This window comes from Euphorbia lathyris, chromosome 6 (genome assembly GCF_963576675.1).
Source record: "Euphorbia lathyris chromosome 6, ddEupLath1.1, whole genome shotgun sequence".
Lineage (NCBI taxonomy): Eukaryota > Viridiplantae > Streptophyta > Magnoliopsida > Malpighiales > Euphorbiaceae > Euphorbia > Euphorbia lathyris.
This window is the reverse complement of record NC_088915.1, coordinates 14,626,036-14,698,124: the sequence shown is the minus strand read 5'-3', so window position 1 is coordinate 14,698,124 and position 72,089 is coordinate 14,626,036. Positions and strand designations below refer to the sequence as shown.

Here is a 72,089-nt window from a genome sequence, read left to right as displayed (position 1 = left end):
GGTTTAAAATATAAAGGAGGAGGAAGATGACCTCCTAGGCTGAATTTCCTTTGCTGGGATTTATTGCAGACTAAAGACTGTGGTTTCTTTGTGATGAACTAATGTTTGGATTGATTTGTTGAAAAATCATTTTTAGACTTTGAGTCATTGGGCTTCTGAAAAATCATTTAGACTTAGTTAGATTTGTTCGGCATAACGGGATAGTAAATTGAGTCTCTTAAATTTCATGACATCCAAAAATACTATAAAAAGTACAGCAAAAGATTGGTATACAAAAAGGTATTGTTTTAGACCTTGAGTTATTCCGTGGTAACATCATGTTAGACAATTGAGTCGGATTCTTTCGGTTTAGACCTTGAGTTATTCCGTGATAAAAAATCATGTTAGACAATTGAGTCGGATTCGTTCGGTAAAGATAATTCGTTTAGTCAAAAGAACCGATTTAATCGTGATAGCATAAACTTCACAAATGCTATAAAATAAAATAAATGGAACACTACAAGTATTAATCATATTATCTTAATTTATGATAATCATATTATATAGGTTACATGAATATCTCATGTACCCTAATGGAACACTGCAAGTTATATAATCAAAGGATAAATATGTGAACAAAAAGGAAGGACAAATAGGGCCATTTCGAAAACGTGAGATGTTTGTACGATAAGGATTAAAGAGTATAAATTGCAAAGCATTAAGCTTGCATTGTTGAAGGAAACAGAAATGAGATAGAACTAATAGATTGTTTATTTAAAGATTGGTGGAAATATAGTGAATGGGTGGATGTTCTTACTAGAACTAGTTTTCTATTATTAAGTAAAATAGTTTATTAAGGTGATAATGAAGTTAAGTTGAATATGAGAAATATAACCATATTAGATCATTTAAAATTTTAGAGAACTACGTGGCTTTGATTCCCTATTTGAAAATATCAGGATACGTAGGAAGCTTGATAATAATATATTACCAAGTCCAAGCCAAATAGATACCTAATATTTAGGGTCTTTAAGAAAAATGCTTATTTCGGTTTATTTGATCGTTAGATTAGAGTAGTAAAGACACAAGTGTTAAAATTATCGTATCTGTGCGTTGTGATTAAATTTGTGATAGAAATATAGATTTTATGACATTATAGAGAGAATTGGAGTTTAAGAATAGAATAACAACGTTATAGTTCGGTTTACCTTCAATCATGGTACTACATTAGGTATTTGTAACCTCTCTCTGTCATACCTGATGCCGTTTAGGGTCGGGTGTTACATTGTAGGTACTAACCTTTTCCATCCATGTCCGTCTTCTTCTTGAAGATCCACCTTCACCCAATGGGTTTTATCCCTTCGGGTGGATCAACCAAAGTTCACACTTAGTTAGTATACATGGAGTCCATTTCAGAATTCATAGCTTCAAGATGCTTTAGATTCTGGACTAGCAAGAGCTTCTTCGTAGGTTTCGGGTTCATCGTCTAACACGGGAACCAGTTCGTTATCTCCCACTAGAAAACCATATCTAACTGGGAGTTCACGAATTCTTTGAGACCTACGAGTGGGATATGACACTTGTGTTTCATCTAGTGAAACGAGTTCGGGTTCAACTTCTTCCGCGTTTTCAACATGTGATTCCTCTTGAACTTCCTCAAGTTCAATTACGCTTCCATTTTGTGTCTCTTCCAGAAACACTGCGTGTTTGGATACTATTACTTTCTGGTCATCTGGATGATAAAAGTAATATCCCACAGTTTCCTTTGGGTATCCAATGAAGAAACACTTGTCAGATTTGGGATCTAATTTGTCTAACACAATACGTTTGACGTATGCTAAACATCCCCATATTCTCATGAAAGTGAAGATGGGTTTTCTACCAACGAACAGTTCGAATGGTGTGGAACTGGCGGATTTGGTTGGAACTCAGTTTAAGGTAAATAGGGCAGTTTCTAAGGCATAGCCCCATAATGATTTTGGAAGAGAAGCGGTGCTCATCATGGATCGTACCATATCTAGTAAGGTGCGATTTCTCCTTTCTGATACACCATTGTGTTGAGGTGTATAAGGAGGCGTCCATTGTGAGCATATTCCACATTCATTTAGATAATTCATAAATTCTTCAGAAAGATATTCTCCACCTCGATCAGATCGAAGTATCTTAATAGTCTTTCCCGTTTGATTCTCAACTTCATTCTTAAAGCATTTGAATTTGTCAAAAGCTTCTGACTTGTGCTTCATCAAATAGATATAACCATATCTAGTATGATCATCTATGAAGCTAATGAAGTATCTGAATCCTTCTCTTGCTTGGACTAACATAGGACCACATACATCTAAATGTATTAATCCTAGAGTGTCTGATACACGCTGACCTTTATTGCTAAAGGGTGTCTTCGTCATTTTTCCTTTTAAACATGACTCACATGTTCTCATTGATTCACAATCAATTGAGTCTATAAGCCCATCTTGATGTAGCTTAAGCATGCGTCTCTGGTTTATATGGCCTACACGACAATGCCACAAGTAAATTGAATTATCTAGTCTAAGTCTTTTGGTATCAATTGTGAAAGCAGAAACTTTATCGTTCAAAATATAAATCCCATTTAAGGATATTCCTGAAAAATAGAAAATATTATTTCTATAAAATTCACAACCATTGTTCTTAATTGAAACATGAAAGCCATCATCAACTAGACAGCTAATAGAAATAATGTTACGAGACATCTTTGGAACATACAAACAGTTCCTTAATTCTATTACAAGCCCAGAAGGCAAACTCAAAGCATAATCTCCAATTGCGAGGGCGGCAACTCTTGCTCCATTTCCTACTCGCAAGTTTATGTCTCCTTTCTTTAATTCCCTAGTCTGCTTTAGTTCCTGCATATTCATACAAATATGAGATCCACATCCGGTATCCAATACCCAAGATTCAGACTGCGAAATTGAGTTAATTTCAATATAGAACATACCAGAAGTTGAAGCACCGTTCTTTCCCTTCTTGAGAGAAGCTAGGTACTCCTTGCAATTTCTCCTCCAATGCCCATCTTTACCACAGAAGTGACATTCCCCTTTGGGCTTCTTGACTTGCTTTCCTTTGGCCTGGACTAGCTTACCTCTCTTGTTCTTCTTGGGATATTTTGGATTGGGAAAATTCCCCTTCCTCTCCTTTGATCCCTCAATCACAAGAGCAGGTACCACCTTATCTTTCTTCAGGTTGGGCTCAATAGTCTTGAGCATATTGGCAAGCTCTTCAAGAGAGGTATGTAAGTCATTCATTTGGTAGTTCATGGTGAACTGTGAATAACTTTCTGGGAGGGATGTAAGAAGTAAGTCGACACTTAGTTCATGATCCATCGCGAAGCCAATACTAGAAAGTTTGGTGATATAGCCAATCATCTTGACACAATGTGTCATAACAGATGTGCCCTCTTGCATCCTGCAGTGAAACAACAGTTTTGATATCTCAAAACGTTCACAACGAGTCTGTTTCCCGAACAGCTCTTTCAAGTGTATGACAATAGAATAGGCATCCATCTCCTCATGTTGCCTTTACAGATCTGGTGTCATCGATGCAAGTATGATGCACCCAGCGTGTTCATCATCGGATTTATGCTTCTGATAGGCATCAATCTCTTCAATGGGTGCATCATCGGACGGAAGAGCGGGTATCGATGTATCCAGTACATACCCTATCTTTTCGAACTTCAAAACAATTTTGAGGTTACGAAACCAGTCGGCGAAGTTTGAACCATTCAACTTGTTATCGGTAAGGATATTTCTTAGATCGGTTTTCGACATGATTGTTTTTAGAGTATGATTTGTTAATAACCTGAGAGTGAGAAAAGTGACGAATGTTATTCATTTGTTTAATTCATTTACAATTTAAATACGTTGGACTTTTATGTTTCTAAATTGCTCCCACTATTTTACCAAATTAATAACCCTCTATATTAATTCGAAGGATATTCACAAATCCCTTAGTGAGCTAGAATCCTAACTCCTGAAATTTCACCTTGAGTTTGCTCAACAAGCTAGTTTCATTCATTAGGTAGATTCATGTAATCAATCACATTAAGCATGTGACTTCTAGGTTGTTGGGTTACTAACCACATTAATAACTGATATGTGTCGTCTATCAATCCCAACCATATTTCCCATTAGGTTAGAACAACATGAGTTTGCTCATCCAATTATTCTAGCCTAATTTAAGCATTACCCCATATTCGTGAAAAACGATTTTTCGATAATTCAGGTGTTACCATAAGACCCCGAGCTTGAGTTTACTCAACAACCCAAAGGCCCCTAGTACTGCCGGCTGAACTATAATATTAGGGAGGGACAATCGATTTTAATAACTTGCTTATTTACTTAACTTTTGATTAGTGATGGATTTTATTTAAGTCTCATAATCTAACCTAGTCTTGATTTACTTTAGCATATATCAGACATTCATACATTCAACATTGACAATTATGGGCATATCTCTAAGTTTATTCCGTTGAGCCAGAAACGGAATAAAGGGTCACCCCAGGGAAATACTAACTATTGCATATTTCTCTTTGGGTCCTCCGTCTTCTCCTTGGCGCCTTGAATTACAACAATATTCAATTTCTAAGAAACTTCAATTTTCTTGAAGGGATTTGGATGAGAAGAGAAATACAATAGAGAGTAAGAGAAGGCAGGACGCGCAGGTCCTATTTAAAATACCAAAAGACTGAATAACTATTATAGAGGGTCTAATATGTCCATAACGCCAAACATGCAAAGACTCAATTAAATTAAATTTAATTGGTTGATCACACAAACTATTTGTGTAATATTTTAGTTAATCAAATTAACAACTTAATTAATTTTACATCCAATTTTAATCTTGTCAATTTTGTATCCTTTATATTTAATCAAATTGTAGCAAGTACATATTAGATTAATATAACATGTACAAAATCAGTATTATGCATACCCTAATTAATTCGTATAATTCATTTAATGCTTTGAATTACTTATATCAAATATTTAGGTAGAACAAACTTTTAAATAAATTGATTTTGATAATCAAAACAAATTATTATATTCTGAAACATATATATATATGTATATTTAAAATCGGGTCCTTTTTAAAACACTTTTAAAACCGGTACCATCGATCTGGCCGGGCCGATTTAATCGGCCCGACCCTTTGGACTAGCTGTTGCCGTAGGGCAGCAGCCAGGCGCTGCTGCCTCAGCGGCAGCAGCGTCCGCTGCTGCTGGTTGCTGCTGCAAGGCAGCAACCAGCCACAATAGCGGTCGGGGTTGCCGCCTCGCGGCAGCAACCCTGAACAGCTATTTATATTTTTTAAAATTAAATATATATATATATAATTGTTTTAAAACAATTTCAAAATAATTTTCAGAATATTAGAAAACAGTTTTATCTTTTAGATTTAATAAAACCAAAATGTTTTAATTATCTAACTATAAAGTGGTGAAGCTCTTAGCCTAGTGGTTGAGAGCTTACCTATGCCTTGGGAGGTCATTGGTTCGAATCACATCCGGGACTGGTGGGGATTTTTCTTTCTTCTTTAATGTAAGCGCATTGCGCAAATTTTTTAAAATTATCTAACTATAAAACCTTTAGATTTTGTATAAACGATTATCAACCGAAATAATCAGGAACTATGCATAATCAGTTTTAATTAACAAGTAATCAAAACTTATTTATCTTTAGATTAATTAAACTAACTGATTAATTGATTAACCTAACTATAAATTTATTCAATCCGATTGAAAAACGCTTTTATTTACATATATGAAATAACAGATTAACATAGGCTCTGATACCAATGTAGGAAAATAGACTAGCCTAGGCGTAGCGGAATAATAAAATTTTATCTATTTTATCTATTTCCATTTTGCAAGATCTGTTAATTGTTATTTCATATAGAAAGGGATAGAAAGTAATACCTTTGGTGAAGAAATATCTACTGTTGCAAACGAAGTGCCCACAACTTCTTATTATCAACTCGTGAGCAACGAACGTTTTTATTCAACACAGAAAAACAAAACTAATCAGTAATCAACCTTTAAAGTATAGCTATCGCAATGATTGCCTCTAACAGAAATCGATGCGAGATCAAAGAGGGAGTAAGAAATAAAGTGAATTAGCCGAGACGAAAGACGGAACGGTTCCTCTCCTCATGTTCTGTCTTGGTCGAAATTTATGGGGTTAGGGAGTCTATTTATAGACTTCTCTAAACCCTAATCCCAGTTGTGTTAGGTAATTAAATAATTGGAATCTTATTCGGAATAGGATTCCTAATTAGATAATTAAATAAACACTTTACTATTATCTACATAATAACTAATTATATCTAGATAATTATTATTAATCAAATTAATAATTAATTAATGTTAGGGATAATTAATTAGAGTTTTAATCAAATAAAAACTTCTAATTAATATTATTAGATAATCTTTTAATTTAATTCATAACCATAATCAAATTATAATTATTAATCAAATTAATTTATCCCCAAATTAATACAAATTTCGGTCCATATATGTATGTCCCACTACTTACATTTCCGTCCTCCGATTCCAAGTCCCATATGCGACCCATTAGGTTCTTTATTGCCACTAGCCGTATATATCCTTTGAAATTATTCATCATGATTAATTCCAACATATATATAACGCAATACCGTCGCGAGCTGTTACTAGCAGAACCTATGATATTCCCCCAGAGCAATTAAGAAGTCAGGTTGATGACTGACGTTAACCTTTCTGCATTAGGTATAGTATAATACGATCCTTCATCAACTATATCATGTCGGTCAATTCCTTATAACCATGGAACGTGTCAAGGTTACATATAACGAAGAGTCCGGTTTTACTTGTACAGGTTGAATTCACTCTGAAAAGATAAGTTAAGTGAAAAGTTCATTTCTACTCTTAACTGTATCACCTTGCAAGGATTTTAGTCAATTCACCACAAGCGGCCATTTGGATATATCTCACACTTATCGGGAGTGGCGAATGTTCAATCTGACATTAACTATTCTGCAATTACTTTGTGTGATATCCAACCCTGCTCTCACACACCCCAGGCTCTCACCTGTTGGATCGTGCTCGCACAGAATCAAAGTATCAGACTCCATAATCCAGAATCACTAATTAACGAATGTTTGAGTCTGAGGATTAGTTATACCTACTAATACCAATGAGATGAATAGTTGACACATTAGATAAATTGATCCATTCTGTTATCTCAAGTCGGGTCCCAATCCTAATGAATTCCTTCACCGGATCCATGTAACTGTCTAGATATCTGAATATCTAAAGCTTGTGAGATCAGCTTTTTGTCTCGACAGAAAACACTGTTACATGCAAGTCTCAACAGCAATATGCCAACCCCTATAACATATCACTTGACTTGGGTTTACTTTAAGTCTATTGGTCTATTATAAAGTACAGTCTCACTTCATGCTTGTATGAACACTTTATAACTACTTAAATAAACTTAGGGTTACTTTCTTTGTGAAAGATTCATGCCTTTATATATAGTTACATTTTAATGCTATATATGTGATTAAACAAATGATCAAATAAACAATTTATTCATTAATATTAATATCCTAAAACAATTGTCTTTAGGACACTAAACTCCAACAAGATGATTGCATTCTTTTATTACGAGATTTAGAGCTATGCTCTGTCTCCTTTATTAAACGTTCAACGAATATGGTTGTTGATGCTTTAGCAAAGGCGGTCAGTTCTTTGTCTGTTCGTGGTGAGTGGGATTATCCACCACCTTTCCTTAACAACATTCTTTCATTCGATTTAATTTAATAAAAGATTCGGATTAGTTTAAAAAAAAGTAATTATATTTGTTCACTTACATCAAAAAAAAAAATTATATTTGTTTACTGGACTGTATTCAGTTAAAATTATGCTTAGCCCAAATTAATTTGCCTAAAAAATATATATACGGTAATTCTTAAGGAATAAGATGTAAAAATACCCTAACATTAACAGTCAAAAATAAGAAAATGGTATAATTTTACTCGTAACATTGTAGCCAAGAACAATTTTATTCCTAACGTTTGATTGTTCAACGGGATTTTGCAAAAATTTCTTAGCTCAATCAATCCATTGTTATTTTAGACGCGCTAGACTCGAGGTTAAAAATCAAATCACAAGCCAATCCGAATGAGTTCATCTAAAACACATATATAATTTTAATAAATAATATTTAATTTATACTTAAAAACAAATATTTAATAATTATATCAATAATGCGGGCTGGATTAATTGGTGCCGAATAAGGAACAAAAATATTTGTGTTTTATAATAGTGTCTGAAATTGACCCAAATTATCAACGTTAGAGGTAATGTTAAAGGTAAAATTGCACCATTTTAAACGTTAGGGATAAAATTGCACCTTAACCCTTTAATTTCCCTTCCCTTTCATATTACAAAATTCAAGTGCAAAAAAACTCAGAAACAATTGATCATATTTGACACTTGGTTGAAAAACAAAACTGAAAAACCATAATATAAATTATTCAACTACGTGCTTAAATGTATAAAAATTCAAATTGCAATATCATCTTAATTTCTTTCTCGATGACAATGTTATTAGAGATAATATTCCCTATTATCTCTATCTCTTATCTCTAGGATATTTATCAGAATATTATAGAGATAATACTAACATTTATCTGCAGGATAATTAGCTTGTAGAGTTATATTTGTATTCCTGCGTTTAAGTGATAAATTAGGATTATACTTCTTGTTAAGTAATGTATTAGGATTATACTTACTAAGGTATTTATACATGTGATTAATCGAAACCCTGATTAAGGGAAATTACAATCACTCACTTATCTCTCTCTCACCGATTTCTCTCTCTCTCGTATTACTAAATATTCCGCAATATCAACATGGTATCACGAGCAAGTTTCGGTCTGGCAGCCTCGGGTTCCCTTCCCCTATAGTCGTCGATCAGCACGACCGCCGAATCCCAGTCCGCAGCCGCTGCTGCTGCGCATTCGGAGATGGCGGTTTCCTTCTCCGCCGTTGCGCCGCTGTTTGCCGCGGCACCTCCATCGGCGGCTCCTGCGATTTCTTCTCTGTTTGTCGTGGGTTCGGAATACACGGTAGCGACTGCTTCCGCATCCTCGCTACAGCCATCGTCTGATTGGCGATTTGAGTCTCAGTTCACAACGCCTGAACAATCAACGGTAACCTCCAGGTACTTATTTGACAATAAGGATTCTGGATCAATACCCCAAACCAGACAAATACAAACAACTCCACAACTGTTTCCACCACCAGGTAACAATTCTCAAGCGATAATCAGACCCTCCTTTGGCCGTCCCCCATCATATCACAGTTCACAATTACCTTTCTCTCTGAATTCACATAATTCTTATTCTTTCATCTCATACTCTAATCACGAACAACCCTTTTCATCCCTTCAACCTGTTTACTCCAACTCCACGGCCAATTCTGTCACCGTGACTCGCCCTGCTCCTCCGCATATAGCGACTCACATTAAATTAACACCTAATAACTACAAAGCCTGGAGAATGGCTATTGTGTCTACCCTAAAATCTCATCATTATTTTGAGCACATCATCAGTAATAACCCACCACCCCCAAAGTTCTTGCCTCGAAGTAGTTTTGTGTCTAATCATGATAACATGATGCTTAACCCTGCTTTTACTGCTTGGGATGATATTGAAAACACTGTCATGTCACTTTTGTTACATTCTCTCACTGAGGAAATTTATCCCCTAAGCACTCGTTTTTACTTTGCTCATGATATTTGGGTTGCTTTAGAGGAAGCTTATAGGATTATTACTGATTCTAGACAGTTTCGATTGAGTTTAGAGCTTCAAGCACTTGAACGGAATGATATGTCTATAACTGAATATATGCACAAACTCAAAACCCTTTTGGATGATCTTGCTGCTTCAGGAAGTCTATACCCTATGCACTTGCTACCGTCTCTGTTATATAAAAACGTTGGTGAAGCGTTTAAATCATCAATTCAAAATCTCATTACTCAAAGAGGCATGTGATATGTGTCTATTTCAGCGATAAAATACCCACTTGTTATGCTATTTCTTAGCCGGTTTGATTGTTATCACGGGTTTTATTGCTTGTTTTGTGTATTATGCCTCTATAGGGACTTACTATGAAGAAAGGAGCCGAATTGGGGCTATTTGGAGTTAATTTGGCTAAAGATAAAGTTTAGAGCTGTTTTAAAGACCTGAAGTCGAAGCTGGGAGTTAGTCTTGCCCAAGACTAAGAAGCAGGCGGACAGAAATCTTTCCAAATATATGAAGTACGAATCTGTTTCATTCCATCACGTTTTCATATGTCTATTAAGGAGTTTTGAGCCTACAAATCAGGAAGGAAGAAGTCAATTAGTATTAGGAAGTTAGGATATTTATTTTTTAGGCTTAATACACAAATAACCCCCTGAACTTGTCCAAATGTTGCAACTGCCCCCTCCAACTTTCAATTGTAACAACTTACCCCTTAAACTTGTCCAATTGTAAAACATAACCCCAAATTGAGAATTTTTTTACCCCGTATGAAGCAACCGTAAAAACGTTTCCCCGGATTCGTATCACGCCAAAGATCTGATTATCACACTCCACGAGCGTTGCAACTTTTGTATTTCACGTGTTTCTTCAATTGCAGTCTATGTCGGCAATTTGGGGTTATGTTTTACAATTGGACAAGTTTGAGGGGTAAGTTGTTACAATTGAAAGTTCGAAGGGGCAGTTGCAACATTTGGACAAGTCCAGGGGGTTATTTGTGTATTAGGCCTATTTTTTATAATTAGTTAGGATTTATCCTAATTAGGGTTGGAGAACTCCTATAAATAGGAGAGGATCTATCTCTAATGGGCATTCCGTTTTATAATCAGAATTCGGTTTTACATTCAATTTTCATTCCGTTTTTAGGATTGGCTTTTATTTTTATTTTGTTCTCTCTTTCACAAGAGAGAAAGGCTGTTCTCCATGGCTATTTGTAGCTAAACTTCTATATTCGGTTAAGGGTTAATTCAAAGGAGGTTTTCTTCATTATTGTGAGACTGTTGTGCTTTAATTCTTCTTATAAATCTTACCGCTTATTTGTTCATTGCATTTTAGAGATTTATTCTCAATTGATTATTCATACTTTGAATGATAACTGCAGGTCATTCTTTGAATTGGATTGTCATACGGCTGAATTGGTAAAGTTAGAGTTTTACCTAAACGAACCAATCATAGTAGCAATCGATAATATAAATTAAGTTAGTTTTGTATTTGAAAGAATAGATTCAGATTTGACAACCTGAGATTGTCTTTCATGTGACATTAATACAAAATTAATTGGGTTTATTTGAGTCGAATGAACAAATAACTTAGTTTCTGAATCGTCTACGTTGAGTGTCGGTTGGCTAAGGTCGGGTTCTTCTAATTCATAAGGATGTCAATAGATTGAATCTTGACCGCTGAGGCTGGATTATTTATTGATTAGGAACTAGTTATTTGCCGTGCTTGACCAGTTTAATATTAAGGAAGAATACTCCAAACCGATCCAGTATGTGTATAAGAGCCTATTTTATTTGTCAATGATCAAGACTAATTGAATTCCTTGCCTGAGAACCCCTTAGCTGAAATCTTCTTTATTTACTATATTTAATTTTGATTTCGTTATTCCTGTTAACTTAGGTGATCAATCTACTCAAAACCCTCATTTATTTTACTTGTCTTTCTGGTTATTAATTTAGTTAAATCAGTACTAATCCTTTGGGCTCGACCTTAACTTACCCTTGTGCAAACCTGTTATTGAGGGTTGTGAAGTCATAATTATCTTTGGTGGATTCGACACTCATCAAATTTTGGCGCCATTGCCGGGGATTAGTTTAACTTACTTTAATTTCATTAGTAATCAGGTTTGTATTTTTTTTGTTCTTTTGAGTGATTTTTCATAATTATGGATCATGTTCTTCAACTCATCAATGAGTACCGCTGGAATTCTGATCCATATTATTCTCCATGTCCCAATTTCTTTTGGAACCAATCAAGTTCAGATAATTATCAATCATATTCTATTAATTCTTCAACCTCTAGTATGTCCCTTGATGAAATTGTTTTGAATTTATCCACTCCAATTTTAGTTCATGACTATGCGTTAGAGGAAGATGAAATAATAGAAAATGACAATGTAATTGGTGATAAAAATTACATAGATGTCGATGAGTTAGATTATTCAAAGGATTTTTATGTTTTGGATGCAATTAATAATTTAATCATAAATTCAGAGAAAAATTTTCTGATTGACTCATCTAAGGCTAATGAAAATTTGGATATTCAAGAGGATATAATTTTATATCCAATTGAATGTCATTGTGTTTTCAGGTTGGCTTGATTGATTCCACTGTGCAGGAAAAGAGTAACCCGGAAAATCTTGAAAATATTTTTGGTTATGATTGGGATGGAAAGGAGGATGAACGGTTAGAAATTGGATAATGTAAAATCATAATGTCTAGCCAAAGACATTAAATAGAGGCGCTTTTGGGAGGCAGCCCATCGTTTAGCTTTGATAGAGCTAAACTGTTGTTATTTATGTTTTAATTCTTGCATTTTGTTTCTTTATTTTAGTTTTAATTGCCCTCGTCTTCCTTGTTGTGCTGGGTTTTTTTCCATTTTTTTCCCAGATGAAGACTTGCTTGGACAATTATCTACCCATTCACCAGCGCTGTCGTGCAACGCAATTCCACCGAAAGAATAAGCTTAGTTTGTGCATGATTCCACCATTTGAAGTACTTTTATAACAACCAACTCTTCACTATCTCTGACTACAACACTAAAACTAATGAAGTTTCCTCATCCTTTTCATTTAAATTTTTGTTGTCCTTCACCACATTACATTTTGCCCCGCATTGAGGACAATACGAAAATTAAGTGTGAGGTATTTGGGAGTCTCTAATCCAATTAGTTGTGATGATTTGTTCCATTTTTTCTATGATTTTCATACCGGTATATTTGGGATTAAATTTCTGAATTTGCTGCTGAAATTTTCTGAGTTAATTGATGCAAATTTTCTAGTTTTGGGTGCTGATTTACTGCTGTAAATTTATGAATTTGCTGCTGAAATTTGGATGGATTATGTGCAATTTGCTGTTGCAAAATTAGGCATAATTTTATGGGATATGTGTTGAAAATAGTGTGAGGTGTCCACCTTTTGCTTCGTCCCTAAAAATACCAATGCTGGCTCTCTATTCTGCACTTGATTGAAACTAGGTTGCTAACTTAGCACTGAAATCCTTAAGTCTTGTATTGAGTAAGGTCATTGATTTCAAAGGGTCAGGATTGCATAATTGCCTTAAAGATGCATATGAACTACTTGATTAATCTCCCTTTACATGGAAAGATGTTTTGAATGAAGCAACACCACTTTTATCCCTATTTTTGGAAAGACTTTGAGCCTAAATGCAATAACAAAATACATTACACTTTGTTCTATTTTTCTGAGTGTTGTCCAATTTTAGTTTGAAATTCTAGAACTTATCATGTTATGCATTCGAGACCACATCTGATGAATTTGATCATTAAAAATGATAAAGGCAGTAGGTTTTTTTTTCTTAGCCATTTCAAATAAATTCGAACCCTTAGTCTTGCTCAAGACTAACAAAAATAACAAGCCCTTAGTTTAGCCACATTTGAGCCTTTTCCCCATTCTTGACACAACCCTTGTTTGAGTCCTTTGGTCAGGGACATTTTAGCCATCAGAGTCTGTATATTCTTTTACTTTATTCAATGATTAATTGCTGCTTTGAGCAATTTCCGTGTTCGAAAACCACAAGTTCATCAAAGTATAAGGATTCAATTGAATAGTCCTTTAGTTATAATATATGTGGATGTGCTTCAAAAAGTGTCTAAATAAACATTAGTATGCAAAATATCAGCTTTCTTGTTCTAGTTCAAAGGTTTTCTATATTAAAAAAATCAGAAAAAAGCCTAAAAAAAAGTCAGAGGCATAAAAAAAAGAAGAAAAAGAAACAAAGAAAAATTTCTTGTTAGTTTTTTCATTTCAGTCTGTTTATAGTTGTTTAAGTTCATCTTGAACATTCATTCTGAAGTTTGAGACTTGTAAGTCGTTTGTAAATAATTGAGCTTTCATTTCCATTTGGCAATTTTCAGAGTAGAATGTACATTTTTACTACTCTCGGTTTCCCTTTCATCCTCCTTTCCTTTCCAAACCTTACCCCTAACCTATATTACACCCTATTTTAAGTCCCTTTGATTTATTGACTTGAATTCATACTAAGTGGTGGAGATTTGATATATTGGCAAGCTTATGGTAATTTCATTCTAGGTTGTGAATTGAGCGATTTCTTGAAAAATTAATCATAGCCTAAAACACTTGAGTGCAATGAGTGACCTCTGTGAGGGTGTTGCTGAAATTTGATTCATCTATCATGCACATGGTTAAAAGCTTATTTGCTGAGATTTTTCAACTAGTTACATTGTGTGTTTAAACATGAATACTTTCTTGACTTGGAGAGTTAATGGTCGATAATCTTTGCATTATGGGGGGGGATCGGGAAAGCTCAGTAAACACGAAACCATTAGAGCTAAGAATTGTTGACATGATCTGGTATGCTTGAGGACAAGCATTGGGTAAGTGTGAGGTGTTTGATAAGTGTCTATTTCAGCGATAAAATACCCACTTGTTATGCTATTTGTTAGTCGGTTTGATTGTTATCATGGGTTTTATTGCTTGTCTTGTGTATTATGCCTCTACATGGACTTATTATGAAGAAAGGAGCTGAATTGGGGCTATGTGGAGCTAATTTGGCTAAAGATAAAATCTGAAGTTGTTTTAAAGACCTGAAGTCGAAGCTGGGAGTTAGTCTTGCCCAAGACTAAGAAGTAGGTGGACAGAAATCTTTCCAAATATATGAAGTGCGAATCTGTTTCATTCCATCACGTTTTCAGATGTCTATTAAGGAGTTTTGAGCCTACAAATCAGGAAGGAAGAAGTTAATTAGTATTAGGAAGTTAGGATATTTATTTTTTATAATTAGTTAGGATTTATCCTAATTAGGGTTGGAGAACTCCTATAAATAGGAGAGGATCTATCTCTAATGGGCATTCCGTTTTATAATCAGAATTCGGTTTTACATTCAGTTTTCATTCCGTTTTTACGTTTAGGTTTTATTTTTATTTTGTTCTCTCTTTCACAAGAGAGAAAGGTTGTTCTCCATGGCTATTTGTAGCTAAACTTCTATATTCGGTTAAGGGTTAATTCAAAGGATGTTTTCTTCATTATTGTGAGACTGTTGTGCTTTAATTCTTCTTATAAATCTTACCGCTTATTTGTTCATTGCATTTTAGGGATTTATTCTCAATTGATTATTCATACTTTGAATGATAACTGCATGTCATTCTTTGAATTGGATTGTCATACGGCTGAATTGTTAAAGTTAGAGTTTTATCTAAACGAACCAATCATAGTAGCAATCGATAATATAAATTAAGTTAGTTTTGTATTTGAAAGAATAGATTCAGATTTGACAACCTGAGATTGTCTTTCAGCTGACATTAATACAAAATTAATTGGGTTTATTTGAGTCGAATGAAAAGGCTGTCAATAGATTGAATCTTGACCGCTGAGGCTGGATTATTTATTAATTATGAACTAGTTATTTATCGTGCTTGACCAGTTTAATATTAAGGAAGAATACTCCAAATCGACCCGGTATGTGTATAAGAGTCTATTTTATCTGTCAATGATCAAGACTAATTGAATTCCTTGCCTGAGAACCCCTTAGATGAAATCTTCTTCATTTACTATATTTAATTTCAATTTTGATTTCGTTATTCCTGTTAACTTAGGTGATCAATCTACTCAAAACCCCCATTTTATTTTACTTGTCTTTCTGATTATTAATTTAGTTAAATCAGTACTAATCCTTTGGGTTTAACCTTAACTTATCATTGTGCAAACCTGTTACTGAGGGTTGTGAAGTCATAATTATCTTTGGTGGATTCGACACTCATCAGCATGCATGTTAGCTTTTATGAACTGTTGAGTAATCTAAAGATGGTAGAAGGTCTGGTACAGTCAACTAAAAAACCTGATTTTTTGTTACCTACCCCAAGCACTAATTCTCTTGAAGCACATGTATCTACTGTTAATTCTAATGGTGTTATCAAGAAAAATAAAAAACGGAGAGGTGGTAAGTGCTTCAATTGTGGGGATCTCGATCATTGGGCAGACAAATGCAAGCGCCCGAAGGGCTATACGACACAAGCAAGGAATGGCCCACAAGCATATGTGGCATGGCATACACCTTCAGACCCATTTAATGGGCCTATTCAGCCGTGGTCAGACACGGGGGCCACAAATCACATGACGGCTAACCCTAATCAACTTCAGCGCCTACTTCCTTATCCTGGATATGATACGGTTCAGTTTGGCAATGGGCAAGGTTTGCAAATCTCTCATTTTGGACAAACTAAAATTAATAATCTTCATATTAATGATGCTTTACTTGTGCCTAAACTCATTAAATATCTTTTATCTGTTCAAAAATTCTCACGTGATAATTCTTGTTTCTTTGAATTCTGGCCTAACTATTTTCTTGTGAAGGATCAAGCAACTGGGGAAATCCTGTTATGAGGTCCGAGTAAGAATGGGCTCTATGTGCTTCCACCCAACTTAAAAGAGGCGCTAGTTTGAGAGAAAGTGTCTTTTGAACGGTGGCATGCACGCTTGGGTCACTGTCAGAATCAAACAGTTAGCAAAATTTTGAAGGATAATCATCTATCTTCCTCAGCACCAGTCAGTAGTTGTCTTTTTTTTCCTCTAGGAAAATTAGCCAAGTCTCCTTTACCTTCTATTAGTCGTTCTAGTACTTTTGTTTTTGAAAGTTTGCATCTTGATGTTTGGGGCCCTGCTCCTGTTCTATCGTTTAATGGACATCACTATTTTTTATTATTGTTGATGAATTTACTCGCTTTAGTTGGTTGTTTTGTTTAAAAAATAAAAGTGAAGTAGCTTCTGTCTTTCACAACTTTCTAGCAATGGTCAAAAATCAATATAATGCACATGTTAAAAACTTCTACTCCGATTTAGGGGGTGAATTTCAAAAACTTCAACCGTTTCTACAATCTCATGGAATTTTGCACAAAATTGCGTGTCCACATACTCATGATCAAAATGGTATAGCTGAAAGAAAGATTAGGCATGTAGTTGATACTTGTTTAACTTTGTTAGCGAATGCTTCTTTACCTCTCAAATTCTAGAATTATGCAATGATTCATAGCATGCGTTTAATCAATAATCTTCCCACCAAAACCTTGAATAATAAATCTCCCTTTCGTGTATTTCACAAAAGAAACCCGGTTTATTCATCGCTACGTGTTTTTGGTAGTGGAATCTTTCCGTTGCTTCGTCCTTACAACAAACACAAGTTTTATTTTCGCTCTAAATTGTGCATTTATTTGGGTCCATCTCATAATCACTCAGGAGATTTGTGTCTGGATTTTTCAACTGGGCGTATCTATGTCTGTCGGTTCGGGCGTTATCATGAGGACATCTTTCCGGCTATGCAAGCTGCGTCGTCGCCTATCTCCACTAGTGTCGGGTCGGAAGCACCGTGGCGTGAACCTCCGTCTATTCTCGGACCTTATCCAGGTAATTCTCTGATCCTAGCTAACCAAACTCCCAATTATCTATCCTCTGCACCGATATTTCCATCCAGAAACTCGGTTCCATTGACACCATCCACTTCCTTACCGATTACTGAATGTATGCAGTCTGCGCCTGCCCCGTCAATTGCAACGAGCGTCAATTCCCCTACCGCTGTCATCAACGATGGGAGTTCAGACACGGTTGCGTCTGATGCGGCCACCGCTATATCAAATCCGCAGCAAGCAGCGATTTCACCTGCGACGCCAACGGGTGATTCTGCTCCGCTATCGTCCTATACGACGTCTGTCGTAATGGCTGCCCATGCTCCCTGGTTAGCAACAGCATCAGCATTGGCCATGGTAGATGACACCGTATCGTGCGATACGATGCCTGCGACCTCGGCACAAGATGTGCCTTTCGTTGTTCCTTGTGCAAATTCAGGAGGTTGCGCATTCACTGCACCTACGATGCCGACAGTGCAAACAAATGCGAGTGCATCCCCTTAATCAATATTTCGGTTTCGTGCAGACGCACCATGGATTGCTGCTCCTCCAACTCGATGCAGACATGTAATGACACTTCATAATTCCACTATGCACTCTCGAGGCAAGTTTGCGGCATTATATGTGGAGCATCCCGGTGGAACGGTTGATCCAACCTGCTTCAGCAAAGCACAGAAATTAAGTGAATGGCGAACAGCGATGTCTAATGAAATTCAGGCGCTACTTACCAACGGCATATGGACATTGGTCCCACGACCGTCGGGACGTCATGTCATCACATCAAGGTGGCTCTTTCGCACCAAAAAGAAGACGGATGGATCAATTGATCACTACAAAGCACGTCTAGTGGCACGAGGCTTCACACAAAAATCTGGGATTGACTATAAGGAGACATTCAGTCCAGTAGTGAAAGCAACTACTATTCGCACTGTTTTTGCACTAGCTGCAGCGAATGGATGGTTTGTCAATCAGCTCAACGTCTCCAATTCTTTCCTTCATGGAAACCTATATGAAACTATCTATATGGAGCAACCTCAAGGGTTTCGGGACCCTGACAAACCTGATCATGTGTGTCTTCTTCGTAAAAGCTTATACGGGTTGAAGCAAGCGTCGTGTGAATGGTTCACTAGATTGAGAACGTTCCTTATCTCTCTTGGTTTTCAGATGCCCCTTGCTAACAATTCCCTCTTCGTTTACAACAAAGGCTCTCATCACATGTACATATTATGTTATGTGGATGATATACTTATCACCGGGAATGTCCATGATCACATTGTGCACACCATTGCCTCCATTGAAAAGGAATTTCCTATTCGTAACTTGGGCAGAGCCGAATACTTCTTAGGAGTTGAAATTCACTACTCAAGTAATGGCATACACTTGTGCCAAGCTACGTACGCAGCGGATATACTTGAACGGGTCAAGATGGTTGATTCAAAACCAATCACAACACCAATGGCCACCACACCGTCCTTGTCAAAGAATCTTGGCATAAGTCTTCCTTCGGGTGATGAATACTGAAGTATAGTTGGTGCTCTCCCATATCTACTGTTGACAAGACCTGACATTGCGTTTGCTGTGAACAAATTGTGCCAGTTTCTTCACTGTCCCACAGATGAGCATTGGAAAAGTGTAAAACGGGTGCTCTGATACCTCCAAGGCACTTTGGCGTTTGGCATTACCATGTCCACTAAACCAATCAACCATGTCCATTGTTACTCGGATAGTGATTGGGGTGGGTGTCCTGACGATAGAAGGTCCACAGATGCATTCTGTGTCTACCTTGGAAAGAGCATCATCTCGTGGCAAACACGCAAGCAACCAACTATTGCAAGATCGTCTACGGAAAGCGAATATAAAGCCGTTGCAAATGCCACGGCAGACTTCTTTAGTTACGCTCCCTTCTCTCAGACTTAGGCTTCCCAATACCCAAACCGGTACAACTATGGTGTGACAATGTTGGTGCAATCTATCTCACATCCAACCCAGTCTTTCATGCTCGAACGAAACACATTGAGCTTGACTATCATTTTGTACGTGAACAAGTCACTAATGGTTTTCTCAGTGTCCGATTTATTCCCACTGATGATCAGGTTGCCGATATTCTCACCAAGCCGCTACCTAGCGCTCACTTCACTATGCTTCGCTCTCGTTTACTGGTTCAAGATATGCATCGGCTTGCGGTGGGTGTTAGAGATAATATTCTCTATTATCTCTATCCCTTATCTCTAGGATATTTATCAGAATATTATAGAGATAATACTAGCATTTATCTGCAGGATAATTAGCTTGTAGAGTTATATTTGTATTCCTACGTTTAAGTGATAAACTATGATTATACTTCTTGTTAAGTAATGTATTAGGATTATACTTACTAAGGTATTTATACCTGTGATTAATTGAAACCCTAATTAAGGGAAATTACAATCACTCACTTATCTCTCTCTCACACCGATTTCTCTCTCTCATATTACTAAATATTCCGCAATATCAACAAATGCGTCAAGTAAATAGTAAAATCTTTCATTATCAAGACGTTTTGTTGCCTGCCTAAACGACACTTGTGGCAGTATTCTAATTATTATTTCCGAATAAGATCAATTTTGCCTCTAAAATTTGTGAGAAAGTTTATTTTTTACTCTTATCGTAAGAAATAACTCAATTTTACTCTCTCGGTAGAAATCCTAACTCAATTTTACCCCTCTTGAATTAAAAAATTTCCTAATTTTCGCTATAAAGTTTATAGCATGGAGGTAAAAACTAGACTATTTTGTATAATTAGAATAAAATTGAACTTTCCCAATAAATTTAAGGAGTTCAAAATATATAATTTGATTAGCGATCAAATTATGTTGTATTAGTAATTGAATTCCGCAAGCGAGGTCGAATAAAGGAATTCCTTCGAAGGACGCTCGTACCAATAAAAAAAACTAGTATGTAAGCGAGCCTCCCTAGTTAAACTATGAGCAACATATGATTAACTTGATACCGAACATAAGATAATGGAACTCCACCCCTTATTTAAAAGAACCTAAAGTTTATATTTAATATTAATAAGACGGGTTGGACAGACTTGTCTTTTTTTTAATTCCAAGCTTACCTTAAAAATAGGCGGGCATTGACAGACCTGGTCAAGTCTAATATCAATTTTCTTTGTCCAATCCAACGTATTGAAACCTAGATATCAGCGGGCAGACAGATACTCAGTCCTACGAACATGTCTATTTCTCATTAGTGGCAGAGCCAACTCTAGGGGACTGGGAGAAATATTCAAAAGCTCAATTAGGGTTGGATAAAAAAAATCTAACTTCAAACACACCGGAACAATTGCCTACCATAAAAAATGAGGGTTATTAAAAAGGACTCTCAAATTGCATATTATTTTTGTACTTTAGAAGGGGAAATCAAACAGCAAAATGCAATAAAAAAAAATTTAATTTAGCACATTCAATCCATCCGTTCCCTTACCAATGGTCATGTTAATCATATTCCAAGTCATGAGGAATGGGATATGACTGATTACCGGATATACATCCATAGTTGTGAAGAAACCTTTTGATCGACCCAAAAAGAAAGGGAACAATCCATAGTTGTGAAGAAACCTTTTGATCGACCCAAAAAGAAAGGGAACAAGTAAGCCGATGAGCCAATGAACCCATTCAAAGTTATAAGAGCCGATGGCATAATTACACGTGGGAGATGCAAAATGGAAGGTCACAACTTAAAGAGGATGTAAGGCTGACATTACTACTGGTGAGAATGCATGGCAAAAAAGAATGAGAAAGGAGAGAAACAAGAGGTTGGACAACACTAATGAGATTAGTTGTTATGAAAATTTGGTATATATGATATTGTTATTTCCTACTTTTGTGCTCTACTTGATTAAGTATTTATGGAAGAAAAATTGTAAAGTAACATTGTTTTTTAGAACAATAGCTATCAAATGTAATGTTCACAAACTACATGTCTAAATCACAGGTGACAATTAAAAATCCAAATTATAGATACAAATTATATGTTGTAATTACAAGTCACGGGTCAAAATTACGGGTCCAAATTACAGTTTAAAAATTACAGGTCACAATTAAGAGTCAAAATTACAGATCCAAAATAAATTTTAAAATTACGCATCAATCACACCACATCATCACAATACCGAAATTAAAACAGAAAATACCAATATTATAGATTAATCACAATACCAATATTTTTGCAATACCAATATTATAAATTACGTGTTCACATGATACTGACTGATTGCTACCAAGGCTCTATTGCTTTATTTCCATTTGAGATTGTGTACACAAAGGCACCTAACCACCCGCTCGACTTATGAGATGTTCTGGAAGGGGAGAAGAGGAGTGTGGCTGTCTAACACTTGGCTAATGAGTATCACCAAATGCATCAAGAGGTGAAGCATAGAATTGAGGAGAAGAATAGTAAGATCAAAGTCAAAATTGATGAGCACCAGAAAGATCTTTAGTTTGAGGTCGGGGATGAAGTAAGGGTGTATTTGAGTAAGGAGAGACTTGTGCATGCGCCAAGTAGCAAGCTAAGGCCAAGGAAGTACGGACCCTATAAGGTGGTCAAGAAGGTTAATGCCAACGCGTACCATATTGCCCTCCCTAATTGGTTTAGAAAGATTTCACCCTTTTTTAATGTGCAGGATTTGAGCTTATGGAAGCCGGATGGATCTATACCTATCAAGGAACGTGAGACAAAGTCCAACTCTTTGAGATAGAAGGGAGAATGATGAGAACATCTCTAGCTCAAAGGGGCAGGAGCTGAGTCACGCGGAGCGTGGGTTAAATCATGCGGAGCGTGGGCTCGTTGCTAGGATAGGAGGAAGAGAGCCATTCATAGAGGACCAAGCTTATGAGGTCATCCACGCGGAGCGTCCTTCTAAACACGCAGAGTGTGGGTGTATTGCTCAAGAGGGAGGAAGAGATGCATCCGTAGAGGGCCAAGTTCAGGAAGTCATCCACACGGAGAGTCCTTCAAAACACGCGGAGCGTGGAGGCTATGGGCAGACTTCCTCGCTAAGTATTTGATGGAGGAGACAAGGGTTGAACTTATTTAATTACTGTCTTGCCACTACCCCTTATTTACACTACTGCCATTACTTGTTTTTACCCCTAATTTACCCTAGAAGTACTTCTTTGATTGTAACCCTAGGATGGGCTTACTAGTCTTCATCCCCTTATTTAGAGAGGGTATAAAAACCTCTTATTTTGTATTGAAGAACAACTTTAGCCTCCTTTGGAGCTTGGATTTATCCATTTGGGTTACTCACCCTTAAAGTTTAGTTTGAGAAGATTATATTTTTTATCGGTTTGTGATTAAAACTGTCCACAACGATTTAATCTACATCACATGAGGAATGGGATGGGACTGATTACCGGATGTACATCCATAGTTGTGAAGAAACCTTTTGATCGACCCAAAAAGAAAAGGAACAAGTAAGCCGATAACCCAATGAACCCATTCAAAGTTATAAGAGTTGGTGGCACAATTACATGTGGAAGATGCAAAATGGAAGGTCACGACTCAAGAGGATGTAAGGCTGACATTACTACTGGTGAGACTGCATGGCAAGAAAGAATGAGAAAGGAGAGAAACAAGAGGTTGGGCAACACCAATGAGATTAGTTGTTATGAAAATTTGGTATCTATGATATTGTTATTTCCTACAAGTAGGTTTCTCCACCAAGAAAGAAGAGTAGACCTCCTACAACAACATCTACTCAGCCTCCTCTTGGAACAACATCATCTAAAAAATGCATGTGGATCGGTTGATCGAGAATTTCAACATCGCAACCACCCCTCGTAAGTAATCAATATATTACATGATGTTGATTTCAATATTGAAGTTTCAATTACAGTGGAACTTATAATCAAGTTTGTTTTACATTATAGAATGTGTTTGGGAACTTCAAAGGGATCTCAATTGATTAGCCTAGCTAATACCAATGAAAAACAACAAAGGAAGTCAAAGAAGAGATAATGAAAGAGTAAATCAAATGAATGCATTTTTCGAATTAGATTATAATAGTATTGCTGTTTTATTACATTTGATATATTCTTTTGGCACACTTAATTTGATATATTCTTTTGTCACATTTAATGTAATGCTGTTTTAGTATTTATGGAAGAATGATATTTTGGTACAATTTTCACAATGATCATATGGTACAATTTTTGTAAAGTAACATTGTTTTTCAGAACAATAGCTATCAAATGTAATGTTACTACATGTCTAAATCACAGGTCACAATTAAAAATACAAATTACATGTAATTATAAGTCACATATCAAAATTACGGATCCAAATTACAGGTCACAATTAAGAGTCAAAATTACAGATCCAAATTAAATTTTAAAATTACGCATCAATCACACCACATCATCACAATACCGAAATTAAAACATAAAATACTAATATTATAGATTAATCACAATACCAATATCTTTGCAATAACAATATTAAAGGACAAAGTATCACAATACCAATATTACAATTCCAACAGCAACCATATCAAATTGCTAAGGTTTTTGTTTTTATTCTAAGAACTGTTTTTGAGTTTTGTCTGCAATTGAATTCCACATTTTGTCAAAAATAATTTAAGATTAAACTAAAATTTAGTCCACATGCCATTGAGGAAACGTGGAACACATTAGAGATGAACTAGTTTTAAATGGGTTAGATGGATCGACCCGTTTTTGAGTCAATTTATAAATGGATCAACCAACTCTATTTATTTTATGGGTTAAGCGGATCGTTAAATGGGTCAAGTCATGACCCATTTTGACACCTCTAGTTAATTGACACCTCTAGACTTAATGTCAGAAAACAATTTATTAGAGCCTTGTACATAAAACATAGATAGTTTAAGGACTGAATATGATAAAAATAATTGATCATCATGAACATCAGAAAGTAAAATAATTTATGAGAAGCCTACTGCATATAACAGTAAAAATAGGATTAAGAAACGATAAACAAACCTCTAATCCTAATTAGCAACTTCCATTTACAACATGATTACTATGTATAGAAGAAAATCTATTTCTGATTACAGTAATTAGATTTAGGAACCTTTAAAATCTGCAAAAATGTATGTCTTACAATTGCAGAACATGGCTAGTAATTGGCTCTGGGCAAGATTGTGCTTGCAGAAGCTCTAAACGCGTAAAAGGCGCTGCAAACTGCAAAATGTAATCTTCATCTGAAGCCACACAATAAAAATAACTGCATCAGTTGATGGCAAAATTACGGTATAATAAACAAATCTCACATGGATAATGGCGCACAGGTTAATTTGGCCCTAAGTACCTAATTTTCAAATAATTTGGTTCGACAAGAACTAAGAAAATTACATTTGACGTGGATAATGGCATGCCAGTTAACTAAAAATGGTATTATGCCTAACATATTTGTTAGGCAATGACTTGATTATTCGAAAAGTACAGGGGTTAACTAACAAAGATTTTTAAAAAAAATAAAAAAGAAAGTACTCACTTTCTTTGACTGTTCCATAGAGCCAACAAAGAACCTCATCAGCAAAAGCAAGGCAGACACCTCCCTGCAAATTTTGCACAAATCAGGACAAAACGAGAAACGCCAAGAACAAATGACCCTAATAGTTGTGAAGAATTCTAGTTTAGAGATGTTAAAATGGGTTGTTGTGTCGTAATCATGATATGTGATCTATATATTCCATATGGTGATTTATGATATCAATGCAATGAAAATGATAATCATGTTAAATGGGTTGTGTCAGGGGGATTGTTTCTGTAAACCGTGTTGTCATGTTAGAAATTGACAGTCCTATTCTAATTAACCCTGATTCAGGGTCAGGATTCTCCGCTTCAAATGGGGAAGAAGGGAGTTTGTTTGCTCTTGTGAGAACCACACATAAAAGAAAAATGTTGCAGGAAAACTAGTAGATCAACCTGCCAATAGTTCTTTGCTTTTACTCTGTTTGTGATGTCCTTAGTTGTAAGTCTCTCGGTACGGACAAGTCGACCTGCATCATCCCTGATAAAAACACCAACAGTTTTACATTATCAACTAACATCAAAATCCACACAACTTTTGTATATTTCACAGGTAATGCAAGTCTTTTTCATGTCATGCTAGAGAGAAAATTAGAATTTATCATATTTGAAATGCATCTCAAGTAGCATACATGTACGGAAAGCTGATAATCAAATGTAATAATTGAAAACAATTAAAATTACCTAAATCCAATAACAATGTAAGGAACTCCAGCCAAGAAAGATTGGATCTACAACAGCCACAATATCTAATTAGTCAATCGTAACAAGAAATGCACTAGAAAGAACAAGGACAGCAATATATATATATTAAAGCATCAGTGGCCAATCAATAACAAGAAATGCACTAGTGACCTTGAAAACCTGTAAGGCACATTGAATTAAGATCAAAGATGTATCTGATAATGCCAGCTGGAATATGAGTTTAATTTATTATTATTATTATTATTTTCTTTTGTACTCTTTCTTGTGGTTTTATATGATGTCATTTCCTCATCACGACGTGTTCACATGATACTGACTGATTGCTACCAAGGCTCTATTGCTTTATTTCTTTCATAAAGACCAACTTAAAAGAAATAAATCCTCTATGTTTTCAGAGCAAATAGTATCTTCCATAATCTATCGATCCATCGATAGATGGACTGGGAGGGGATTTCATCAGACGACAATGCCTCCTCAAATATCATCAAAAAAATATCTTTTATTACAGGGGTAAGGTACCAAAATGGCTGCAAGGTTTTTGGGGAAGTGCCAATTTAACCACAACGTACAAAATAGCCTCATTTTAGCCTCAACGTTTGTGAAATTGTACCAATGTAGCCCTGGGTAACCGAACTTAACGCCTCGACGTTTTTGAAATGGTACCAATTTAGCCCCAATTTCCGTTACACGAGGCTAAATTGGTACCATTTCACAATTATTACCGCCTTAGAGCCAGTAGCTATTAGTAGCTTGCTTCCTAGGGTTAGCTGCTAGTAGCTAGGAGTTAAGAGATAGGAGCTAGAGGAAAGAGCAAGTAGTTAGTAGGCTAAATCCGCTAATTCCCCTGGTGAGTAAGAAAGTGGAGAACCCTATAGCCCTGAAAAGGAAGTAAGGTGCTAGACAGAACAGGGGTTTTTGACATCTCTCGGCAACAGAATAGGTATAGAAGTCCGCTTTAACCAACAGGGGAATGTATTTCCTACTTTCCCGGTAAGATAGAGCGGAGACAGACAGGCTTTTAAATGTCAATACCCACATATGTAAGGAAAAAGAAAAAGAAGTGAAATTGTAGTACCATGTATCAGTCACTAGTGAAGAACCCTTTCGCTGTCAGATCACAGGAATTAGCACCTAGAAAGGGAGGCGCTGAACCAACTGGAAATTAATAAATAGTGAAAAAAAAAAGCTTTACCCAATGATAATGATACGAATGTGGAAAGATCAAGATGTGAGAATCATGTAGATGGATTGGCTTATTCCATGTAGCAGTACTTTAAGGGGTTGAGTCTAAAAATGGCCTTGCTCCCTTCTTTCCAGCGGAGGCTGCTGTGGCGGAGACAACAGCAAAAGCACTAGTCTCCGTTGATCACCGGGGAGCAGCATAGGTGGCAGGAACTAGCTAGGGTTTAGGTACCAATTCGAAGAGCATTCGTTTTCATCTTCCTATTCATACTAACCACTAGTAGAGCGAGGCTCCGAAGGAGCAGTGACGAGTAACCATAGGGCGAGGGTAACCGGAGGGGTAGTTGCCTAGTAGCCAGCTGACTTACGAGTACCAGCAGGTGGTTGCCCACACCTTGTGAGTGTGGTCCCCAACCTGCTTCACTGTAAACCCACATAACCTGTGGGATACAATACTGAGGAGTGGGCTCTAATGGAACACATCAAATGGCATTGTCCAGAGATTTGTTCTCATCTTTAATCTGGGCTGGGTAACTCCGTTACCTTGGCAGAAGATTTTGGAAGATATAATTGGGGGCATGTATGGTTAGGTTCTATTTGTATACTTGGCGGAATCTGGCATATCTTAACTAAACCCTTTGCTTGCATGGGCTCGCCGTGCACTTGTATGGTCTGGAGAGGCTTACTTATCTTATAGTTTAGGCGCTTTATCCGTTTTTGGTTTCATTGCTTGTTGCTTTGTCTGGTTCAATAATACCGCTTATCCTAGTGAGTTTTACGGGCCTACTGGTCCAGAAGCTTCTCAAGCTCAAGCTTTTAGTTAGAGATCAACGGCTTGGGGCTTTCTTTCTTTTAACTTTTCTATTCGCGCATTCTCTCTCGTTAGTAAAAACATCTGGGATAGAAATGCTTTATGCTTTAAGGAAGTGCTTTTCCGCATGGGGTGCTCCCAGGGCTTGATCCTGCAAAATTGACCGACTCTGTACTAGCTCGTGTACAAATTCTGTATTTTCTTCTAGGCATTAGCATCGTCTCTCTTCTGTAGTCATGCCAGTAGTGAGCCAGGGAGTGAGGAAAGCCGCTTGAAAGCCAGTACGGTACCACTCTCTCCGCTATAAGAATTGAGTAAGCCGATCGGGCTTGGTCTATCTTTTTTTTGCCCTCGCCCGGCACTCCAATTCCCAAAAGGCGAGTATTGAGGCTAAAATGGTGCTATTTTGTACGCTCGGGTTTAATTGCCACTTTCCCAAAAACTTTGAGTCCATTTTGGTACCTTATCCCTTTATTATATTTTTGTAAGAACTGAATATCAGTAAGGAAATTATCTTTCAAGACAAGATATTCTTTCACTAGAAGGCTCAAAAGAATATTAAGATCCATGATGAAATCATATTTGCATCAGTATTTGGTCTAGCTCAATTTAAATAATCACACAAAACATAGTAAGCAATGATCTGGTGAAATAAGTTAATAGATGTGTACCTACAAAGTTTTCAATCGTACACGTTCGTTTTCATGAATTTGTGTCGAAGTGTATAAAGTAATTTATACTGTGATTTCATATATTTATTTTTGGTGATTATCAGATTTTTAACAGGCAAGATAATTCCCTTACTCTCCTATGCAATAAAAAAAAGCATAAGGACTGTTTTCATGGAAAAAACACTTTCTGTAGCATTAAATAAATGCATGGTAACATACCCAGAACTTGAGCAATTTCTCCCTCTCAAATCTTTCCTCAGTATGATAAGCCAGCTGCATCATAGAGGGAAATTAGAAATTATTCAAGTAAAGCTTAGATTAAAAAGAATATATAGGACCAGAAAAAGAGAGGGAGATGCGCATGTGAACCTCTCGACTTGTCTTTAACTCAACATAAAACCTCTTCCCTTCATTTGTTGAATCACAGCAATCCATTTCAGCTCCCATGAGAATACGATGAGCACCTAACTTAGTTTTGAGCACCGAACAATACTCCACATTGGCATCAACATGATGTATCCCTTCCCCATCACCTCTTCTTGGATCTTCAGTGGCTAGGCTCTCAAAACAATATCCCCAGTAACATCTGAATCAACAAAATCGGATATCCTCATAGAATTCATTAATTATGCTAATTAGCAGAATCGATTTTACTTCGCAAATTCACAATATTAGCAGAATCGATTTTACTTCGCAATATTAGCAGAATCGATTTTACTTCTAGCAGAATCGATTAATTATGCTTATTAGCAGAATCGGATATCCTCATAGAATTCATTAATTATGCTTATTAGGACTTCTAGTCCTTACACCATTATCAACAAGTGTATGATGTTTATCGTCTAGATCTCTTTTAAGCATTAAAATTAGCATAATATTATGACAATTTAATACCAGTTCATATCATCAACTAAAGAGCAATTCGACTTTACCCTTACAACTGCACTGTATAACTTAAAACATGTCGGTGTACAACGCAATGAAAATTTTCAAAACTTCATAATTGAGGACTAGAAAGTGCAATGGCACTTGGGGGATTTTGAAATAGTAGGAACCTAACTTTATATTTTGATAAACCTTAGGAGATTTCTAGTAATTACTGCTAATAAGAATTGCAAGTAAAATAAAACCATCATTCGAACTTCCTACATTTAGTTCTTTCATGTTACATAATAAGTCAACATAATTAACGAACAGCATGCCTAAGGCTGCTTAGGCTGCTGGAAGGGTCAATATGTGTCCTTGATTGTAGGAGTAATATCAGGAGCTACTTGTATATATACATATGTGTATTGCTCCCAAGTAAAAACATATTCATGTAGTCTCTTACCCTACATGGTATCCCATGTATTCCTAGTGTATTATATGGCATGCTAGTCTCATACTAAATAAGTCATATTTAGTCTTTCTTTAGAAAATAATTCACATTACAAATTACTGAAAACAAAGCCAATTTTTCCAAATATCATAATTTGTGATTCACTCAAAACTGCACATAAATCTTCATGCTTCATCAAAATTAGAGTAAAATTGCCATTCAATAAACCGCGAAAGGTGCCATGTAATATTAGCATAGAATTTATTGTAGACTTAAAGTATAGATGCTACTATGCATGCATAGAATTACAAATTACAATTCATAACTTTTATATTTTATGATAAGAATGTATTGGTATTTGTGTACAAATACATGAATTTTAGTACCTTCGACGATCCAACTCACTCTGTGGCTTTTCTGGTAACTTGTGAACGTCAAGATAGACCACCCCATTCCTTTTGTGTACACCCATTTCCCAAGGCTCATGTCGAATATAAGCAGTGGCCAGTATCTGGGGAAAATATATTAACTAAGGCTGCTGCCAAACATAAACTGCGGGAACATCACATGCAAGTCTGAGGCTTAAGCATAACATATCAAGAAATTATTTCCAAAAAATTATATTCTGCTCATTGTTGTAAATAAAACAATGAACTCCCAACTTGTTTAAAATTTTGCAGATCAACTTCCAAAATTCCCTAAAGACCCTTGACCTTTGCGACAATATTATTATAAAGTCTAACTTAGACTATTTTGGTTAATTCATCTGTCTCACCCACTTCTTCAATTTTATTAATTTCATTTGCAGGCTTAGGCCCTTAGGCTTAAGCATGGTTAGATTTCATTAACTCAAAAAATTATAATCTGCTCACTGATGTAAATAAAACAATGAACTCCCAACTTGTTTAAAATTTTGCGGATCAACTTCCAAAATTTCCTAAAGTCCCCTTGACCTCTTTTACTTACAAAGTCTAACTTACAATATTTTGGTTAAAATTTACAATTTTTATGTGCTGCATCAACTTTCATGCCTCTTAACCTCCACCGTCTCATCCACTTCATGATTAAAATCCTCTTCACTCTAGGTTTCTTTATTTATTTTTTCAAATCTAAGCAATCTGAATTTTATTGCAAATCCTAGTTGTCAATGTTTTAGAAATATTTCAACTTGGAATCTGCAAGAACAAGGTAAAAAATCAGATAAGAAAGCTGAGCTTGCACCATATTACTAGAAAAAAAAGGTTGCACACTCATCAGCAACAGTTACTGTTATGCTTAACCTAGTTGACCCTACAACTTTTCCCTCCCTCCTTTTGTCCATCTTCCCTACCTTTTGTCACTGTCAAAATAAGCAAAGTCTAGCCACCATCTGCTATTTCCTCCAATCAAAATTTCAAAATTCCATGAATCCCTACTCACTCTAGTATTCAACGAGAGCATGAGCATAACATTAGCAATTCATTCGAAACATGTAATTCCCATCAAAAGCCCCAAAAATTTCTATAGAACCAAGTAGTTTGTAACTGGAATTTACCAATAACTTCCATCTGATGGAGAATCTCCAAATTTCAGTTTGAATTATTTCAAATCTCATCTTGATGGAGAAAACTCAAATAACTTGCTTGAGTGAATCCCCTTGCGTATTCAAAGAGAGCCATTAATAAATGGTGGACAGGTTGCAGAAGAAGGAAGTTAAGGAGATAAATTGGTGCTCATAGTGTTCGAAAGTAAAGTAATAAGTGGCTATGGTAAATTTCTATGCAGAAATTGTGCTTATTATGAGGCGTTAGCCACAATGAGAAACATAGCCATGAATCTTCTGTGTGTTTATTACTATGTGTTAAACACAATTTGGAATTTGGCGATTCTAGCTCAAGGAAGTTTCCTTAAATGTTCGAGAACAGATAAGCCTAAATGAAAGAAAAAAGGACAATGACCATTGCGTACGAGTAAGAGGTAGTGATAAGTTTGTTATTTCAGTTGAGGCAATAATTTTTTAATTTCTCTAATTTAGTATTATAATTTATAACTCAATGCCAAGTCACTTTTAGCATGACTTTTAAGCTAATGGCAATTGGATTTCCAGTTAAAACAATTAGAACTATTGAAACTAAAGTTGGGAAGTAAAAAAAAAATGAATTTGTGATAAAATATCAAAGTTGAGGACATATGTTTACCACTAAATCTTAATTAAATTGGTTTTATTTTATTATATCATTTCCTAATTTATTTATTTTGCGGCCCGGTGCACTGGGTCCGGGGAGGGGTCCCACCACAAGGATGTACTGGGGGCAAGCCTGCCCTTGACAATATTTTGGCAAGAGGCCGCTCCTAAGACTCGAACCCGTGACCGCTCAGTAACACAACAACAACGTTTACCCCGGATAAATAATTTAGATCTTTTAACAGATCAACATAATAAAAAGACTGATGATATTAGATATTTTCCAATGCCAATGGAACATCATTAAAAAGGCTGCATAATAACAACCAAACTATTTTGTTATATTTTTTCTCTAAACAATACATCATTGCACCCCTAAGTGGTGGCCTCCTTTTATAAATCAAGGTGGCCAACAAAAACTATTTTGCAACAAGATAAGTTGATTCAATAGATTTCAAAATTCCATCATCTTACAAAAACTTAGAAATTTGTCAGAGCTAGTAAAAATTTTGTGTCTCAAACAAACTAGGAAACCAACACAATATCTAATAAGTTTTTTTTTTTTAAATATAAATAAAACAATATTAAAAATGAAATGATTGATAATAAGAGTACTTTACCTTATTAAGATTGTTACGGTAAGTCTGGGAAGGAAAAAAAAAGGTTTAGTTAGCAAACTTAATCAGACGATTAAACTGCATTCAAAGCAAAAGGAAAAAATACTTACCACAAAATGCATATTTTGAAGTGGAATATTTTTGTCTCTTATGCATCCAAGAAGATCACCAAAACCTTCAGAGCCCAAATCTAGTACAAAGGGTTCAAATAAAATGCAACACGCCATGAAAAACCAGTTTTGGATTAAAATGCAAATTCCAAACTTATTTATAGAAACATATAGTCACAGTTTCAGGTAGAAGCACACCTTTTTTCTCAATGAAAGTATCAAAGCCTTCATTGAGATCAGCTCCAACATCTTCAGAAACATAGCGCTTAAAAAGCCTCTAATAATGCGGAATAGAGTTTATCAATAACCATAAGCAAAACTATCACATAAGAATGAAACCTCACAAAATGATAGTTGAGCCTCTGCAAGCAGGTTTCAGAAATTTTACCAAGCTGCGATCATCAAAGTACACATCCCCACCTTCCACACGACTATAGCAGCCAAGTTCACAAGGCTACAAGACGAAACTAGTAAATTCGATATGGCTAATAAAGAGTTCATAGAAAAATATTCTAGCGAAATAGTCCACCAGAATCAAACAAATAAGCACAGTATAGACATAATAATATTACACAACTACTAAAAGTAACACCAATAAGATATTCAAATCCAAACAAAACAAACGACATAGCAATATGGTGATCTAGCTGAGGTCATATTATGAGTTGCTAAAATCTGAAAATTGTGTCAGTTATGGAGAACTGTTGGCAATATCACATTAAAAAGCTGCTCAATAAACACTCAATGGAATTTTTATATACAGTAAAAAAAAATATAATTCACATATACCCACCGCCTGAAAAGCAACGATTTTCCTTGATAACGTCTCTTCACTCTTTAAGAATTTCAACTCAGAAACAAATCGTTCATCACGATGACCATTTGAAAATTTTGAATTGTAGCCAAAACCCTGTCGCGGAGGATATCCAGGTCGAGGAAGAAGGCCAGCTCCCCTATCATTTTGCCAACGGCCACGTCCAAAGTTCCCTCTGCCACCATGATTGTTGTTATTTCGTATGGGTGGCAGCACTGCCAACAGATTTTGATGGGTAAAATCATGAAAATTGGAGAGAGAGAGAGAAAGAGATGCAGAAGCTAACAAGAGCTAGCAATAATCAATCCATATATTATGTGTACTTCAAAGTGCAAAAAGATTTCCATTTTCTCTCATGAGCAATAAATTATGACAATTGATCACATTATCAACTCGATATCACTTCAATAGACAGAAACAGCTGAAACCAAACCTTTTTCTGATGGTATCAAACTATAGGATCACTATAAAGGACATGAGCTCTTTATGTCAATGAATGCTGCTGCATAGAAACAACTATCTCATTCTTGTATGGTTTTTTGAACACAAGGATTCCTTAAGATTTCACTAAACTATCCCCAATTTTGTGTGTGTGGTGACAAATACATGGGCTCAGAAAATGGGGAATAAATGAGAAAATACCTATGACACCTGAAACCAATAGCTATAATAAACTAGGCTCCAATGAAATTTATGGACAAATGTAGATCACTTCAATCAAACATTTACTGGAAAAGTAACCGAGGAGAAACCTCGTTTATCCAGTTTACAAAATAATCATATTTGAGCATAAAACAAAATTTCGCAAGTGATATAATATCAGAAGATAAATCTCAGGAAACACGAAAGAAAATTCTAAGTTCCATTTTCAAGTCCAAATATCAAAGCATTCAATTGATTAAATAACAACGGGAAACACCATTGAACTAACAAAAACCCAACATATAAAACCACTAGTAAACAGGGAAAAGCAAAAAAAAAAAAGTTAAAATAAAATCAAATAAGATTACCAGGAATTGGAAAGGGGCTAACAGCAGAAGACTTAACATAATCTTCATTATCAGAACCAAAAAGGTCTCGATCATCTATCTCATTAGAACGCCTGTAATTAAAACTATTAGACTTAATATTGTCGACTTCTTCACCGTTCTCTTCATCATCGTCTCCTCCGCTGCTAGCACTACCACTGCCGGCGCTGCTGCTACCTCCGCCACCACTAGAATTGGAAGAAGAAGAAGCGGCAGAAGACGATGAAGAACCGGAGGAGGAGGATGAAGAAGAGGAGGAGGGAGATGATTTTTGGGTGCGATTATTGTTGTCTTTGTCTCCTTGATCCTCCTCAAACTCGTCTTCCCCAAATAAATCAACAACATCTTGCTCAGCCAAATCCATTCGAGGTTTTGGGCTTCTGTGAAGTTGCTTTGCTTCAAATTTCAATCAGAGGCGAATTCAATGAATCGGGTCGGACGGGAACTCGAATCGTTCAGAGTCAGACTACACAATATTCTACATTATAAATTAGATGGAAATTTTTGTTAATCAAAAAATATATATTTTTCTAGAGAAGTAATTAGATAACATTATGATTGTATTTTTTTTTGGAAAGATTTAATTTGTAATTATTTGGTAAAAAAAATATCCATAATTTATTTACTCGAAAAAAGAATTATATCTCCAATTCTCTTATATTAATTTTTTTAAATAAATTATCTTATATTAAATTAGACCTGTTTATGGCCGGGGTGGGCCGGGCCCATCGGGTTTTTTTTGGATCTAAAAATGCTCAATACAAGTCCAGTCCAGCCCATTGTTAATTTAGGCGGGCTCGGATCGGGCTGGACTCGGGCTAAAAAATCAAATCTCGAGCCCGATCCATATAAGTCCACCTAAATATATATATATATTTTTAATAATAAAAAATTAAATTTATACTTTTTTTTATAAACATACTTACTTCATTAGATGAAAAAAGTACCAATACAATCATAAAAGTACGAGGAATAAAATCCTAACAAAACCACAAAGGGACGAAATTGATTACAAAGAGCATGAAAACCCCATAAAAGGTATAAAAAACATAGGCCCTGTTTGGTAAAAAGCGTTTTGGGATAAAAAGAGCGGTTTTGACCAACTTTAGAGGTTTGCCACCGAAACCGCTGATTGGAGTGTTTGGTTGAGAGAGTTTTGAGAGAGAGTTTTGGGATGAAAACGCTAATTTAGAAAAAGCTCATTTTAGGAGCTTTTTCAATTAGCGTTTTGCAATATTAAAATTAATGGACTTCTTTAACCCTAATAGATAGACTCCCTCTTCTCCTGCGCCAAAATTAATGCCCTTATTCGTCTTTTTGCACAAACCGCTATTATCAATCAGCTAATTTTTACCAAACATGTCTACACAAACAGCTAGTCAAATCAGCTAATGTAATCAGCTAACAGCTAACAGCTAATTTCCAAACAGGGCCATAAAAAACAATGAAACATATACTTTTTGGAAATCAAAATCCGTAGAATAGTAACTGCAGCAATCTGATCTTCATCATTCAGACCATTTCGAATATTTGGATCAGAATCCTTTCTTTTGTTGCAACCACATAGATCTATTGATCTACGTATAAGATAAATCATTTCGGCACTTGTTAAATCCGAAAAAGATATAAATAAAAGAATGATTGAGAGCAGATACAATTCAGACAGATATAGAGATCTGCAAAATATATGGATACTAAATAAGAAAACAAAAAACACACAATCTAACCCGGTGGGAGGAGGAAGAAGGAAAATTCCTTCTTCCTTCTCAAAGTAGATCCACTTTGATTTGGAAAGAGAATGATGAGAATGATGGAAGTTTTTTTTTTCTTCCAAAAATTAAATTTATACTTAAAATAAATATTAATATATAAATTTATTAATTAATATTAATAGGCGGGCAAGGCTGGACCAGCCCATGCTATTTTTATAAATTCCAAGCCCGTCCAAAAAAGAGGCGGGCTTTAGCGGGTCTGGGCTTAAAGATAAATTTTCATGTCCAAACCCGGTTCAGGGGACATAGGTCTGGGCGGGACGGGCAGGTATCCAGCCCGTGAAGAGGTCTATATTAAATAATAAACCATATATATATATATATATATATATATATATATAATATTTGTAACTCATTAGAATGGGTGGACGGAAATATTTTCTGATAGGGGCGAGCGTATTACGTAAATATGAGTTGCCACCTTTTAGGAAAGTCGAATAAATCGCATAGCATAGTTCAATACTAGACTCGTAAGGAATTTTCTCGCATAATTCAATATGTAATCAATGATTTTGAAACATTCGTTTCTCAAGAATAATAAGAGTCGTCACCTGACAATAGATGTCATGGAGGGACCATTATACTTTTAGAGAACGATTCGTGGACACACATCTACTTAATTCAAATTTAGAATTTTTTAAATATCATTTAGTCGGGTTTTTTCATAATTTCTGATACACTAGGAATATCTCTAGAAAACATCTCTTACACGTGGATCAATGTCACCATTCAGATCAGGAAAAATCACAAGAACCGTTCGATCTGAAATAAAGAATATCACCTGAAGATGCTAACGGTACCTTCCAGCCATGTGGATCAATATCCATTATTCGTCCTAGTATCAGTATAGTGGAAGAAGGAGAGCCCTTAGATTATAAGAGGCAATTGCACAAAGGACAACTGCTATGTGACAGAGGAGGCCACCTGACGTCATAACGATCTGAAGACCTTAGGACCAATCAGGCGATGACATCTGTCAAGACGTCTGCTATATGGAAGGGTGCACCACCCGACGTCTTAGCATTCTAAAGGTTTCAGAACCAACCGAAAGTTGATATATGTCTAGTGAGTCATTAAAGCACACTTTCATGATTACGACAGTCACCCCAATGAGCTACTATATATAGATAACATGAGCATCCCTAAAAAGGTATGTAAACATCATAATCACCAGTATTCCTATTGTCTTCAACCTTTGCTAACTTAAGCATCGGAGCAGGTTTATCAGATGTCGGTCCCTCTTTGACCGGTTGTTACTTCTATTTCAAGTTACTCAAGATGGTCCTAAAAGGCAGAACATATTGCACGACATCAATTGGTGTGATGAGTGTGGACCAACACACCATCCTAACGACCAATTATTTTGGGTATCGACATAGTTCACGGAGCTACGACCAGTAGACCTTCAGGACTTATAATCCAGGAAGAAAGGATGGCAGAATCTCAAGTAGATTTTCTACAGGTCTCTCACGACCAACTCCACGAGGAACCCATGGACCCCAAACATCAGCGGTTCCTTGATGAGATCAGCAGATAATTGAGCCCTAATCTCACCCAGGTTCGATGGGATATGGATGGTATTAGGACGGAGCATACACCAAAGATGGTATTCATGAAGGAAAACTATGTGTGGCAGAAGAGGCCATACGTCATGTCAACCGAGAGAATAGTTGTGCCATAGGGCAGTATTCCCTCTAACATTCTGACCACTACTAGAGGATCCCATCGCCTCCGAGAAAATGTTTCATGACCCATAGTCCATTCATCAGACAGACATATAATGTTGTGCGCCATGAGCTAGTGTTCAAACACGAAGGGGGCCACTGTAAAGATCTAACGCTAGAAATCCCTGGAAGGAGAACATCATCGGAGCGATGATGAGTGGAGGAGCCTAGACGTCACTCTAAAGATAGAGAAGATAGGGAAATAAATGACCAACAAAAGCATCACCCGATGAGAGACATGATGAGAGAGAGGAAAAGTCGGTAGAGGAAGAGGATGACGAGCCTATCACCAAGCACAAAATGCATAGAGTCATCTGAAATGAGTTGCAAAATTCCAAGAGTGAGACTGGAGTTCAAACATGAGCTCTAAAGATAACAAATACATGCATTCCATTATCCATAGAGATTAGGCATCAATTGATGCCTAAGGTGTTCTGTATCCCTACCCTCAAGGAATATGGAGGGGCAGGGGATCCAACCACTCATGTCAAAAATTCCAGAAGAACAATCGAAGCTATGATAACAATCAATGATGTCCTCTGCCACCTTCCCAACAACCCTGAAAGATTCAACAGCTTACTAGTCCATCCTTGATTCCATTCAGAACTTTAACTAGATGACTTCATCATTTGCTGAGCACTTCATCACGTCCATCCTCAAAGGGAACACGATGTAATACTTGAATAGGGTGGTCCATATCTAAGGAAAAACTTTGCCATAGTTTATTGAGCATTTCCATGCCTTGGCCATTCAGATAATCCAGGCCCAAAGACTTCCAGGACTTAACAAAAAGGGTGAGAAGTTATACTCGCTCAAACGAGCATAAGCCAGACTATTTGTTGAAGGATCTTCTCGGTCCAACTAATGATAAGAGTCCCTCGAAGGGAGAAAAAAACAGGGATCACAAGGACAAAGACCAGTGAAAGCAATGTGAGCCTTTTTTTTCCTTTTTAACGCTCCTAGAAATGATATTTTGTTTTAGGTTGAAAGAAATAAGTTGTGTATCTAGTATCCAATATCCAAGTAAGTTGAAGAAGACCTCAAGGCATAGCAATGGTACTTATTGTGATTTCTATAAGAGCAAAGGCCATGATACGGAGAATTGTAGGCAATTAATTACCGAGCTTAAAAAGATGGCAGAAAGCGGTAAGTTGAATCATTTGCTTAAAAAGTATGGAGAATGCTCTCGAAGGGAAAAGAAGACGGAGGAGAGAATGCCGAAGGGCGTCATCAATGTGATCGTATCGGGTCCTAAAAGAAAAAGGGAGATAACTAGTCTGGAAAATGTAAGTGAAATTCGGTCCAACTTTTACTTTAGAAACCTCATGAACAAGTTAGACCAATGGCATGATGACACTTTAGTTATTGAGATAATGATCACGGACTTCAGGGTTTAGAAGGATTTGTAGATACTAGAAGTTATCATTGTGAGGAAATTATTCAAAAGCATTCCCATCAGCACAGAAAAACTAATTCCAAATATGGCCCCACTAGTAGGAATCAATAGACACACAGTCCATTATTAGGTAGCATCCATATCAAAGTAGAAGTGGGGACTCCGGACCAAACTCGAGGACTGAAGCTGGATTCTTGGTGGTAGACACGGTCTTACCCTACAATACAATAGTGGGTAGGCCCATGTTGTCAAGTTCTTTCGGGGCCCTATCCATCCGACATTTGGCTTGGCAAATTCCAATAGAGGAGGGCATGGTAATGGCTCAAGGAAACCAAATGGTTGCTCACTAGACCTACATGGTGCCCCTCAATATGAAGCCCAAGTAGAAGATCGAAAAGAGGAGGAGAGAGATATGTTAGAGCTAGTTGGTGCATTGAGGACCGTGTGGCTGGTGAAGGGCAAACTAATTCAGATAACTTCAGTGTTGTGTGAGCTTGTAAAGGCTGATGTACTTGGTTACTTGAAATATAACATCTCTACACATGGTGTTTGGTAGATGTAACTGGCATATCGCTAAACTTTATGATGCATTTATTGAACATTGAGAAACCACAGACCCGACATGCAAAAAATCATCAAGGCAGAAATTCAGAAGGCGTTGGGTTGTGGCCATATTGACGTAGTCCAATACCCAAAACGGCAAGCTGATGTTGTTTTGGTTAAAATGTCAAATGGCAAGTGGTGATTCTGTGTGGATTTTACCGACCTAAACAAAGCGTGCCCGAAGGGGAAAGATTGCATGTTTTTGAGATTGCATGTTTACCGACCTAAACAAAGTGTGCCCGAAGAAAAAAGGGGAAAGATTTAAATATTTTTTGCTCTATGCCCTGCTTATATGCATGTTTTTAATATGCTTACTTAGTGACTCTAGGGGTAGATAAGGATGTTCGAAAAATCTTAAAGTTCTATAAATGGTTCGAACTGGCCACCAAAAAGGTAGTTGCTTATGATAGCATTACTCTAGAGTTCCTAAGTACGTTAAAAATGGATACTAAAAATGGCTCAACCTATTCCTTTAGGTTAAAAGGTCAATTTTTTTACCAACGTGAACAGTGGATAATCGCCAATATGGGGGTAGAAAATGACAGTGGCTCTTTACTTTGTTGGCCCAAAAAAATGGGCCTGAGAAAGCATGGTATGAACTAACTGGGCGTGATGATTTCAATCCTAACAGTTCTAGCCCCGGGTCTATAAGTTCATAGCCCATAACATGTTGGGGAAAAAGGATAGTAATAAGATCAGTAGAACCGAGGTCTTTTTGTTGTGGTGTATTTTCAAGGGTCATGCAACTAACAGTGTAAATGCGATTTTTACTTGCTTCAAAGAAATGATAAGTAAAAAACGTAAGTACATTGGATTAGGCTACTTAGTGACTAATTTTGTAAAAGGTTTTTGGAAAAACACATTTTTTCAAGAAAGTGGCCCACACATACCTTTTGTTATTGGCAAATGACATGATATTAGATATTGGTATGATGCACGGATAAAGTGGTGCACTAAGTTGTATAGTATAATTTCCCATGATATACATTTTTTTCAGTACAATATCAAGGGTCCGGATATCCATCTAGCCCGTCTAGACCTGCATCCAATTTACCGAGTTTGGACAAGAAAAATGACTTTAGGATCGCCTAACCTGTGCCCGATGAAGCCTGCCTATATCTAGGGTGGGGTTGGTTTTGTAAAAAATAGTACGGGCTAACACAGTCCAGCCTATCCTATTAATATTAATTATTACGTTATATATATATTTAAGTATAAATTAAATTTTATTTATTAAAACTATATATATATATATATATATATATATATATATATATTGTTTAGATGAGATAATGTGCAAAAATACCTCTAATGTTTACGGCGAGAAGCAATTTTACCCTAATGTTAAAAAATGTGCACTTTTACCCCTAAGGTTGGCAGTTAAGAACAATTTTACCCTTAACGTCTAAATTTTTTCTATTTTAACCCTAAAGTTGGCAGCCAAGAACAATTTTACTCCTCACATTGACAAGTTAGGTTAATTTGAGAAATAATCCATCAAATTATCTTTTTGGTCATGAATCTTGTCATCTATACTTCACATGTGCGTTATTTTATCACTCACTAGTAACAGATCACGAACACATGACTAGTTGCGGAAAAAAAAAGTGTATTTTACTTTGTACGATTTTGTTTTGTATATAGCAAAAATAAATCAAAACTAAACTAAATCCCTAACTCCTTCTAACGAGAATAGAAATCCAACAGACCTCAATCTATTTTCTTTCTCAATTTCTAACTTATTTTGCATATGGAAATTACAAATCCTTGGCTCAAAAAATCCCTCAACTTCAAATTCCCCAAAACCCAACCTAATGTAGATTAAGTCGATGTGAACGGTTTTAATCGTAAATCGATAAAGAATGCAATCTTCTAAGCAAAACTTGAAGGTTGAGTAAACGCAAAAGATAAAAATCCAAACTCCAATGGAGGCTAAATATTTGATTTAATAAAAGTTGTGTTTGTTGAAACACCTTTCCACATGATTTTGATTTGACAAAATTATTAAATCTCCATGATAAAAATATTCCAACACATTAAATTTAAATGCTTTGTTTTATTTGTACTAATGTGTTTGTTCAATGTTGAGTTGTTTAAATTTATAAGACATTAAGTTGTATGGCCCAAAGGCCCACAAGAGAAAGTCAAGCCCAAGTCAACATGTCAAAGCCTCACGGCCAAAGAAGATCAAAACGCAGGTCTCACTGAGTAAAACGCAAGCCCATCATTGGGAAGGATCGAGAAACCTTCGACCAAAAGCTTCAAGACGAAGCTGCTGAGTTGAGCGACAAGATAGTCAGGTCAGCAGCTGGCCTAGATAAACTTCGAGACAAAGTATTTCTACTTCGGGTAAAGTTCAGAAGACGCAGAAAGCTGTCTATAAGACTTTACCATAAATGTGGAAACATTTCGTTCTATCTGACGAAAAGCTGCTGAGCACTGCAGAAGACAGAAGATACAAGGTTTTGATTAGCCGAAGACACTGAGCACGTACTGAGTGAAAGCGACAGGAAGCCGTTTCCCTCCAACGGTTATTTCGAAATTCGAAATAACTTGTGCTTCAAGTGTCACTATAAATAGGCCACTCAAATGCTTCATTCGATGCAGATCTTCAATTAAGTCGAAACGCTGACCAATTTGATATTCGAAGTTCTGTGAGAAAAGCAAAGCAAATTTTACACCAATTCCAATTTTGTGTAAAAGTCTAGAGTGATCTGAATCATCTAAAGTGTCTTAGCAATTGTTGTTTAGGACAAACAAACACGTATCATTTCTAGAAGTATAGAAAGGAGAAGCTGAGTACTCGGTTATAGTACTCAGCGTTAGTAATAGGAGTGAGTATAGGAATAGAGGAAGGTACTCTTATATACTCAGCTTGCTATTGTAAAAGGTTTGTGCTCTACCTTTAAAGAGCTCAGTAGAGAATTCAAAAAGCTCAGAAGGAACTCCGGGGACTAGACGTAGGCGGAGAGGCCGAACCAGGATACGTCTGCTGAGTAATATCCTTCTAACCCTTATCTCCTTAAATTATTGCTTGCTATAACACTGCCTAGTTGTTGAGCGATTTCCGCAAGTGCACGGTATACGCTTGTAGTAATAAAAGATATCGATCCCACAGGGAACGTTTTTTCAAACAAAACTTATTTTGAATCGGTTAAATTTACTTTTAAGGTTTATAATATGGAAAATCGTTTAATCGGTTTTGGTTTTGAAATTGCTAGAATAAGAATTAGATTAGAGTATGAAGATGTTAGAAAATATTCTGATTTAAGAATGAATTTGCAAGAAGGAACGTTTAGTACTTTTTAGAAAAGTAAACAAATGTATTTGTTTGCATTAAGCAAAGAAAACAACTTTAAACTTTGTATGAATTATAAAGATGAAATAAATGACGGAACCTCTAATTATTAGGCTTTGAACATGACAAAATCCTTATCCGGGATAATTGCCCTTAATCAAATTAAAACTCTTCCGAGATAATAATTTGCCTAAGTGTTCAACAAAGTTTCCTTGTAAAGATTTTGAATTAAATACGTTTTAATGAAAACACCAGCATCAATCCACTTCGGATCCTTTACCAAAGTGCTGCATAAAAATCTATCGAATAGAACGGACTTTATTAGATGAAATATAAATTGATACAAGTTTACAGAGAACATGGAGCATGGAAACATTCGACGACTTGCAAGTGAACGGGTTGTCAATCCTTTCCTTGGGTTTCGTTAGAGTTTGTCAGGCTCAGGGGCGGATCCTCTACTCAATCTTCTCGTTGAATCTTCGTAATAGAGACTTGGTCGGTCTATTACCAAAATGAAAACTAAATTGGAACAATGTCTAAACGCTACTGAATTTGTTATTATTGAATAAACAATATGTGTACATCATATTGCTTTTTACAAAATCGAAATCTAACTTCTGAATCACTTGACTCGGAATTTCTGCATAAATTCTATACTAATCTCTTTCTTCTACATCTCTTCAACTCTTCATCAACTCTTTATTTATAGATGTTGAAGAGTCTTGATTGAAGTGTTGTGTCCATTGTGAAGGATCGTATCCGTTGTGAAAGGACGTCTTTATCCACCTGAACGAACGTGTTTCATCGAAAATGAAAATGTGCAATTTGGCTTCTACAGACTCCTGCTCTTACCGAGAATATTTAATTCTCTACCGAGAATGGGGGAGCATCAATTGGTCTTCGAACGAAGGGAAGGAGAAGCTGAAGGGAGCGTGTCGCGACCGAGAATAGGGGGGCGCGGTCGCGGCACGGAACATTTCGTCGTTTTTGGCTTTCGTTCTCATCCTCGATTTGGCGTTATTAATTTTCGTCGTCTTCGACTCCTTTTTATAGGGTTTTTCTTCTGTTTTTGAGCTCTTTTCGTTCCTATTTGGATTTTACCAAATATTTATGTACCTTGCATGAAAGAAACATATTCGAGAGTAAAAGCTTTCTAAACAGTTATAAATAGCATAAATTCGTAGCAATATTGATGTAATTATCGATGATATTTTAGGTATATTTTGGGCTTAACAAATCTCCACACTTAATCTTTTGCTAGTCCCGAGCAAAATTTCTCTGAATTTATTCTTTAGCTAATCTCTTTATAAAAATAAAACATATATCTCTGTATCACCTCCTAAATTAGTTAAGCCGAAAAGACTAACTTCGCATGGTAAATTTATACGCAAAACATCAAACTAACTTAGTATAATATATGATATATCACTCGTCTTGTATTTCCAATTTTGAATTGAAGCATTCGGGACGATATAAGCACGCATGTTATTGAATCTTTCGTTTCAAGGCATTTCAAAGCACAAAAGTAAACGGTACTTAATTTTCTTCCCTTCCATACCTTGATTGTGATAAGGTTGGTCTCAATCGTGGCCAAAAGTTAAGAATTCAACTAATTGATTAATTAATATGAATTATAAAATTAAAATTGGGAAAAAGAAAGATAGCACATTCATCCTATATTGACTTAAAATTCAACATGTATTATGGCTAAAGTTTCCTTAAAAACTTCAATTGGTGTTAATGTAAGACGAAATCAAACCGAGCTAAAAATTGTTAGTTCAATTTAATGCCTATAAACCTAATTGAAAATTTAAAATAAGATTTATTGTATCATGAATTGCATGATATAAAATAGAGATTGAAAATAAAGAATTTATTTATTTAAAATACATTTACTCGAGATAATTTTACTTAAAATCGTATCGGAGATTTGTGAAAAATTTGAAAAATATTACCCGTATACGTATAGAAATATTTTTTTCTAACGATAATGATAACCTAAACAAATAATCATATTAACTTATGGTTAATTTATGAACATATGAAAAATGTGTTGCAATATATTAGTGTTGCATTTGCATAAAAAATTATTCGTTGCATTTATTCGTATATGTGTAAATGTTATATGTATATCTCCTCCCACACTTAAATTGGACCATGTCCTCATTGGTGCAAAAATTGAGAAAACATAAAAATTAAATACGAAATAAGGCATACGATAATAAAGATAGAAATTGTAGCCAATGAAACATTCAACATAAAATTAAAAATGGAAAATTGTACCAAACATAGTAAAATTAAAATTGTACCAAATTATAACAAGATAAAAATAAAAATAAAGAAAACAACCTATGCTTGAGGCGGGGAATCCGGAGGTGTAGGTGAAGTCTCCACATTTCAGCGTCGGAAAAAGGAAAGCATCCGATGCCGAGTCGATCTATGCTCACGCCTCAAAAGGTTGAGGTTGTCATTCATCACCATGTTGTTTTCTACCAAATCATCAATTCTTAAGTTCATTTGACGATTGTTGGAATTGATTTGGTTCAAAATCCTCCGCAAATCCACCGGATCATCCGCTTGAGGTGCTTGGGGTTGTGGTTGAGCTTGTGGTTCATCTTCCTCTCCTTCCGCCTCTCCGCCGCCTTCGGTACCTACAAATTGAGAACTTGAAGCGCCACCACCCATAGTGCCATGAAGGTGGGCAATACAGGAAGCGTACGAAATAAAGACGGGGGGACCTTGCGGAAGCAATAAATGAGCCCGTTCAAGAGCCGAGATGTCCAAGAGGGGAACATACCCACGGTAGGTGGTCATGTCATAATCTGCCAATTCACCCCGTGCTCCCAACATAATAGCGGTGATAAAATTACAAAGAGGGATTTGAATGGTAGTAGCCCTCGAAGCACGGAACAAATTATCAAACAACATACCAATGCTATCAATCCTCAAGTCTTTAAACAAACTATCCAAAACAAATAAATCCCGAACCTGAATCTTTGAACTCTCAACACGACCAAACAAGGAAAAACTCAAAAATTTGTGAAAGAAGAACACACAATTGTCCTTAATCAACTTGCTTGAGGTGTTTTTCGAATTAAAATACTCTTGGTCCGAAAGAGTTTGCCAAACAGCATCATTATCAAAATCTTTAGGCTTATCATAAAAATCAGAAGTAGGGAAACCAAACATGTTTCCCATTGCTTCATAATCGATGGTGTAAGTCACACCATTGTTCCTAAAAGAGATTGAGGTTTTCTTCTTGTTCATGGTCAAAGTGACCAAAAATTCCACCACATACTCATTAATACGCGGAAAACACATATTAATGAATTCTTGCCAACCCAACGCCTCAATAAAAGCATCAATTCTAGTGGAGAAATTCAATGCTCTTACCGAATGGAAGTCTAGGAAGTGCATGTCCACAAATTGGCGATCGGCTTGTGAAAAATATTTGAAACGAGCGGCTTCCTCCTCCGAAGCGATGTCGAAATAAGCTCCACATTGAACCCGAAGGCGATTAGCTTCCGTAACAGTGGGCTTGTTACCAACACACTTAGTTCTTACCATGGTAATGGTGTTTAGGGTTTGAGAAGAAGAAGAAGAAGAAAAAGGAATTGAGAGAAAGAGCAAAGCTTGAAGATGAGTTTGGGAGTTGGAATTGGAAGTGATTGAATGGAAAAGAGGATAGAAATGGTAATGAATAAATTGGGAAGAGTAAAAGTAGGTTTATGGGGAAGAGTTTGGAGTAAGGGATTGGGTAAAAATAGAGGTGATGGGAGGTTTGTGTAAGAGGTAGGTTTATATAGGGGGATTAGGTAGATGTATAGGTAGAATAGGAGTAGGAATAGGTAAAAATTGTGTCAAAAATTGGAATCAAAAGGCCTATAAATCGCGTGTCGCGACCGCGAATGGCAAAGCCGCGGTCGCGGCACGCCAATTTCAGGGAATTTTCGCCCTGAAATCGGTCCGGTTTTGCTGCTCATACCGAGAATTGGGCAAAACTGGCTATTTGGATGCCTAATGACTTGGTTTGTGCATTTTGTTGATGGATTGGTTCCTGAACTTAATATAAAGTGTCCCTGCACTTAAAAACTAAAATAAATGACATTAATTGCAAGGAAAACCAAAGGTTTAACCTTAATAAATTGAATTAAAGTAAAATAAATGGTTTATGAAGAATTAATGAAACTTAAACGTTCATTTATGCATATAAGTTAAAAGAATCATATTAAGTGCATAATAAGTGCATATGAATATATATTAATTATATGAATTTAATCAATTGAATGAATTGGAAAAACTTAATGTATTAAACTCAATGAATTAAGTTTGTGAAATTGGATTAAGTGTGAATATATGTGTTGATTAAGAAAACCATGCTAGGTTATTTAAAGCATTTTTTATCTTCATGTAACAAAAAATAAGTAGAATTGTTCAACATTATGGCTTATATATAGATTTAACCATGATTACATAGGAAATGGAACAAACATATATCTAACCATAGTAAAATTAATAAATGAACTAAAATGAAATAGAAATTTTATTGAATAAAACAAAACATAAAAACAAAGAATGAAACTAAATAACACAAAATACATAAATATTTACAAAAAATAAAACTTATAAACCTAAACTATTCTATATACTCATCCCTATCAAGCGGGATATTTCTAGCCCTAATACGATCAATTTGAAACTGCACGAAAGTTTGACGTTCCGGTGCAGAAAGAAAGTGAGGCCCTGCGCGAAAGACACGTTTCACAAGTCCTTCGTGCTCTAGAAATTCATAGTCTATCGTCGGGAAGAATTCATCATCACTCCAAGGAACATCAATGGTACCCTTGGTACCAAGAATTATTCCACAGATTATATTGCCAAACCCAATCTTTTTATCCTTGGATCGAGAAGCGGCGACAAGACCCTCCATCAGAATCTTTGAAGAATCTACTGCATTTCCCTGGAATATATCTCCAAAAACATAAAGATCTGTGTCACGGACCACACTACTAAATGTGCGACCGAACAGACTGTGACACAAGAATTTGTGTAAATACAACATGGAGTTGGAGTGAAAGGAGTGATTATAGGCGAGTTTTGAATTGAATCGCCAGAATCCAGTGAGCATTCTCCAAATATCAGTGGATGTCATGTCTTTTCCAGGATGACGTTTGATTGTATCCCTCGGGGGAAAACCAAACCAAGCATGCAACTCGGGATAGCCGAAAGTGAAGATTTCGCCATCTCGATGAAAACTGAGACGTACCCATCGTTTGTTAGTGAAACGAACGGTACAAAAGAACTCGAGTATCCAGTCGCCTATTATTGGAAATCGCATTTTGGCGAATTTTGTCCACCCTAAGCGTTCCATATAGCGGCTCATATCATCACTAATTCCAAGTTGGGTGTTAAGAAAGTCATCCATATACAACATTCCAGTGAAGAATTTGTAACGGAGCTTCCAGTAACGCCTACCTTCATCGTGATTGAAGATAGGAAAAGGCGCCCCATATCGGTTGGATAAGTCTGGGCGTTTGTTGCTTGGGGCAGCATCGTGCTTTGAAGGTTTGTATTTGGTAGGCATGGTGTAGAATTAAGGAAACAAAGTTTCTGTTACTTAATGAAAAATGGTGTTTGAAGAAATCAGAAATCTGACAAAGATGAAAAGATTTGTAACAGAACTTGAATCTTCTAGGACTAATTTATAAGATTTTAAGATGAAAAGAGGTGTTGTTTTAATGCGAAAAGGTATAAAATTACACCTTTCGGAAATGAAGAAACTTATGGCTTCGTTTGTGAAAGGGTTCGTCTGAAGGTTTAGGATGATTCAGACCTGATTGTGCAGGAATAACGCGTGTCGCGAGCGAGAATTCCAAATTCTCGATCGCGACACGCTGATTTCCTTGCGGAAATCAGGTGTCATAACCTATTTCCTGATTCACGGTAGAGAATTTATTATTCTCGGTAAGTTCAGAAAAAACCTAACCTATTTGGACAAGTCTGAAAAATAGGATTCTCGGCTGAGAATTCCAAATTCTCGGCAGAGAATTGCCTGAAACTTCAATCTCATTCTAATTTCCTAAAATTAAATCTAAAATCATGAAATAAACATATTTTATGCATTTAAATCATAACATAAAGTCATCTAATCATAAAAATGGCATTTGGAAAAATAAAATAGAATAAAAATAAATAAAATGAACAAAAATATAAAAAGAAATAAAACAAAATAAACTGTGTGAGAAAAACTGAGTGATTTATACGTCAGATAATCTTGTTACGAACGCAATTCCTATTTGTGAAATATTTTCGTAATAGATTTTACATCGATTACCATTAACTTTGAAACGAACTCCGTTAGGACCTTCCAGTTCTAAAGAACCATAATCGAATGTTTTGACGACTAAATATGGTCCTATCCATCTGGACTTAAGTTTTCCTGGAAATAAACGAAGTCGTGAATTAAATAACAGCACATTATCCCCAACATTAAAGTGTTTGACTTTAATTTTGGAATCGTGCCATTTTTTCACTTTTTCTTTATAAATCTTTGCATTTTCGTAAGATAGATTGCGTAACTCATCTAACTCATTTGAGTCGAGCAAACGTTTCTTACCTACTTGTCGTAAATCAAAGTTAAGTTCCCTAATAGCCTGATGACCCGCGAAGCCAAACCGGGCCGAATTCATTACACGGGCCCAGCCCATACTTAGATCCATGGTCTAAGATGGGATGGGACCCGAATAGAGGAAGCGGGTCAAGTGAGTAACCGCCCCGAATTCCTAAATGGAGCACTAAAACTCCCACTCAGGACAAACGATACCACGTTTGTTACCACGAAAGCCACGAGAGGGGGCATGACCTAAAAAGGAGTAACCGCCCTCGGAACATGGCCTGGAAGGGGTAACCGCCCTCGGCGGTTACTTAAGAACACTTATAAAAAGCCCTAAGGCCAAAGGGGGAAAGGTACATTTCACATTTTTCCCACAATACTATTGTCAATTTACCAACCCTCCTACAAAAACTGACTTGATCGTCGGAGAGTTTTCCCGGAGATCCTGTCTCCGGTTCTGTTTTGCAGGTAACTACGGCGGAGATCATCAAATCGGATCCAGCAAGTTATCATTGGTGCGGTGAAGGTGGACCTTTTTTACCAACATTTGGTTAAAGGTACACAAAGAACATGTCAGAACCATCACGAACGACCGGCGTTACAACCAAATCCACTAGTATGAACTCAAGGGGTCCACGGATTGCGAATTCGCAACCTGCAAGTATGCAGCCTGTGGTGCCTAGCTCGTCAAGCCCTTCGGGACAATTGAGTCCCTTATTGGAGGTTCAAGTGCAAAATGAAATGGAGATGTCCAATAGCGATTTCGTACAAATGGCAGGACAAGTCTTGGCTTCAAATATGAGCCAAGCGGCGGGGGATCGAATGATTAGTTTGTTAACCGCAATGGCCGATCATAATACCGCCGTGGTGGCTGCTCCTCACCAACCTGTTGTTGTCTCCACACAACCATCGACTACTGCCGCCATATCTGCGCTTCCGCAGCCATCTCGAGAGCTAACCCAGATAGGTCAGAGTAGTCACATGAACCCACGCAGCCATCCAAGCAACTACTCGTACCACGATCCTAGTATGACGATCCATCCGACCTGGCAAACATCCCAACCGACATCGGGAATGCCAGGAATCCTTCCACTACAACACACGGAACCCTTGGTTAACGGGCATTCAGAATTAATGGCGTCTGGGGCGAATACGTTTGGGCAGGAGCACACCTGGAACTTTGATCCTATAACCGGACGACGGCTAGAACCACGGTGAGAACAAATCTCAACATCAATTGGCGGGTGGATGCCACCTAGAGTTCACCAGCAGCGGATGGAAGAGGTTCGGCGAATACCCAATCTTGAGTTGGAAGATCAACTACGGAACATGATGGAGCGAATGGGGTACACGCCTAGGGCGAGAGCAGAGGTGCAGAGTGATTCGCCTTTTGCTCCGTCGTTGCGAGAATTTATACCAGATCACAGGATAAAGGCCCCGGCGATACCTAAATACTATGGGGATCCTAATTCTGATCCTGAGGCTCATGTCAGGAACTACAGAGAATTAATGGATGTTGCGGGAGTGAGTGAAAGTATAATTTGCAGATTATTCTCGACCACTTTGGGCGGAGCGGCATCTGATTGGTTTCGATCTTTACCTACTGAATCTATTCACAACTGGAATCAATACAGTCGTGATTTTTGTGCCAAGTTCGTGGGCTGTAAAGCGGCAGATGTGACGGATAGGCAGCTGAAGGAGATCAAACAGAGGAACTATAATTCCCTAAGGGAATTTGTTGTCGCATTCAAGGATATTCTGGTGCGGTTGCAGAACCCGGATATCGTGAGCATCCGCAACATCATGGCGGATGGAACCACGGATTGGAGCATGCGGGAGGAAATCATCCGCAACAAGCCGCGCACAGTGGCCGAACTCATGAAGATAGCAAAGGAATTCATGGAAGTGGACGATGTCAACAGAGAACATAGAGCTTAAACCCGGAGAGAGAGAGATGCTGCTAGATCCACTTCGGACAATCGACGCCAGACCCAGTCCAAGGGTAATTTTGTTCGCAGAGGCGATCGCTCCTTTCAAGGGGGAGGATATCAAACACCATTGAATACGACTCGCCAGGAGGTGTTACTTTGGATCGAAAAGAACCCCCTGAAGAAGGATGTGCGGTTCCCCGAGGCGAAAGGCCGAACTAGTTTGGGGCGATATCCTAACAAATATTGCAGGTTCCACAGATTGAACGGCCATGACATGAACGATTGCTATGAACTGAAGAAGGAAATAGAAAAGCTGATTGAGAGGGGCAAGCTAGGCCAATTCGTAAGAAAAGAAACGATTGATGAGAAAACAACGCTCCCGCATGAGGGAGAAGCAAGGCCCGAAAAGAAACGGAAGAAAGGGGTGATAAACATGATAGCTGGCGGGATCTATGAGCCGCCAACAAAAAGGGCTCACCGTGAACAGCGAAAAAGCAACACGCATAGGGGGGATGCCCTCAATTACTCATTTGCGCGAATCACGGAGCCGCATGCGGATGCTTTAGTGATTACGATGGCTGTAGAAGGATGAGACATCAAGCGGGTCCTTATTGATACTGGCAGTTCTTGTAATGTTATTACTCGGACTGCATTCAACAAATTGGGAATTAATGACGAGCGAGTGGAACATACATTCATGGATGTAACTGGTTTTGGAGGTCAATCGTCTCAAACAAGTGGACAAGTGGTGTTGGAAGCAGAAATGGGCGATAAGAATCTAAAATGGCGAGGTGATCTAGAATTCGCAATTGTTGATCTCCCGTTGGCCTACAACATAATTCTGGGGCGTCCGTTCCTATCGGAAACGGAATCGCTCATCTCAATGAAGCACTTGACATTACATTTGCCAACACACCAAGGGCGAGTCATAGTTGAAGGTGATCAACTTGTATCTCAACAAGCCTATACATTGTCACTTGAACCAAAGCCAGGTGAAGAGGATAAAGTTGATGAGAAGTTGCGGCAGAAGCATTAGGAGAAACATAACTATTCGCCATCTCAAATGACAAGAATGTACGAATAGCGGCAGGACTCCCCGAGGAAACAAAGAAAGCCATTACCGAGGTGTTGATCCAATGCGAGTCGGCATTCGCCGCTCCGAATGAAGTGCTGAAAGGGATAAGTCCAGATATAGCAACCCATCGTTTGAATGTGGACAAAGGTGCAACCCTAGTGCGACAGAAAAAGAGAGGACACGCTCCAGAGCGGCAGAAGGCGATTGAAAAAGCTGTGGCGGATTTGCTAAAATCAGATGCAATTCGAGAAGTCACCTATCCGGAATGGCTAGCCAATGTGGTGCTAGTCAAAAAGCCAAATGGAACGTACAGAATGTGTGTTGACTTCAAGGATCTGAATAAAGCTTGTCCGAAGGATATGTATCCGCTACCTAACATTGATATATTGGTAGATGGAACTGCAGGATTTGAAGCTTTATCGTTCACCGACGTGAAATCCAGTTACCACCAGATACCCATGGAGAAGGCGGATGAAATCAAAACATCATTCATAACTAATCAGGCGACTTATTGCTTCAAGGTGATGCCCTTCGGATTGAAAAACGCAGGAGCAACATACCAGAGGATGATGAACAAGATATTTTCAGACAAGTCAGGCGAGAACTTCTCAATCTACGTAGATGACATGATCATCAAAAGCAAGAAGATGCGAGACCACCCGCAGGATATCAAAGAAATCCTGGAAGTGCTAATCAAATATGGCCTCAAGTTGAACCCAGAAAAATGCACGTTCGGAGCAAGGGCAGGAAAATTCCTGGGTTTCATTGTTAGTGGCAAGGGAGTTGAGGCGAATCCTGAGAAGGTTAAAGCAGTAATGGAGATGAAAACTCCAAGGAACGTAAGAGAAGTACAAAGACTAAATGGGCGGTTGGTGGCATTAGGGCGATTCATATCATGCTCGGCTAGAAGATGTCTACCTTTCTACAATGCCATCAAAAAATCTAAGTCCTTTGAATGGACGCCGGATTGTCAAGACGCATTTGAGGGTATAAAGCGACTGCTATGCTATCCGCCCTTAATGAGCAGGCCAGAGGACGGAGAAGATTTATTTCTTTACGTATCCGTCACTAGTATGGCGATATGCACTGTAATGGTGCGAGAAGAAGAGGGCCAACAATATCTAGTGTACTATGTGAGCAAGGTCTTGAAGGATGCAGAACTTCAGTATTCGAAGTTGGACAAAATGGCTCTCGCGGTGATAACCATGGCGGCTAGGCTAAAACCATACTTTCAGGCGCATACTATCATTGTGAGAACCGGAATTCCAATGCGGAAGGTACTGCAGAAACCTGACGCATCCGGCCGATTAATGGAATGGTCAATTCGCCTGGGGGAATTCGATATTCGCTACGAAGGAAGACCAGCACTAAAGGGTCAAGTACTTGCCGATTTCGTGAATGAATTCACGTGGGATGAAGATGAACGTCCAAAGGCACAAAAAGAAGAGTGGAGCATGTTCACAGATGGGGCATTATCCACAGATGGGGCTGGACTGGGAGTCGTCATCAAAGGCCCGGAGGTTATTCGCCTGTACTATGCGGCAAAGTTAACTTTCAAAACTACCAATAATGCCGCAGAGTATGAAGCAATGATATGCGGATTGAAGCTGCTTAATGAACTTACGCCAGAAAGAGTGGTGATCTACAGCGATTCTAAACTCATGATAAATCAGATCACAAAAAACTATCTGGTGAAATAAGAAGATCTGGTCAAATACCATCAGATAGTCGGCAGATTGACGCAGGAGTTAACACACAAGGGAGTCGTCTGGGAAATGGTGCATGTTCCAAGAGGCCAAAACACAAAGGCTGATGAACTGGCAAAAGCAGCGGCGAGTAGAGAACCATGGAATCAAAAAGCATGCAATTTGGAGATAAGATCCACACCGGTATTTGAAGTCGATCAGATTATGGTCATTGAAGAGCTGGAAGATGATGAAGATTGGCGGATACCTATCCGCCAATATCTGGAGCAGGGAGATTTGCCAGATGACAAAAGCCTAGCCAGAAAGCTAATTGGACAATCAGCGAGATACTCAATTCGAGATGGAACTTTGTATCGAAAATCATATACATGTCCATGGTTGAAATGTGTTAGCCGCAATGAAGGAGACTACGTACTACGAGAACTCCATGAAGGAATGTGCGGCGCACATGAAGCATCCGCGGCGTTGGCAAGAAAGGTCAAGTTAATGGGATACTATTGGCCAAAGGTGATGGAGGATTCCCAGAAGATGGTAGCGGAATGTCACAACTGTCAAATCCATGCGAATGAAAAGCACGTTCCCGGAGCCGAACAAATCTCTATAATGACGGCATGGCCATTCGCAACATGGGGAATCGATATAGTGGGTCCATTCCCAGAAACGACAAAGAAAAGGAAGTACTTGGTAGTCACAGTTGACCACTTCAGCAAATGGGTAGAAGCGGAGGCAGTAACCGCTCAAACACCTGAACGAATGATCGAGTTCTTACGAGAGAACATTATCATGCGATTTGGAATCCCGCAAAAGCTTATAACTGACAACGGCACCCAGTTCAACTGTGTCAAGTTCAAAGCATACTGCGAAAGCATGGGGATCAAGAATCATTTTTCTTCCGTAAACCATCCCTAATCGAATGGTATGACAGAGGTTACCAACAGGGCCATGATTCAAGGTATCAAGAAGCGGCTAGGTGATAAAAAACAGGTTGGGCGGATGAGATACCCCATATGTTATGGGCATACAGAACTTCTGTAAAAGCAGCAACTGGCGAAACACCTTTCTCGCTGGTTTATGGAGCCGAAGCAGTCCTACCTGTTGAAATCAAGTCGCCTACAGATCGAATAATTTATTATTGCGACACACAAAATCCTATCAACATTAGAGATGCATTGGATTCTGTTGAAGAACGAAGAGAAAAAGCTTACATGCGAATGGCACTGTACCGCAATAGAATCAAGAAATATCATGACAGAAGGGTGCGAAAAGTGATAATCAACGAGAACGACTTGGTCTTGAAAAAAGCGGACAAAATACAATCCAGAGATGGCAAAGGCAAATTAGGCGTCAACTGGATCGGACCATACAGAGTATCCAAGAAGCTGGGACCATCAACTTTTGAAATAGAAGAAATGAGCGGAAAAAAGCTCCCGCGCACCTGGAATCTAGAAAATCTGCGCCTATATAAACGGGTCGGGTAGTTCAGGGAAATGACGAGTACTCTTTTTCCTTTTATGAGTTTTTTCCCACTGGGTTTTCTGATAAAAGGTTTTAATGAGGCTTTGATCCCGCACATTTCATATACCAATGTAACAAAAAGTCTTTTCTTTTATCAATAAAGATGTTCAATTGTTGCATACGGCGTTTAAGTGCGGATCCTTTTTAGGACAACCACTTCAGTGTGTTATCTACAAACAAAAGGCGGGTAAATCGCGCAAAAACCTTATGGTTAAACTTAAAAACACATAAATGTGTTGCCTATTAAGAAAGGCGGATGCATGATTACGCATCACTCGCAAAAACCTTATGGTTAAACTTAAAAACACATAAATGTGTTGCCTATTAAGAAAGGCGGATGCATGATTACGCATCACTCGCAAAAACCTTATGGTTGAACTTAAAAACACATAAATGTGTTGCCTCTTAAAGAAAGGCGGATGCATGATTACGCATCACTCGCAAAACCTTATGATTAACCTTATGATTATATTATTTTCGAAAGAAAAATTATAAGATAAGGCATAAAATTAAGCGAATTAACGAGTACTCAAAAAATCGCAAAAAGGGTCTGGCCACCCTAGCGGAAACGAAATTAAACTACGAGGAAATACAAATATGGAGTCAGCAAAAGGGCAAGGGTCACGTATGAAAACAAAGGGCAATAAGGAATAAAGCAACAATCGCACGTATAGGTAAAGCGGCAAGCAAAAGAAAATATATATATACGGGCAGTTTGTTACATACAACAGTCCAGATATAAATCAAACTATGCTACAGCTTCCTCTCCTTCACCCCTATGGCCCTCCTCGCCTTCAGCGGCTCCCTCATCTCCTCCAGTGGGCGGATCTGCTTCAAGCGAATCCTCAACCCTCGAATCAGTAACCGCTTCAGAGGGCGGTACCTCTTGCTCAGGCTGAGAAAGGTCTTGTGGTGCCTCTTTTTCCGCGTTCTGAGTAGGGATCTCGCAGCTAATTGGAGGGTTCTGAAAACTCTGCCAACCTAAGAAGAGTACCTCATCCATATCAGCATCCTCGGCTTCCAGCTTGTCCCACTTCTCAGTTAGATCCTTTTCGGGGATGGGAACCTTGGGGCGGCTAAGTACTCGATCTGGATGCCCATGCTCATAAGCAGCATGAATCCGCTCCCCATACCAATAGATGCGAGCACCATCTTCGGCTAGAATCTCCTCAGCTTTCTTCTTTTGCATCTCCAGAGCCTCCTTGGATGAATTTAGATCATCAAGGACCTTTTGCAGCTCGTTGGACTTAGCCTGGAGGGATCTGAGAGCTTCCTCCTTCTCGCTCATAACCTTCTGACAAGCGCCTTCAAGAGCCTTTACCTTCCCTTAGACATCATCATAAAGCGACTTCTGAGTCGCCAATTCAGTACCAAGGTTCTCCAACTCTTTAGCGCGTTCAGCGTCCCTTAGGAGAGCACCCTCCGCGAAGTTAATAATCTGCATAAAAGATGATTCGCAGATAATAAGAGCGGATAGAAATGTGCGGTTACTACAAATGAAAGATCCTTGAAAGAGAATATCACAAGTAATAATATACCTCTATGGCCCGCTTCTCAATCCCCTCCATAGCAGTAGGAAGCGGCACTTGCTCTCGCACGCGGGAAGCAGAGGGGAGTCGCCCAAGGACATTGCATATGGAAGAAACAATGTCCCTACACGAGAAGCTCACAGCCATGCCAAAGGTCCTAGTCCACCACCCGCTGATATCGGGAATTGGCTGCGAATGCATAAGGAGAAAGATCAGGAGAACAGCAGATAACTCTTAAGGAAAAATTAACAACATAAAAAAGGGGAATAGATCAATATACCTCGTGGATTGGTGTACTGCTTTTTCCTTTGGACGAGGCGGATACAGGTGTACCGCCAACAGTGAGGGACACAGAAGCGTTTTTCTTTCTGGGACGAGAAGACTCTATATCCGCAGTATTCTTCCGCTTCCTAGTTAAGGGAAGGTCCTCGGAAGCAGAAGCTGGACCTTGTGAAACGGAGGCCCTTGCAGGAGAAGCCGCCTCGATAGAAGTAATCGCCCCTCCAGGAGAATTCGCCCCTGCGACTGAAGTGTTTCCCTCCATTCGCCTCTTCCTTCTCGCTAGGGCTTTAGCCTCCCGATCTGCAGCGAGTTGAGATAAAGGATCACCCCTGCAAAGGGTTAAAAGAAATCATCAACTTGGAAATAAAAAGTACCTTGTACAAAAACGCGATAAGGGATATAGACAACGTGATCCCCTTCGCGATAGGCAATCGCCACTCGACTCCTTAGCATGTGGAAAGCCTGATCATATGTCCATACAAAGGGAGGAGTACCCTTCAAAAACTTGATCACAGTGGATTCTTCCTCGCTGGGGTAACCGAAGTTCAAACTCTTTACATTTGGTCGGCCCCAACGGCGAAGGAAGTTCGGATTCCCTTCGTGAAACTTGATGAAGAAATAAGATCGGTCCCACTCGCGGATTTTGTTCAGCTTCTCATCAAAACCATAGTAACCGCTCTGACGGATGAAAGTAAAATACCCCGCCAAACTTTTGAAATGATGAAGCTTGGAGAAAATTTTGAGCGAGAAGGGAACCTCCAAACAATCCGCCAGAAATTTGTCCAGAGTTAAATCGGCCCATCCATTGGGATGCAACTGACCGGGTGCGATTCCGTAACCGCCAAGGACGGAGGCAACCTCATCCGCCAGCGGATACGTGAAGCCGCAGATGATCTGGGCGACGAAAATGGTGAAATACCCCTTTGGGTAGTCGCCCGGTCCTTTATCCTCCCCGGGAATAAGGGTTTCGAGGCCTTGGAGCCAAGGATACTGCTCCCGCAAATCGTCAATTGTCTTTTGACAAACTAGACTTCCCGACCTGTCCTTCTTCGGTAATAAACGGGGGGTTGGGACAGGTGGCGGAATCAACTTTTTAGGGTCAAAACCTAGGCCCTCATCGGTTGTATTCGCCAGGTGGAGGAAGTCGGCGGGATGAGAATCAGACCCAGGAGAGCTGGTTAAAGCTTCATCAACCATCTCCTCGACCTCATGGGAGACCTCGCGGACGTAATTTTCGTCGAATGGTGCGAAGTCGAGGTCAGGGTTCGACATATTGATGAAAGAAAATGAACAGAAGCAAAGAATCGAGCGAGGTACAAATTCTGGAAAGGAACACTTACATATGAAAGACGACACAGAGAAGAACGGACGTAAAAAGGTTGATGCCGGAAGAGAAACGACGCAAAAGGTGGATGCCGAAAAAGAAACGACGGGAAAGGGAAAGTCACAATTTTTGAATTTTGAAAATCCAGACAAAAACGAAGAGTCTCCTATAAAAAAAGACCCTAAAGGGCTCTTGCCAAACTAAGGGGGAGGCATGTGATGACCCGCGAAGCCAAACCGGGCCGAATTCATTACACGGGCCCAGCCCATACTTAGATCCATGGTCTAAGATGGGATGGGACCCGAATAGAGGAAGCGGGTGAAGTGAGTAACCGCCCCGAATTCCTAAATGGAGCACTAAAACTCCCACTCAGGACAAACGATACCACGTTTGTTGCCACGAAAGCCACGAGAGGGGGCATGACCTAAAAAGGAGTAACCGCCCTCGGAACATGGCCTGGAAGGGGTAACCGCCCTCGGCGGTTACTTAAGAACACTTATAAAAAGCCCTAAGGCCAAAGGGGGAAAGGTACATTTCACATTTTTCCCACAATACTATTGTCAATTTACCAACCCTCCTACAAAAACTGACTTGATCGTCGGAGAGTTTTCCCGGAGATCCTGTCTCCGGTTCTGTTTTGCAGGTAACTACGGCGGAGATCATCAAATCGGATCCAGCAAGTTATCATAGCCCAATAGGGTTTGTGTTCTAATTCGACTGGCAAATGACATGCCTTCCCATACACTAAGCGGTATGGAGTCATTCCTATTGGTGTTTTAAATGCAGTACGGTATGCCCATAACGCATTATTGAGTTTACATGACCAATCTTTTCTTGAGGATGAAACTGTTTTCTCTAGAATCCATTTGAGTTCTCTATTTGATATCTCCGCCTGACCATTTGACTGAGGATGGTATGGCGTTGATACGCGGTGGCGTACTCCATATTTTTTCATAAGCGTTTCAAAACTTCGGTTTATAAAATGAGTACCGCCATCACTAACGATGACTCTTGGACACCCAAATCTACAAAATATATCGTCAAGAAAATTAACGACAACTTTAGAATCGTTCGTCGGGGTTGCAATTGCTTCAACCCACTTTGAAACATAATCAACGGCAACTAATATGTAAGTTTTACCAAAAGAAGGGGGAAAAGGACCCATGAAATCTATTCCCCACATATCGAAGACTTCAACTTCTAATATGGTTGTGAGGGGCATCTCATATTTCCTTCCTAGATTTCCTGTTCTTTGGCACTTATCATAACGAGTAATAAATGAACGGACGTCTTTAAACATCGTAGGCCAAAAGAAACCACATTCAAATATTCTAGCTGCTGTCTTGTTAACTCCATTATGTCCTCCATAAGAGCTAGAATGGCATTCCGACATTATGGATTCATATTCATTTTCACCAACGCATCTCCTAATTATCCCGTCACCGCAAGTCTTGAACAAAAAAGGATCTTCCCAAAAATACTGTTTAATGTCGAAGAAAAATTTCTTCTTTTGTTGGAAATTTAATCCTTCCGGAACAATATTGGCTGCAAGATAATTAGCAATATCTGCATACCATGGCGACATGACACTTTTCATTTGAAAGAGATGTTCATCAGGGAAATCATCTCGTATACCGATAGTTTCACCTATAGGACCATTCTCATCTTCAAGTCTCGATAGATGATCGACGACAAGGTTTTCTACTCCCTTTTTGTCTTTTATTTCTATATCAAATTCTTATAACAATAAAACCCATCTAATTAGACGTGGTTTTGCATCTTTTTTAGCAAATAAATATCTTAATGCTGCATGATCAGTATAAATAATAACTTTCGAACCTAACAAGTATGACCTAAACTTATCACATGCAAAAACTACAGCTAACATTTCTTTCTCAGTTGTGGTGTAGTTTAATCGTGCACCAGACAGTGTGTGACTTGCATAATAAATGACATGAAGTTTCTTATCCTTCCTTTGACCTACTAAAGCTGTTTTCAATGTTTCGAAAGCTTTAACGCAATCTTCATTAAAATCAAAGGTGGAATATTTCATGAGTAGATTAGTGAGTGGTTTGGAAATTACAGAAAAATTCTTAATAAATCTTCTGTAAAAACCGGCATGTCCTAAAAATGATCTTACTCCCTTAACAGTAGTTGGAGGGGGTAATTTTTCTATTACTGAAGTTTTTGCTCTATCCACTTCTAATCCTTTTTCAGATATTTTGTGACCTAAAACAATTCCTTCGTCAACCATGAAATGACATTTTTCCCAGTTTAATACCAAATTTGTTTCTTCACACCTAGACAAAACTTTATCCAAGTTTTTTAGGCACGAATCAAAAGAATCTCCATAAACTGAAAAGTCATCCATAAAAACTTCCATGATATCTTCAATGAAATCATTAAAAATCGCAGTCATACAACGTTGAAATGTTGCAGGTGCGTTGCATAGACCAAAGCACATTCTCCTATATGCAAATGTTCCGTAAGGACATGTGAAGGTTGTTTTATCTTGGTCATCCGGGTAAATGTATATTTGAAAGAATCCGGAGTAACCATCTAGAAATAGTAGAAAGCGTGACCAGCTATCCTTTCGATCATTTGATCAATGAAAGGAAGAGGAAAATGATCTTTCCTAGTTGTTTTATTTAGATTTCTATAATCTATACAAACTCTCCAACCAGTGGTGGTTCGTGTAGGTATTAATTCACCTTCTTCATTCCTTACAACTGTTATGCCTCCCTTTTTAGGTACACAATGGATTGGACTAACCCATTCACTATTCGAAATAGGGTAGATGATTCCATTGTCCAGAAGTTTAGTAATCTCATTTTTTACTACTTCTTTCATATTGGGATTTAGGCGTTTTTGCCTATCCGCTTTAGGTGGCTTATCTTCTTCTAAGTGAATTCTATGCATTACAATACTCGGATTAATACCTTTTAAGTCTGAAATTTGCCAACCCATACTTCCTATCCTATTTCTAACAACTTTTTTCAATTTTTCTTCTTGAACTTGTGTTAATTTGTTAGAGATAATTATAGGTAGAGAATCGCCTTCACCTAAGAAAGCGTACCTCAAATGACTTGGTAATTCTTTAAGTTCTAATTTAGGTGGAACTATAATCGAAGGCAGAACTGGTCCATCTTCTTGAATCAAAGGTTCTGGGTCCTTATCTTCTAGTTCCTCACTTATTATAGGTTCTATTATTTCTTCTTTTTCAACAATGTCATTTACACATTCTTCAATTAAATCAAGTTTCATACAAGCGAAATCCTCCATAGGATATTTCATCGCTTGATTCATATCAAACTCAATCTTATCATCTCCTATTCGTAAAACTACTTTCCCTTCCGACACATCAACTAGAGCACGTTCCGTGTTCATGAACGGTCTACCAAAGATTAGCGGACAATTAACGTCATAAGTAAAATCTAAAATAACGAAATCGGTAGGAAAAATAAATTTGTCAACTTTAACTAAAACATCCTCGATTATACCGTATGGTCTTTTAGTGGTTTGATCCGCTAATTGCAAAACCATATTGGTACGTTTGATATCTTCTTCTAAGCCTAAATTATTAAAAATAGATAATGACATCAAGTTAATGCTTGCTCCTAAATCACAAAGACAACTTGGGAATTCAATATCTCCCAATTTACACGGAATGGTAAAACATCCGGGATCTTTGAGTTTAGTGGGCAAATTGCTTGACACAATCGAACTGCAATCTTCAATTAGTGAAATGGACGAAATTCCTTCCCAACTGATTTTCTTTGAAATTAAATCTTTGAGGAATTTACCATAATTGGGAATTTGCGTAATCGCATCCATAAACGTCAAATTAATATGCAAATTTTTAAGTTTGTCTAAAAATGTTAAAAGTTGTTTATCATAGTCGTTATTGCAGACTTTGTGTGGAAAAGGTGGTTTGGGTACAAAAGTTTTTGTACTAGAGTCAATTGGTGCATCTTTTTGATTTAATGTATCTTCTTTTGGCTTCGGTAAATCAGTTCCAGGTAAAGTCGAATTTCCGGGCATTTTCGGGCCTAAGTAATTTTTCCCTGAACGAAGAGTGATAGCCTTAACATGCTCTTTCGGATTTTCTTCCGTATGGCTTGGAAGACTTCCCTCTTTGCGGGATGGAATTGATTTAGCGAGTTGTCCAATTTGAATCTCCAAATTATGGATGCTAGATGATTGATTTTTAATAAGCTGATCGAATTTATTCTCGATCCGTTTAAAACCATCGTCGTGATTACTTATTTTTCCGCTCATAGCATCAATAAATGTGTCGATTTTAGAAGATAAAGTGCTAATCGTATCTCTCGATTGATTTTGATAATTGGTGGTACGATTTTGATTAACATTAGCATTATTATTATTATCTCTCCAGTTAAAGTTAGGATGATTTCTCCATCCAGGATTATATGTATTGGAATAAGGGTTATTATTTTGGTTTTGCCCTTGGACAAAATTTACCTGTTCAATTTCACTCATACCTTCGTAATCCACATCCGTTTGGATTGGCTTTCCATTAGGATCACACGGTGCCATAAACCTATCAATTTTGTGCGATAAGGCAGAAAATTGGGCTTGCAACATCGCTACTGGATCAAGATTCACTATACCTTTAACTGATGACGTTGCTGAGGATAATGGTTTCACTACTGGTATGTGTCCACGTTCCGCGGGCCACATACTGCTGTTGATTGCCATTTCCTCCAAAAGTTCTATTGGTTGGGCAGATGTTTTCTTCATGAATAACCCTCCAGACATAGCGTCTAATGAACCTCTAGTTGTAGGATTTAGTCCATTATAAAATGTTTGCATTAAAAGTTCAGCAGGCAATTGGTGGTGTGGGCATAAACGTTGAAGTTCTTTAAAATGTTCCCAAGCCTCATAAAGAGTTCCATTATCATTTTGAGAAAAAGATGTTAACTCTTTAATGACTCTTGCGGTTTTTGCTAAAGGAAATTTTTTTGATAAAAACGCCTGGGCTAATTGTTCCCAAGTGGCAAAAGTTGCGGCTGGCATAGAAGTTAACCATTCTTTAGCCCTATCCTTCAAAGTGAAAGGAAAAAGGCGAAGTTTGATTGCTTCTGCAGTCACATCTGGAATTTTAAAAGTGTCACAAATTTCAAGGAAATTTGTTAAATGGGTGTTAGGATTTTCGTTAGGTAACCCATAAAATGTTACATTATTTTGCAACATATTAAGCAACGCATGCTTAATTTCAAATTGGTTTGCGGTGATTTTGGGTCTAACGATACTATTGGTCACACCGGCCACACCTGGGGTTTTGTTTTTGTTTTTATTTTTGTTTTTGTTTTTATTTTTGTTTTTGTTTTTGTTTTGGTGGGTCTGCCATTTTACCAGACTCGGTATTTGTCTTTACTGGGGTTTTGTTTTTGTTTTTGTTGTTGTTTTTGTTCTTCTTAAGAGTCCTTTCAATTTCTGGGTCTAGTGGTTTTGGTGGTATGCCTGAACTTCGAGAACTGCGCATGAACTTGAAATCTTGCACGAACCGAAACTCCCTACAAAACAGAATTTGAAGAATAAATATATTAGTAATTGAAAATTATTAAATTAAAAAAAATTAAAATAAGTATGAATAAACCTAGATTCGAAATAAAACACGAAAAATTTAAAATTTTGTCAAAAATTTTGGCGTTCCCCGGCAACGGCGCCAAAAACTTATTGAGCGATTTCCGCAAGTGCACGGTATACGCTTGTAGTAATAAAAGATATCGATCCCACAGGGAACGTTTTTTCAAACAAAACTTATTTTGAATCGGTTAAATTCACTTTTAAGGTTTATAATATGGAAAATCGTTTAATCGGTTTTGGTTTTGAAATTGCTAGAATAAGAATTAGATTAGAGTATGAAGATGTTAGAAAATATTCTGATTTAAGAATGAATTTGCAAGACAGGAACGTTTAGTACTTTTTAGAAAAGTAAACAAATGTATTTGTTTGCATTAAGCAAAGAAAACAACTTTAAACTTTGTATGAATTATAAAGATAAAATAAATGACGGAACCTCTAATTATTAGGCTTTGAACATGACAAAATCCTTATCCGGGATAATTGCCCTTAATCAAATTAAAACTTTTCCGAGATAATAATTTGCCTAAGTGTTCAACAAAGTTTCCTTGTAAAGATTTTGAATTAAATACGTTTTAATGAAAACACCAGCATCAATCCACTTCAGATCCTTTACCAAAGTGCTGCATAAAAATCTATCGAATAGAAGAGACTTTATTAGATGAAATATAAATTGATACAAGTTTACAGAGAACATGGAGCATGGAAGCATTCGACGACTTGCAAGTGAACGGGTTGTCAATCCTTTCCTTGGGTTTCGTTAGAGTTTGTCAGGCTCAGGGGCGGATCCTCTACTCAATCTTCTCGTTGAATCTTCGTAATAGAGACTTGGTCGTCTATTACCAAAATGAAAACTAAATTGGAACAATGTCTAAACGCTACTGAATTTGTTATTATTGAATAAACAATGTGTGTACATCATATTGCTTTTTACAGAATCGAAATCTAACTTCTGAATCACTTGACTCGGAATTTTTGCATAAATTCTATACTAATCTATTTCTTCTACATCTCTTCAACTCTTCATCAACTCTTTATTTATAGATGTTGAAGAGTCTTGATTGAAGTGTTGTGTCCGTTGTGAAGGATCGTATCCGTTGTGAAAGGACGTCTTTATCCACCCGAACGAACGCGTTTCATCGAAAATGAAAATGTGCAATTTGGCTTCTACAGACTCCTGCTCTTACCGAGAATATTTAATTCTCTACCGAGAATGGGGGAGCATCAATTGGTCTTCGAACGAAAGGAAGGAGAAGCTAAAGGGAGCGTGTCGCGACCGAGAATTGGGGGGGCCGCGGTCGCGGCACGGAACATTTCGTCGTTTTTGGCTTTCGTTTTCATCCTCGATTTGGCATTATTAATTTTCGTCGTCTTCGACTCCTTTTGTAGGGTTTTTCTTCTGTTTTTGAGCTCTTTTCGTTCCTATTTGGATTTTACCAAATATTTATGTACCTTGCATGAAAGAAACATATTCGAGAGTAAAAGCTTTCTAAACAGTTATAAATAGCATAAATTCGTAGCAATATTGATGTAATTATCGATGATATTTTAGGTATATTTTGGGCTTAACACTAGTTAAACACCAAAAAGAACATAAGCTGAGTTGAGTGAACTGAGAAGCTGAGTTCAGGGATAGACTTAAAGTGTTATCTTCTAACTCAAGGTTAGATTCAAACTTAGTCACCTGTTGACTAAGCTTGCATCTAAGACTTACTCAGTTCTTCTGTGCTAAAGGACTTTGGAAAGTCTAAGTTCCAGAATATTAGTCAGCCTCACGTGAAATTTTTTAAATAGTTCCTAACCCCCCCTTAGAACTAATATTATCACGTTACACGGGACCAACAAGTGGTAGCAGAGCTACAATAGCTCGCTGAACAAGATATAACTATCTTGAGCTGATCCCCACAATGGCTGAGAACAGCACTCGTTTCCTCCCAGGAAATCAGACAACTCAGATTCTTCCTGAGGGACTGTCTATTACTAGGCCTCCTCTATTCTTCGGGTCTAACTATACCTTTTGGAAGAATAGAATGAAAAACTTCATTCAGGCAACAAACATGAGTGCATGGCTCTCAATAGTCCAAGGCCCGTATGTTCCTGTTGAAACTGTTGACGGACAATCGTCTGTCAAAGCTGAGGCTAAGTGGTCAGAGGATGACCTCAAGAAACTGCAAAATCATGCCGCTGCCATAAATATGCTTCACTGTGCGTTAGATGCTGCAGAGTACAATAAAATCTCAGGTTGCGAGTCAGCACAGGAGATATGGAAGAAGCTGGAGGTCACCTATGAAGGAACCAGTAAGGTCAAAGAATCCAAGGTGAACCAACATATGAGGTTGTACGAGCTGTTCGAGATGAATGATGGTGAAGGAATCTCTGACATGAACTCAAGGTTCACCAACATTATTAACGAACTCAAGAGACTCGGCAAGATCTTCACTGAGGAAGAGAAAGTGAAGAAAATACTGAGGAGCCTTCCACAAAGCTGGCAAGCAAAGAAGACAGCCGTTGAGGAAGCCCAAGATCTAACCACCTACAAGTATGATGAACTCATCGGATCCTTGCTGACCCATGAGATATCAATGAAGAACTTTGAGGTGAAAGAAAAAGCTGAGGAGAAGAAGCAAAAGTCTCTTGTCATGAAAGCTGACTCCACTAATGGTGACTCATCTAATGATGAAGAAATTCCCATGTTCACTAGAAAGATGAAGAGGTTGTTCCGTAAGAATGACAAGTACAGCAGAAAGCCATTCAAGAAATATGACAACAACAAAGCTGAGTCAAGCGACAGCAAATATAGGAAAGAAATCTCAAATCCTATCACATGCTTTGAATGTCATCAAACTGGCCATATCAAGTCAAACTGTCCTACTTTGAAGAAGGACAAGAAAAGTGGGAGAAAAGTAATGGTGGCTACGTGGAGCGATAATGATGAATCATCTTCATCAGAAGCTGAAGCAACTGAGTCAGCAAACATCTGTTTCATGGCAAATGATGCTGCTGACTTCTGTCCGTCTAAGCAAGCTGACTCATTGTGTGCATCCGACAATGAGGAACAACCAACTGAGGACAATATTAGGCAAGATGAGAACTTACAAATCATGCATAAGTATGTCACTGAGGTCCAATCAGATTCTAAGAAACTGAAGAAGGACATCACATCCATTCAGAACCAACTAAAGGTTCCAACTAAGAAGAGTTTCCATCATTACGCTGAGTACTCAAGTACCAGTCAGCGGAAATGGACTCCCCAACGAAATGTCCAATGTGACTTTTGTGGGAAGAAAGGCCACACTGCTAAGGTATGTTGGCATGCTCAGCACAATGTTGCTGACCCGCCAATAAGGCGTCCACATAGAAAGGTCCATTGTGATTTTTGTGGCAAGACTGGCCACACCACTAATGTGTGCCGTCATAAAATGAAATATGATGTATCACCTGCTGTGCCTAACAAACGAGGACCCAAAAAGACTTGGGTACCTAAAGATAACTAGTTATATTGCAGGTCGGCCTGAGGTGTGTGGAAAAGTCAAAGTTGTGGTACGTTGACAGTGCATGCTCGAGGCATATGACGGGTGATGAAACTCAGTTCATCACACTTAAGCTTAAACAAGGAGGAAGTGTAAGTTTTGGAGACAACAAAAAGGGTAAGATAGTAGGGTCAGGAACCATTGGTGGTAATCCTACTATTGAGTCAGTCTCCCTAGTCAGAGGGCTTGAATATAACCTACTGAGCGTAGCTCAGCTCTGTGATAGCGGTAGGAAAGTTATATTCGATGCCACTGGATGTAAAATACTCGAAGGAAAAACAAATGAATTAATTTTAACCGCCCCTCGTGTTGACAATGTCTTTATGCTGAGTCTAGAAAAGAAATTTTCAAAAAATATATGCTTAGTGTCAAAGGAAGAAAATTCCTGGCTATGACACAGGAGACTTGGTCATGTAAGCATGGACCTCCTAGCCAAATTAGCAAGAAAGTAATTAGTTGAGGGACTGCTTGAACTTAAGTTCGAAAAGGATCAATTATGCAATGCTTGTCAGCAGGGAAAACAAACCAAGAAATCTTTTCACAGTAAAAACATCGTCTCAACCAAGCGTCCACTTGAGTTACTACACTTGGATCTCTTCGGACCAGTCCAGCCACTGAGCTTGGGTGGTAGGAGATTTTCCTTGGTCATTGTAGATGACTTCTCACGGTACACTTGGATTATCCTGCTGAGTAGCAAGGATGAGACCTTTGAGACATTTTCTACATTAGTAAGAAAACTTGAAAATGATAAAGACCTAAAACTAGCTCACATCCGAAGCGATAATGGTGGAGAATTCAAAAACCAACAGTTTGTTGAGTTCTGTGAAGCCAGTGGTATTGACCATAATTTCTCTGCTCCTAGAACTCCCCAACAGAATGGGGTAGTTGAAAGGAAAAGCAGAACCTTGGTTGAAATTGTAAGGACAGTGCTGAGTGAGAATAGGCTTCCAAAGTATTTTTGGGGTGAAGCTGTCAACACAGCGTGTTATATACTCAATATGGCTCTAGTCAGACCCATATTGAAGAAAACTCCCTACGAACTCTAGAAAGGACGAAAACCCAACATTGGATACTTTCGTGCCTTTGGTTGTAAATGTTTTATCTTAAATACTAAAGACAATCTTGCTAAGTTCGATTCAAAAGCTGACGAAGCGATCTTTTTAGGCTACTCAACAAACAGCAAAGCATATAGAGTCTTCAATAAACGAACTCGGGTCTTAGAAGAGTCAGTACACATTGAGTTCGATGAAACTAACCCTGCAGGAGAAGTCAGTCAACCGACTGAGGATGATCAATACTCAGCAGATGCTGACCAAGGTGGAGCCACCGAGTTACCACTTCAAGGGTTGACTAAAGGTAGAAACGATACCCAAATTGTTTTCACTGACCAATCTATACCTGCAGAGATTGTTGAAACACAACCAGTTCAAGACATCACACTACCGAAAGAAATCAGAATCCCAAGAGGACACTCTGAAAGCGCCATTCTCGATGCTGCTGAGAATACCCCGATGACAAGAAATCAACTCAGGAGATACCTCAGCAACGTTGCTTTCGTCTCAGTCCTAGAACCAAAGAACTTCTCAAAAGCTGAGAACGATGAATTCTGGATGGGAGAAATGCAAGAAGAACTTGATCAATTTAAAAGAAATGAAGTTTGGGACTTGGTACCAAACCCAAAAAGTCAGAAGACCATAGGAACGAGATGGGTCTTCCGAAACAAGCTAGACGAGCAAGGAAATGTAGTCAGAAACAAAGCAAGACTTGTAGCTCAGGGCTACAGTCAGTAGGAAGGTATTGACTACGGTGAGACCTTCGCCCCAGTGGCAAGGCTTGAAGCAATAAGAATATTGTGTGCATATGCAAGTTTCATGAATTTTAAATTGTTTCAAATGGATGTTAAAAGTGCATTTCTTAATGAAGTTATAAACGAGGAAGTCTATGTTAATCAGCCTCCAGGGTTTGAGGATTCTAAATTCCCAAACCATGTTTATAAGCTCAAAAAGGCTCTGTACGGCCTCAAATAGGCACCACGTGCCTGGTATGAGAGGCTGACCAATTTCCTGCTGACTAGAAATTATGTCAGAGGAAAAGCTGATACAACCTTATTCATTAAGAGAAAGGGTAAAGACACCCTGCTGGCTCAAATATACATTGATGACATCATTTTCGGTGCTACTAATGAGTCAATGTGCAAGGAATTTAGTAAGCAGATGCAGACTGAGTTTGACATGTCAATGATGGGAGAACTCAACTTCTTCCTTGGACTTCAAATCAAACAAGGAAAAAATGGCATCTTCATCAGTCAAACAAAGTATGCTAAGGAGATATTGAAGAAATATGAACTGGAAAATTGTAAGCCAATATCTACACCAATGGGCACTGACACTGTCCTTTGTGCTGATGAAAGTGGTAAGTCAGTAGATAGCAAACTATATCGAGGTATGATTGGCTCTCTACTTTACTTAACAGCTAGTAGACCGGACATTCAGTTCTCAGTATGTTATTGCGCTAGATATCAATCTAACCCTAAGGAATCTCATTACATAGCTGTAAAAAGAATCCTTAGATACTTGCAAGGCTCGGTAAATGCAGGTTTATGGTATCCCAACACTCATGATTTTACACTTCTCGGATACACTGACGCTGACTACGGACGAGATAAGCTGGAGCGAAAGAGCACTTCAGGAGGATGTCATTTCCTTGGAAGCTGTCTTATGTCTTGGTTCAGTAAAAAGCAGTCGTCGGTAGCCCTGTCAACAACTGAAGCTGAGTACATTGCTGCTGGAAGCTGTGTTGCTCAAGTCCTTTGGATTAAGCAACAGCTAGAAGATTATGGTGTTCAGACAAAAATGATTGAAGTCAAATGTGACAATGTTAAGCGATTTCCGCAAGTGCACGGTATACGCTTGTGGTAATAAAAGATATCGATCCCATAGGGAATGTTTTTTAACAAAAACTTATTTTGAATTGGTTAAATATACTTTTAAGATTTATAATATGGAAAATCGTTAAATCGGATTTGGTTTTGAAATTGCTAGAATGAGAATTAGAATAGAGTATAAAGATGTTAGAAAATACTTCTGATTTAGGAATGAATTTACAAAACAGGATTGTTTAGTTCTTTAGAAAAGTAAACAAGTGTATTCGTTTGCATTAAGCAAAGAAAACAACTTTAAACTTTGTATAAATTATAACGATAAAATAAATGACGGAACCTCTAATTTTTAGGCTTTGAACTGTAGTCAATCCTCCTACGGTCGGGTTAGATCGCTACCTTAACCAAATTAAAACTCTACCGAGATAATAATTTGTTTAAGTGTTCAACAAAGTTTCCTTGTAAAGATTTTGAATTAAACTACGTTTTAATGAAAACACCGGCAATCCACTTCAGATTCTTTACCAAAGTGCTGCATAAAAATCTATTGAATAGAACGGACTTTATTAGATGAAATATAAATTTGATACAAGTTTACAGAGAACAATGAGCATGAAAACATTCGACGGCGTGCAAGTGAACGGGTTATCAATCCTTTCC

The 72,089-nt window shown here is 37.7% G+C and overlaps 1 protein-coding gene, 1 long non-coding RNA gene and 1 other non-coding gene across 3 annotated transcripts; 1 reads left to right on the top strand and 2 right to left on the bottom strand.

The window, feature by feature from the left end:
• Positions 1 to 24,615: 24,615 nt before the first annotated feature.
• LOC136232414 (NAD-capped RNA hydrolase DXO1) lies at positions 24,616 to 35,134 on the bottom strand. The gene is made up of 13 exons (XM_066021556.1): positions 34,629 to 35,134; positions 33,598 to 33,833; positions 33,193 to 33,258; positions 33,003 to 33,081; positions 32,805 to 32,884; positions 32,698 to 32,721; positions 30,300 to 30,424; positions 28,965 to 29,181; positions 28,815 to 28,868; positions 25,911 to 25,957; positions 25,623 to 25,707; positions 25,189 to 25,252; positions 24,616 to 24,895 (listed from the first exon to the last, which is right to left on the bottom strand). Exons 1-13 carry the CDS (start codon positions 35,008 to 35,010, stop codon positions 24,792 to 24,794), a joined length of 1,563 nt encoding a protein of 520 aa, XP_065877628.1. The 5' UTR covers positions 35,011 to 35,134; the 3' UTR covers positions 24,616 to 24,791.
• Positions 35,135 to 57,637: 22,503 nt separating this feature from the next.
• LOC136232438 (uncharacterized) lies at positions 57,638 to 58,161 on the bottom strand. Its single transcript, XR_010690497.1, has 3 exons — positions 58,089 to 58,161; positions 57,818 to 57,997; positions 57,638 to 57,717 (listed from the first exon to the last, which is right to left on the bottom strand). It is a non-coding gene; the product is annotated as an uncharacterized lncRNA (long non-coding RNA).
• A 6,102-nt stretch (positions 58,162 to 64,263) lies between these two features.
• LOC136234421 (small nucleolar RNA R71) lies at positions 64,264 to 64,370 on the top strand. The gene has a single exon (XR_010691305.1). It is a non-coding gene; the product is annotated as a small nucleolar RNA R71 (small nucleolar RNA).
• The last annotated feature ends 7,719 nt before the right edge of the window (positions 64,371 to 72,089 follow it).

Coding starts and splice junctions, on each gene's coding strand:
- LOC136232414 (XM_066021556.1), bottom strand. CDS start 35,010: ATGGATTTGGCTGAGCAAGATGTTGTTGATTTATTTGGGGAAGACGAG. Junction 29,182..30,299: donor AGTGAGTTGGATCGTCGAAG/GTACTAAAATTC, acceptor TTGTTGATTCAG/ATGTTACTGGGGATATTGTT. Junction 25,708..25,910: donor TACATTGTTATTGGATTTAG/GTAATTTTAATT, acceptor TGTTTTTATCAG/GGATGATGCAGGTCGACTTG.